Below are 72089 nucleotides of genomic sequence, written 5' to 3' on the forward strand. Positions count from 1 at the left end.
CCACATTGTAAAAGCGCTATAGACAAAGATGAATTGAATCAAATATCTGACCCAAAGTTTGGTTACAACAACCCAGAATTTTATATGTACCCAAACCTTAATGAGCATGTAGATGATCAGTGGTCTATTCACTTCCTCTCTGCCGGTTCAATGCTTTGGTTCATCAGTGTATGTGCCGATCTCACTGGTTTACGACCTTCTAGAAATGAAAACATTAGCAGCATCAAATTGTTCAATAGACTTTACATGGTTTTTTTCTGCTTGAGTTTTTGCTTCATGTTCTTGAAGGATCTTCTAAAAAAATCATGTATAAGCAAAACAAAATTGCTTTAGTCCGGTGTTCGGCTTTAAATAGTACTAACAATATTCTCAACATTCTTATGAAATGAAAAGAATTAAAAAAACAATAAAAATATGCTTATAGAAACATAAGAATATACATATATTCTTACAATATATATGTATATATATACGACAGACACAACATGTCGCTTTTAACTATAGTCGGATGACTGCGCTGGCTGATTGTATCCCTGCTCATAGTATACTATTTAGTTTACATACATCACTTTAGACAAACTTTACATTTCGAGAATGAAGTGCAACTGTGGATGGAAAACAATGTTTTAATGCATTGCAAATGGCGAAGGCACATCGCAAATCACTTGAGGAGGTGGTGTGAATTAATTTAGCTGATCTTAATTTATCTGTATACATGGCCATCTTCCGGAAATATTACCAACAATCCATCAGGTAATGCTTTTCCCGTCTCTCTCTCTCTTTCTCCGTTTAAAATTGTTGCTAAAGCGCTGTCATTAACTATTATTTCTCCACACCCCATAAAATGTGACGGCACATCAAACTGCAGCAGTTGGATTAGTCCAAAAAAGGCATTACTTCTTGCAGTTGGGTCTGTTTTAGTTCGAATTATGTTCTCATAACAAACAAACTGCTCCAGGTTCATTTGAAAGTGTACAGAGACCACCTCTTCACAGAGGTCTCGGTACATTTTTCTGGTCCGCTTTTGGTGCACACTCGAGTGTGATTGCTACATTCACACCTGCCCAAACGAACCATACTAAACAAACTCTAGAGCGATTCAGCCAAATTAAATAAGGCAGTCTTGAAAACACCCATAAACACAAGAGTCTTTTTAAATTTCCTGATGTTAAAATTGGATCAAAACCCCAGAATTTTTGAGGCCCACTGCAATGTGACATATTTCCCCACCCACCGAATTGATTGACAGGAGCGTATTAACATGTCTCCATAGTAATGTGTATAAACGTCCACAAAACAGGATTTGTAAAGAAACTGGGATCAAAAGATCTGCTGTCTGTCTCTGTCACTGACTGCTGTTTATCTGACGTAATGCATGAGTAGCAGACACACACAGGAGAACGGTACACAGGGTGAACCAGCTCATTTGCATTTAAAGGCACAGGCTACAAAAACAGCTACACTTTGCTCAAAAGCTAAGGTATATTCTACATTGTATAAAAAATAATCTAATAGGTATTTTGAAATGAAACTTCACACATAATCTGGACACACCAAAAAAGTATCTTATCTTATAAAAGGGGCAAAACAGGAGCCCTTTAAAGGGGTAGTTAACCCCCAAAAATTGTATTTACCCTATTTATTCCCCCTTAATTGTATACAAACAAATAGTCAATGGTTATGTATTTTCAGCTCCTTCAAAACACCTTCTTTTTTGTTCCACAGAGAAAGAAAATCAATCAAATTTGGAACAAGTAAAGGGTGAGTAAACATGACAGAATGTTTCATTTTTAGGCGAACAATCCCTTTAAATGAGAAAAACAACAACACTGCTTCTTCTTTTAAGCCATTTCCACTAACAATTTGAGCAACAAAGGAACATCTAAACCAGTAATGCATCTGAATTCATTTTAATGTTTAAATGTCAGCTAAATGTCAGAACTTTCAGAAACAATGTTCTTTATACATGCTTTACAGAATGTACAGGTACAGCATACAAAAAAAATACACAAAACAATATTTATAAAAGCAGCATTTAAATATTGTCAAAGCACTGAAGCTAAGCTTTGGTTGGCAGAAGGCAGGAACGTTTTTCTTCTTTGGTTTAAATTCGTACACAACTAAATAAAAAGATCCCAACAGAGTCCTACGTAATTCAGAGTAAAATAAATCTGCTATTCACTTGCATCACTTTTAAATGATGTTGCTTTGTGTTCGCCTCCCACAAGCTGTACCAAGAGAGGCCAAGCAAACACTAACAGCAATTCAAAAAAAATGTGGATGTTTTAAATGAAGCCGCTGATGACACACATACACACTCCTTTCCTTTCAACAAGGGAAATTGACGCAGCGAGGAGTCAGCCGCATCATCTGGCATCAAGGTCTCTTGATTAGAGTAATTGTATAGCTAACAGCAAGGCAAGAGATTGTGCAAAATGCAACAAATGAATATGCAAATCAAGGGGTCGTTATCACAGTTGGAGAGCATCTGAAATGAATCATTTCCATTAAAAGACAACAAGGAAGACAGTGACCACAGATATCTGCTGCAGAGAAAGATCCAGCTTTTTGTAGGTTCAAGAAAATAAAAAGTGCAAATGTGAGTGAGCAAAGTTATGGAAGTTTCTAAATTTAGAGTTCGGGTCATTAAGGAGTCAATCGAGATGGGCAAGAATGTGAGAGTAGTTTTTACTAAAGGGGTGATCATGTTAAAATAATAACTAACTTTACTGGAAAACTTGACTAGACCTATATTCAGTGTTCAAAAGCTTCTGAAGGGAAATATTTCCCCTGACATTAAATTTGAGACTATACATTTTCAGTTCACGATATGGACTTCATAAGCAAGGTTGTAGCTGTATCCAAAAAAAGAAAGTTTTTTTTCTTGAGGTAAAAAATGTTAAGAAATCCTACTTTTTGTTTGGAAATAGGCTCGTTCTACAACTCTCCAAGAGTTAAACCATTGAGTTCTACCGTTTTTTAATTTATTCAGCCAACCTCTGGGTCTGGTAGGGACACTATTAGCGTAGCTTAGCATAGATCATTGAGTCAGATTAGACCATTAGCATCTTTATCCGAAAAAGGTGGAGTGTTCATTTAAGGCAAATGTCAATCAAAGATTGGAATCCATAAACATGGTTTGGGTCATCAAGCAGTCAGTCCAGATGGTCAAGAACATGAGAGTGGATTTTCTCTAAAGGGACGATTGTGTTAACAAAATCATTGGTGAAACTTCACACTCGAATGAAATAAACAACAAAAATTATTTTGTCTGTAAATTTTGCTGCGCATTGGAAAACTTGACTAGACTTGTATTCAAGGTTCAAAAGCTGAAACGAAATATTTCACCTGACATGAGATTTTCAGTTCATGATATGGACTTTAAAAAGCAAGGTTGCAGCTTTGTCCGTAAAGAGAATTTTTTTCTGGAGGTAAAAATGTATTCAGAAACACTACCTTTTTTGGAGATCGGCTCATTCTACAACTCTCCAAGTGAAGAAATGTCGAGGTTTTTCATTTTTTAATCCATTCAGCCAACCTCTGGGTCTAGAAGGGACACTTTTAGCTTAGCTTAGCAAAGATCATTGAATCAGATGAAACTATTAGCAAAAGAAAAGGGTTGAAGAGTGTTCCTTTAAGGCAAAAGTTAATCAAAGATTTTAATCCATAAACAGTTTGGGTCATCAAGCAGTCAATCCAAATGGTCAAGAACCTGAGAGTAGGTTTTCTTTAAAGAGGTGATCGTGTTAAAATCATTGCCAAAACTTCACACTTGAATGAAATCTCCAACTACTCTTCGTTTTGGAAAAATTATTGTGTCGGTAAAATTTTGTTGAACACTGGTAAACCTGACTTGGCTTTTGAATTCAACGTTCAAAAGCTTGTAATATTTCACCTGACACGCAATTTCAGACTATACAATTTCAAATTAATGAAATGGACTACAAAAAAAATAATAAAGGCAGTAGCTGTGCCCGAAGAGAAAATTGTGTTAAAAGAAACACTCCACTTTTTTTGGAAACAGGCTCATTTTACAACTCTCCTAGAGCTTGGCTGATCTCTGGATCTGGAAGAAACACGTTTAGCTTAGCTTAGCATAGATCAATGAATCGGATTAGACCAATAGCATCTATTTAAAAAAAAAAAAAGTATTCCTTTAAGGCAAGTGTCAATCTTTCCTCAGGATACTTTTGTTAATTTGTTAATAAAATATCCACCAATCACACGCATGCCATTGGGCTTACAGAACAAATATAATTGGAAGAATAAATTTATTCTAACTGAGTGTCTAAAAAGCAGTAAATCCAATCGTAGTCCTTCTTTCCTCTAAATTCAGAGAAATTATAATTGCGGTGATTAAATATTCCCTTGCTTATCTCTGAGGCTCATTTAAATTAGTTCGAGATCATTAGAGGTTATTTTACAGTGCTGTGAAAGTCAGCGTGAAATGGCTTTCCTTAAAAGGTGTGTGCTAAATGAGTGGGAAGAAAGAAGTTTGTAGCTTTTGGACACAGCTCACCTCTCTTAAGACCATGTTTACACGCAAGAGGACTAAAATCCAGCTGTCCATCCACTGAGAAAACATTAAAACTAATTAAGTCGGCCTATGCTTAATTGTCAATTGTTTTTAACCTTGAAAATGGAGTTAATACATTTCTATCCCTAGAGTTTCTTTATTCTGTTGAATACAAAAGAAGATATTTTGTAGAATGTCAGAAACTGGCAGACTTTGACATCCATAGAATAAAAAAGTACAATGAAAATAATGGCCGTTTCAAGCATTCTTCAAACTATCTTCTTTTTTTTTTTGTTTAATAGAACAAAAAAAACTTAAATAGGTTTGGGAACAAGTGGAGGTTGAGTAATTACAGACAGAATATTCAATTTTTTCAGAAGCTCTACTCACATAACAGCATGTACCGGACGGATTAGACTTTAACTCAACATATATGTAATAATACATATATAAACAGCACACGGACATACTGTAAAGGTGAAGTGTGTGATTTCTACACCACTAGGGTGCCGAACAGTACAATCTTAACCCTTAAAAAGATATCACAAAATAAAAAAAACGAGACGAAAGCATAATATGCAAATAAAGGATAGGAAAAATAAAAAAGCGAGCGAGCAAATCACAATTTTCGTAAGGCTGTCCTGGGCGGATTGTCAAAGGTGCAATATATTCAATTCGATTATAGTGCCTCACGAAAACAGAGAGCAACTGAGGAATATGTTTGCGTTTTTGTGAAGAGCAAAACAAAATGCATTATTAATGACAAATAACAGTAACTCTGGCGTACAATAACAAGTGGAAACAACAGAGCTGTCAACTCTGTTAACACATTATCGGTCAGCAGTCAGTACCGCTTGCCAACAGCAATGAGAAATGCAATACGGGTAATTGACCCTCCGAAGTCAGTCGCTGCTCAATTTTGGCAGTCCGATGTCCAGCAACAGCATTCAGAAAGATCCAGAGAAAAAAAGACGTCTGGGTCAAGCTTTTTTGGCATATGCAAAGAGGCTCAACGTTCAAACCAATCACGGAATAATTCATACGTCATGGGATAAAGGTAGGACTAGTGGAGCTCTTGGAAAACATTACATTCAGGGCTCGAAACCACACCAGGAAGGAATGGTGAAAGCGGGAAATGCGTCTCCTGTTTTGAGTTTTTACACACATATCCCAATGAGCTCCAAAGAAACACGAAGGATTAACAGGTGTAAACATTGAAGAGAGAGGCGTTTCATTTGGCAGACAATGAGGCTTCTCGAAGGAGGTAGTGGAGTGAGGGCACTGGTGGGACACTGAAGGACAGGGCGGTGATGATGATTGGAGAGCACAGGGATGGGTTGGGTTTATGTGGGTGCAGAGGTGCTTTCCTGCGGGTTAGTCCTGTATGAGGGTTCCTCCAGTGCCCCCCTCCTCTCCTCACAGTCATCCCCAGTGGATGGGCACACCGGGGAGTTGTGTACAGTCACTGAGCCCTGGGCAAGGATGGAAGAATGGGTATCCTCAGCATCCCAAAATGACCTGCCTGGGATATCTGATAAAATATAACAGAGATTGGGAAAATGGATACAAGCAGTAGATGCGTTTCAAACTGTATTTATGCTGGTAGACATTAGAGCTGCACGATATTGAAAAAAATTTCACATTGCAATATTTTGTTTTGCTGCGATATACATAGCTGTGATTTGATAGCTCTATTTAGAAACATTTGAATAATTTAGCTCTACTAGGATGAGCTGTATAAAATATAATAAATTACAATAATATATAAATATGACGGAGCAAAGATAAAAGTAAAACATATAGTGCTTTATGGAGTTCTGTGAAGTCTAACAGTACTTAAATACAAAAATTAAACAAAATAACAATTGTATACAATAACATAAAAATAATAACTTCATATTTTAATATTTAATAAATGATCAAATGCAGCGATGTGACTATTACAGATACACACATTGCGATATCGATACTCAAACAATACAGAACTAACAACATAATGCATGAATAACATTTGCAGTGTTCATACACCTTCTGCCTATAAATTCCCGAGGTTTGTCCATAACCTTTTGAACAATCTGTGAAGACTGGATAAACAAATCACTGTTTGCTAATGGATTTTTTCTAACCTCTGATTTACTTGAGAACTGATTGAAAGTAGAAATGTTCAATTTCTCACTGACGTGTATGCTGTACTGTTTATTCTTTAATAGTTTTATTTAACACTGACATATTAGCTTGATTAAAAGTAACTGATTTCTAATAATGTTAAATAAATATTTAAAATACCATTTGAACAGTCTTTGATTTTTTATTTTTACTATATTTTGATTAAACTAACAATTATAACAATAAGAGACAGCTTTAAAAAAAATTTAAACCTTACTGGATCTAAACTTTATAAATATAAAAACATTAAAACAATAATGCACAATTTAAAAATACAAGTATAGTTGATTTGTATTATTATTCTTTTAAAAAGTTTATTTATTATTATTATTAATTATTTTTAAAAAATGTATTATTTTAATTTACACATATAAACTTGAAGACATGTATCGCGTTTTCTATGGAGACTCGTAAGGGAAGTGGTGGTGGGGGGAAAAAACTGGGTGGGAGGCTAATATACAATATATACACAGTATATTCCCTCGCAAAATTGTTTAGTTTTAATAAAATATTTCACAAATAATTTTTTTTTAATAGGTAATCATTTTCCTAATGCATTAATCTCCTAATGCATTCACTCTGAAACGCTCCATAGTGAAGTGAGGAGCTCTCAACCACTGCAAGACGGATCCATGATGAACTGATTATGAAGGGAATAGCATTCATACTATGGGTTCACGTTTGACTGTACATGCAAATGACCTTTATTTTGAACTATAATATGAACAAGTTGTTTGTGGAACAAGAGTTTTGTGAGGGAACGCAAAACAACTTTGTGATGGAACGAAAAAACTTTCAAAAAAAATAAATAAATAAAATTGCTCCCACCCAGAATTATTTTTCCCCACCACAACGTCCCTTCCGGATCTCGGTAGATTTTTCATCCACAAATAAACAAATTGAAATGCTGTTTAGATCTATGTCAAAGTAAATTACGTAAGAATTTTTTTTCTTTAAAGATGGTAGAGAATTTTTTTTTTAAAGTTCACCCATATAATGAAAACTGAAGAAGGAAAAAATAATTATAAAACTACCATTGATTTTCACTTTCATCAGATGATCTTGTTTTGTGTTCACAATAGCAGAAAGAAATTCATAAAAGTTTAGAAAAGTTGAAATGTAAAAAAAAAAAAAGGACATTTTTGTGTGAACTATCCCTTTAATACCTAAAAATGTTGTTAAGGTAGATAAATCACTAGGGCCAGACAGAATCTACAGACATTTTTTGCTATTTCTATGGAGAATTTAGCTAAACATCTGCGCATTTCTGATGAATTATTTTGGGAGTATCATAACTAAAACCTTAATATATGAAATAAAAAAATAATATCTTTATAACTTTTATTTAATGTTGAAAATGCAAATCCAATTAGATTCACTTTATTTGGAAAACAAAGCAAAACTCTCATATAATCCATCTACTAAAAGACAGAAAATATTACTGTACAAACTGCATTGTACATAAATCAGATGAACATTTCCGTATTAGTCAGTAATATTACTGTAATTAATTTAAAAACTGAATAAATATAGATTTACACACATTTACTCGAGTAAATAAACAGAATTAATGATGGGTTAAAAATCTGCGGAATTCTGCACGCGCAGATTCTGTGTGGGCCTACAAATCACTCATTTAGAAAGCAAATGGTCAAAGGAATATTAAAAGAAAGTGAGATTTCAACAATCATTAATATTTTAGATATAGATATATGTAGTGTTGATCTCACCAGTGCTGTAGTGTTGTGACGCTGATAGTCGTGGTTCATGGTTGCTGAGGAACACTGATGCGTTCTGCTGATTTATGAAGCTCTCCAACACCGCGTCCGAATTCTCAGAGTGTTGATCCCGCTCTTGAGGTCCGTCCCGAGAAATCTGAGCCACGAGTGGGTCATCCTCAGTCAGGTAGGCATACGGGCAGTACTCACGTGTGCGCGAGTAGATATTAGCATTATCATAGCAGTCAGAGCAGATCACAAGAGCGCCCGCACCTCCTACAAACACAAACGTTGATCAGCTTGTTTTCCAAAAACACATCATTTAATTCAATTGGTGAGTTGACAAAGTTAATCCTAAAATTATTATTTTTTTAGCATTAATAAATGTAAAATGTTACACTACCGTTAGGGATATTTGACTGTCCTTCTCTTGGTTCGCTCCGATGGAAGCTGTTATGTCCAGCAAAGAAAGAGCCTACGCGACTACCCAGCATTCCATTGGCATCTGGATCAACATCGCTGCTTACTTCACCATAACATACTCCTGTTTGGACGCAACAAGATAGTATTATATAGAGACGAGCAATATCTTATCACTTGCAATGTACCAGTTTTTATTTCCCCATGATAAAAATAAAATTCGACTTATAATAAGATCACACAAATTGCATAAATTACTATTATTATTTCTACTATATTATACTATATAATAATAATATAATAATATAGCATTAGTAGTACATGTGCAATGGTGTAACATCAGTCGACTGTTTGAAAATCTCGTTTTGTGTCCAGACATGATTTAATATCCCGGAAATCATGATATTTTGTATTAATCGATACAGTGATTAGACTAGGTCAATTAGCATTGCATTATATATAAAATTATGCTTCTACAACACCCAGGATTGTTTAAAAAACACAATTAATTAATATATTGCCAAGAATTAGTTTAAATTTTTCCCCCTGTTTGATCTACATATGGATTTACATGATTTTGAGCCTCTTTTCTGTCCAGTAGTGATAGCTCATGTCTTCAGTAGTGTATAAGTGAAGATTTTGCTTTAGGGCGCCCTCTAGTGTCCAGTATAAATGAAATTTATAACATTATAATGTATGCTCGCAATACTGTTTCAGAGGTCTCTAACTCTGCCCTCTGTCCTTCAAACTTTATTTCTAACCTTCTTCTGCAAATCTGCCTGTGTATTTTATATGATTCTGAAAAGTGTGACCAGCTGCTTTAGTGTGTTCGATTATGATTGAGATCTGCATGACAGTGGGCATCTAGAAGGGTTGAACAACCTTTTTTTTTTTGTTTAAATAAAATAAAAAGTACTCTTCTCTCAAGATACAGAATTTTTTCTTTTTTATGTTTGTCGCTGAGTGGATTATCATCATTAATATCAGTATCACAATAAATACTAGAAAACATCATGATAGAATCTGTATCACCCATCACTAGTATTATACTGTTTATCCTTTATAAGGATGCAAGTAGAAAACTATGAACAAATGAACATTCAGCAGAGGTGATCTTACCATCGGTGCCTTTATGGATGTAACCGTTAGCATGAGAGGGCATGAGCTGCTGGTGGCTTCCGTTCTCTGAGTTACTGTAACCTTCCTGAGGCTCTGACAGTGTTCCCTGAGACGACAGGTAACTGGGAATGTCTGCTGGTAGGTTCATCTCATCTGAAATACAGAGAAATATATATTTTTTAGAAGTTTAGAATTTAAGATTCAAATGTTTACATTTTTTTTGTATGTTAAATGTTACTGTCTAATATGTCAAGTAGAAAAGTAGGGCTGGTTTTGTTGCATAGGGCAGTGGTCCCCAAACTTTTCATCACCGCAGACCAGACAGTTCATTCAAACGACTGACAATTTTACAATTGTTTGGGTTAATTTGTAGGTTGCTAGACCTATCAACCATCAACCTTTTTCTCAGAGGATGACAAGCTGAAAAAACATTGGTGTCACTCTGATACAAGCTTTATCTACTGCAGTGTTTGGCTGTTCTGTGTTTGCCTGAGATAATTAGTCTACCGAGATGTGTATATTCCATATAAGCTGAAGCTGATCGAACAGTTCTTGTCACGTGACTCGCGGTGCGCACGTGGTATTCATTCATCTAGGTGAGTCTGGAAGACGCGAGCATGTCATGTCATTTGCGGTTATTTGCAGTCTTCAGCAGTTGCTGGTTTCACCTTGACAAATGGGTTGCTGATCTATTCCTTGGCAGTTTGCGGAAGCTTCACTGGGCCTTTTCCCCTTAGAAAAGTCTGGCGCCGAATGGCTGCCGTCGCGTCATCCAGGTGGATGCTGCACACTGGTGGTAGATGAGGAGATTCCCCCTACTGTGTAAAGCGCTTTGAGTGCCCAGAAAAGCGCTATATAAATGTAAGGAATTATTATTATTATTATTATTAGAAAAGAAGCTTTCCAAAGACATCTGTTTCTTGCTCATTTTGCTGCTTGTGAGTTAAATTTGGGCACTTAACTGACCAAGAGGCAAGCGAGAGACTATGGTCATATTTCAAAATAAAAGATCATTCAGACTCTGATAATAAATAAAACAGAAAAAATTTATTATTTCTTGTGCGGTCTCTTCTGACCACTACCGGTCCATGGCCTGGTGACTGAGGACCACTGGCATAGTGTATAAACATAAATACTAATCTTTAAAAAATATACCTCACATTATTTCAAATATTTAATAATACATTTGACAAATGCTTTTTTTTTTTTTTTTTGGTAAAATTTCATGAATTTAAAAATTGTTAATGTTATTTTTTATTATGCTATTATTAATTAGCATATTATTTTTTATTATAAATTTTAAAACAATATTTATTTGAAGCTTTGCTAAAGATTCATATTTATTTTATTCTGTAAAGGTCTGATAACATTCTTCTTATAACTTTTCACATAATTTCCACCTCATGTTTTTATTTTAAATTTGGAAGAAGAGTCTTCAGTAGTATGCAGAAAAAAAAACTAAAAAGAAAAAAAAAATGAAAATTTCTAAGTGGTTTTAACTTTAAACCTTGTATTTATTTATTACCCTTTATTTATTTATGCAAACTAATGGACAAATCATTTTTAAAAATGAAACCTACAATTCAGGTGCACTGTTTTAATTCTATTCTTTGAAAGTTAAACAAAACTTGATATCAATTTAAAATATTTTTTAAATTATCATACTATTTATATTATGCTCGATACAATAAAGATTGTTGTTTAAAATGAACAAGTGATTAAATTTATTATGTCTAGAAATTATTAGCTAAGCACAATTTTATGATCATGACAGCTCTACTAGCAATTACCCATAATTTAAAATTTAATCTAATCAACAAAGCATAACATTACCGCTTTAAAAATATGTGTCATTTTAAATAGTTTTCACTGATGCTGTCTACTGACCTGTGTTTGTAATGCTGTAGTCCTCACTCTTCCTCCTCATATGGTAAATGACTATGACCCACACAAGTGAGGTGCCGACAACACAGCAAACGACCACCATGACCACAATGCCAACCGTCGTCCATCCGTCATGCCCGTAAACGCTGCTCCCCGGGTCACAGTTGGCTGAGGGTGAGACGCTGAGGTAGATATGGCCACGTTCAGTGCCAAGTGTGTTAGACATGATGCATGTATATTTCCCTGCGTCAGCAGGTCCTGCATCAACAATTATGAGGAGCTGATTGGCTGCAGCAAAGAAGTGACGCTCAGTTAGAACCAATGGAGCATCGTCTTTGGTCCAGTTAAGGCGGGGGGCGGGGCTACCACGAGCTATACACTGGAGGACAGCGGTCTCTCCTCGGGCAACATTACGATCCTCTAGGGGACGCTGGAAGGATGGAGTTTCTGTCAAATAGAAAACAAACAAACAAAGTTATGTCAACAGTGTGTGAATATAGCCAGCCTCGACTTATATTCATTATATTTTTTTAGAATCACACTTGATAAATATAGTCTGCAAAAAAACTTTGATTGACACTCATTCTTTGTACATGCCACCCACTAGTGATTGGCATACCCTCATTAGTATAAACAGCCCTAAGTGAGAAGCAGCTGTCTGCCATTAGTTTTAACCGAGATAACTTTAGTCCTGTTTTGAATCTGCCACTATGGTCATACATAGGCGTCTGTAGCTCCACCCTCTTTTGAAAAGAGCACAATCTCATTTGAATTTAAAGTGACAGTCACCAAAATGGCACAATCTGACTCAAAGCCAAACAGAGAGAGCTATAAAATATTATATGTGTGGTATTTTGATCTGAAACTTCATATACATACTCTAGACTTGCTCTACATCTTGGAAAAAGGGGCATAAAAGAATGCTCTATAATGTTTTTATGCCTTAAAATATGTGCACGTTTGAAAACGTGTGCTAGGTGCTTCAAAAACTGAAAAACGCAAATAAAACTGAATAAATCTGCCACACGCTATTGATAAACAGTTCATTCAAATAAGCAGTTTTTTGAGCTCTTGCCATTCACTTAAATTCTTCAAAACATAATTTGTCTACGTCAATATGTAGATATTGTATGTGTAAGAATATCCAGAAAGGGTGGTGATATTAATGGGATCTTACTACAGATAAAGCGTTTTACATTTATGCATGAAATACACTCTCAAAACGGTTTACATTTGGAATCTAAATCCTTTTTAGTCATTTGAAATGTTATTATATTTATGTGTATCATAGTTTGTTTGGTTTTCTATTCTTATTTTACATTTCCTCACCTTATTTCTTAGGTAAAAGTGGGTGTGGCAATTGTAACCTAATTGCTTTGAGACTTCCTGCCTTATTCACTTGCATTGATTTTTAGCTGTAAAGACAGCATACTTTCTTGCTTAATGTGGCAAACTGGTATTTTGTCATATATTTATTTTGATGCATTGCAATAAACTCACAAATTTGTAAATCAAGTAGTTTACTGCAATTTGTTACTCGCTAATCATTTACCCATGAGCAAATTAAGCTGAATTCCTGAGATAATCACAGAAAAGAATTTACTTCCACAAATATGTTCAATTTGAATTTGATGATTGGGTATAAAGTTGATTAATAAAGTCAGTTGTGATGGATCATGTTGATAAAGTGTTATATTCTAAGCTTTTAATGCTTACCTGGTGAAAATGTTAAAGTTAAAACATCATGCTTATTTTATGAATGGACTTTTGAGAGCAGATGTGTGGCAGTGTGCCATTTTCAGTAACCAAAAAAAAAAAAACAGATATTATTTATTAAATGTAAACAAACTGTCAAAATGAATCGAATACTATACCTAGCACAGTGAGGGTGGCATTGGCTGACAGGCTGCCTGCCTCGTTTTTGGCTGTACAGCTGTAGACGCCCATATCTTCTGCCTTCACGTTAGCGATGAAGAAAGTGTCATCATCTGGCATGACATGCATCCTTCTTTCACGAGCAGCAGGGAAATTGATACCACCGTCTTTTTGCCAAGCGATCTGGGGTGTCGGGTGTCCCTCTGCAGCACACTCTAACCTCGCAACAGTCCCAGTGCGGATGGTCAGATCCATGGGCGTCTTCAGGAAGGTCGGGAGCTCTGGGGGAAAAAGTAATTAGCGAGTTATTTCCACAAGCAATGCCAGAAAGTCCAGATATAGCCAGACTATTCTTGTCAAAACTTCAGTAACCAAAAAACAAACAAACATAACACTATTAAATTACCATGATTTCTTTCATTTTAACTGCACCACAGTAGAAATTATCCTTGAAAAAAGATAAACCAAAATGCTATGATGTTTATTCCCAACATTTTTATCACTGCAAACCGGTCAACGCTTGACAATTTTACTGCAGACCAGTAGGGGGGTTGGTTTGTAGGTTGCTAGGCAACCATCAACCATTTTCTAAGAGGATGACAAACCGACAAAACATTGCTGTCACTCTGATACAAGTTTTATGGAGAAAATTACAAAGCAAGGGTTTGGGTGTTTTGTGTTTGTCTGAGAGAATTAGTCTTTTGAGTATTCAATATAAGCTGAAAATGATCGTCAACTGGGAGCGTCTGGAAGGTGCGAGTGCAAAAAAAAAAAAAAAACTTTCCAAAGACGTCTGTTTCTTACTCATTTTGCTGCTTGGTTGAATTTGGCCACTCAAGTGACCGTGATGTAAACGAGAGAATATGGTCATTTTTCAAGATAAAACTTTTTTTTTTTAAATAAAAGATTGTTTAGAGTCAGGTAATAAATAAAACTGAAATAATTAATGATATCTTGTGCAGCCTTGTACCAATTGATCCGCAGACCGGTACAGGTGGTCGAGGACCACAGATATATGTGATACCCTCTGATACAACTAGACCACAACAAGTTTTTTGTAAGGGGAAAGCCTAAATAAAAGCAAATAAAACACTAATCTTATATTTTGACAATTATAAAAAAATATATATAAAGAGAATTAATCTAATTATATTTTGGAATTAAAAATGAATATGAATTAAGGAAAATTATATTTACTGACTGAATGATCTTTGCTACAACTACTTACTATTATAAATGCAATTTATTTTCATTCAACAAATAATCTAGTTAAAAATATATAATAATTATAAAAATAATAATGTGAAACTTAAAAACAATTGTTTTCTAATTAAGTAAATAACATTATAAAAACATATTGAAATAAATATGAAGTTTCATCATTTTCATAAAAGTATTATTCTTCTTTTTCTACCTCATACAATATGTAGTGAGGGCATAAAATAAATACGATGAACTGCATAAGCTGCCTTAAAAGCAAATACATTGCTAATGTTTTGTAACACTACTATTAACATAATTTTCTACTTGTTTGTGACAGCCGAATTCATCTTCTGATTAAACATCCAGTACAAAACATGTAATTTAATGGCCTATCAAACCCTTAAAACTGCGGCATTTCCATTTACAGTGTTTGCTTTGTGAATCATGCTTCTGTTTTTCTAATACTCTGTTATTGGGTTACAAATACGCCCTTTCATCAGAATCATGAACTCATATAAATGGAATAATTACATTGCTGAGGTCAGCATCCGAGAGGGCTGTTATGCTTGTTCAACAGACGTGGAATATTAAACTGACAGAGCTCTAAAAAACAACCATGAAGAAATGAGGGTATAAGGCAAGAAAAAAAAACTAATACTAATCTTCTTATCAAATCATAGTGCTACAGCAATACTTCACTAGAAAAAGTGCAGATGATTGCATAACTGTCATTTAAACTGAAACTGATTCCAACAATAATGTTCTTCTATGCTGTTGCTGCTATAGCAGTGGTGTAGCTTCTGCTGTTCTCTTAAATTTACAATAATTGTGTCTTTTTTATTAGTCAGATCAAACACTAGATCAAAAACACACATCTGTGAGAAATACAGCTTTACACAGAGGTTAGCAAAGTTTTAACGTTCACTTCTGGGCATGAAAATCATAATGCAAAACTGAGAAAATGCAAATACTAACTATAATACTGTTCCATAGACATTAGTGAGTTCTCATTCATCTGAATATTCAACACATTCTCTCTTCCAAACACAATAAGAAACCGTAACTATAATTGCAGTTTTCTCTCAATGCATCATACAACTTCGCAATCTCACAAAAATAGTCTCAGTATTACGAAAAGATTTCTGGATGTATGAAGAAAAATAAATAAAACAAGCTGCAAGATGAGGTGTTGCAGTTTATACAATGGTGTTTTAACAATACTGAAGTTTCTAACTTCCATACGATACCTTAAAAAATATCGATATTCAATCAAATTTGATACTGCGAAAAAACAATCAATACTAATAAAAAACTAAATCGTATCATTTTATTTATTACAATACTTGTCAAAACATCACTATTTCTGACAATGCTAGTAGACAAAACTATATTACAATATTATCATTATATGAATTTGATTAATTATTTTGCTTAATGTTTTTGCACTGCTGTAGGGCTGTAGTAGAAAACATGACACTAAAAACACCACTAAACGCCCCATTTACATAGTAAATACACGGAGAACTTTTAAACAAATGGTATTGTGAAGAAAATAATTAAACCATTATGGTAAATGGAGTTAAAAATGTAATTTTAAATAAAAAGTTAAAGGTTTTATTGAGATGGATTCTTGGTGAGATTGTATGGGTGTTGGCCAGATTTTGTAGCTGTAAGTGAACAAGGGAAAATTAAGTCATGTTAAAAAAATGATTAAGATCTACAACACAATATTTGAGCAGATTTAAGACTTTTTAAAGCCTAAAATATAGCTTTTGAAATTACAGACATTTTAAGACCCCATGGACACCCTGATAAATCTCTAGTGTCATTACTAATCCGTGGGACGTATAAAATACTGTTTCCGGGTCCATGCCGCTACTCCTTTGAATTGAGAAAATATTCATTTATGACCACTTTTTAGTCCTATCACACATTAAAGTGAATTTTATATAAAATCAGGGTGTACACAACAGTCTCTGGACTTGTTGCATCACAGACACCAATATTCTAACAATTTATAAAAAATTAATCACTTTCTGGCCATCTAATATTAAGAAAATGTGTGTATATATATATATATATATATATATATATATATATATATATATATATATATATATATATATATGTTATGAACTGTTATTACAGTTCATTATTCCCATTTGATAAGCCTCCCCATACAGTTTGATAGAGCGCTTGGACCTGGAAGCCGCTTTGCGTGATGTCACACTGAACAAGTGGATAGGTTTTATCACACAATTAATGCGATCTCTTGAAGCACTGATTGTTTTTCTGCAAATTGAGTGGCATACTTAACTTGTACGTCAACTATGATTTGATCATAAATTATAAATACACACATTCCTATCTGAATAAAAATGTAAATGTAAACCTGTCTTATAACAAAACATCTCATCTAGACTCATTATAAAAAAATAAAATAAATGTAGTGATGTACTAACCATTAACAGTGAGCTTGGCCAGAGTGGAGTAGTTTGAGCCGAAATGGTTGGAGAGCACACACTGGTACTGGCCCTCGTCTGTGAAATTGACGTTGAGCAGATGGAGTATGGTGGTGTAGAGGAGGCGCTGGTCCTGGTAGCGAGCGTAGTTCTGCACCTGAGCTTCATACAGCACCTCTCCATCTTTGCGCCAGGCCGTGCTCATGGGAGAGTCACTACTGCTGAAGGCGGAGCAGTTCAGAGTGACGTTTGTCCCACGTAACGCAACAGCAGTCTTTGGGTGAGCTGTGATCTGGGGTTTAGGAAAATCACCTGCAAAAGAGACATAAAAACAACATATTAAAGCTACAAAAAGCTATTTTAAATGGCAAAAAAATGAAGCCAATAGTAAGGCCTTAATGAGTTTGTTCACCCAAAAATGTAATTATGTTATTAATTATTCCCTCTTGTCATTTCCTCTGAGACGTTCATTTATCTTCAAAACACAAATTAAGATACTTTAGTTAAAACTCGAGAGCTCTCTGAACCTCCATAGATGGCTAAAGTCACAGAGCAAAACAAGCTAGAAAATATGACTTGGTTCACCTATATCTTTTCTCACACATCAAGCAATAGTGTGTGTTTGCTACGAATAATACATTGTATTGGCAATAGAGTCAGTAGTACAACATGCAAGCACAGCATAGACAGCCTCATAGAGTGAGAAGCAGCCGACTGTATACTTGTCTACAAAAAGGTTAACGCACTTTCTGAGGCAGTATTAGGAAAAAAGCTTTTCTGTTTGACCACTTGAGAAATCAACGTTTATTATTATTTTGTTTTATTGCTGAATTATTAGACTATTTCTAACTGCTCTGACTGTATTTCCATGTTCTGAAAAGCTCTTCGTTCTTGTCCATGTTCATCATTACATTTAATTTAAAAGGAATTTTTTATTTTGTGTTTCTTTTTTATTTATATTAAAAAGTGAAGCAAGTGAAAAAAATAACAGAGTGGCTGGAAGAAGCAGTGAAAATGAAACTACTTGTATGTTTACCTGAAGGCTTTTGTGGGCAGGAGCTAAACAAATTATATATATATATATATATATATATATATATATATATATATATATATATATATATGTATATATATATATATATATGTATATGTATATGTATATATATATATATATATATATATATATATATATATATATATATATATATATATATATATATATATACACACACACACACATATATATACACATATATATATATATATATATATATATATATATATATATATATATATATATATATATATATATATATATATATATATATAGAATATAATAGTTTATTTTTTTTTTTTCCAAGTTTTCGTTTTATCCCCAGAGATAACATTAGTCCAATTTTGAATCTGCCACTTTGCTGATGCATAGGTATTTGTAGCCCCATCCTCTTTTGAAAAGAGGGCCGGGAGCACAATCTCATTTGAACTGACCCTTCACTAAGCCACACCAGAAAACTGCCACACACCAATCGTGGCTTAGCAACCGAAGCTACACGCAGGAGGTCTGTCAAGCTTTCGAGCGAAGGAAACAAGTTAAAGTTACAATTTTGTTTAAACTATTTTGTAATCAGTTGTGTATTATGTTGTGAATATCCCCTGTAATGCATACTACAGTCCTTTTTTGTCTGGCCTGTATCGGATATCTCACCTGTTTGCCAAAAATGTCTAATTATTTCCCTGGGAATGTCTGACATCAGCGCATACATATTGTAATAGACGTGCCAGGCATGAAAGCTTGACAGTTGTAACAACAGTAACTAAGGAGGGCGGGGCTTAGCGAAGAATCAATTTAAAGCAACAGTCACCAAAACAGGACCCAAGGCTAAAAAAGGCTGTTTTAAAAAGTCCTCAAAACAATAGCCGCGTTTCCACTATCGTGCCTAAAGCGAGCGAGCCAGGGCGAGCCAAGGCCAGTGCCGTTTCCACTGTCACTTCCGGGGCCTAATCGGGCCAAAGCGGGGCTTTCTCGGGGCCAACGGCCAGCCTTTTTCGGCCCGCCGAATACCTTGGGCCAAGGAGGGCCAGCCGGGGCTTCGGGGCGGAGTGAAAGGAGAGGCGGGCACAGTTTTCCGATCGCACTCGAGTACATGCGCCAAACAAATAAATAAATAAGGGAAAGAAAACATCTGGAACAAATTATAGGCTGGGGTCTTTTTTGCTTATGATCGCCCTTAAGTTTATCTTTTAAATGTAAGGCTGTTGCATAAAATGATATTTCTTTGCTGCATCTTTGATGTTTCAATAACGCATAATAATCTTTACACCATATTAAAGACACAGCAGACAGTAAAGGTTTTCAAGAGGTTTTGTCAAGTTTAATACTGTGTGTGTTTTTGCGCGTTTAGATGCCTGTGTATGTGTGTGAGACCGAAAAAAGAGCGCTCCATTCACAGCTCTGTTGATGCCACGAGCGGCTTTTTTCTTTTCTTTTTATTGTTTTAATTTATTTTGGAGATAATACACTATATGAATACAACAGTAGGACATTAAACTTTACAAATTTCATGTCCACTTTTGTAGGCTCAAAACAATAGTGTCATATCTAGATAAAATAGCCCTATATTGAAATAATTTAAAGAATTACAAATATTAGATAGGCCTATAATAAAATCACATTAAATAAATAAACCAATATAAAACTAACAAAAGCTATAGCTATAACAATTAGGTACTATATCAAACTGTTTCAAAATTATATTAAACTTTCATTTTTCAAAAGCCTCTTTGAAAAAAAGATTTTAGATATTTTCTAAAAAAATAAAAATAAATAAACACCGGAAAATGTTTTAAATATTGTTTATAAAGTATTTGGATACGATGAAATTAATCAAATCATGCAAACAGAGCATTTTCGGGGTGAGTGAACGCAGAAACTAGGCGACCTTTTTTTCTGTCTGCAGCCGCGCAGCACTTTTTTGACGGGGAAAACTGCAAGTTCAAAATGTGCTCTGTGTCCTCAAACAAGTGTGTGTGTTTTTATATGACGTGGTAAAATTAAAAAAGGACATTTTAAATACATAAAGAGCTTTATTAGTGCATAGCTGCTGAGCGCAACGAAATATAGGCTATATTTTATTACGTGCTGCTCTTATGTGCTGAAACACTGAACACTTTCCTTTACTTAAGATATAATAAGCAACATCTTTAAATAAAGGGAATCACCTAACCTAGTGTCATAAAGCCTATAGGGGGAAAATAATCATGTTTCAGTTCTCTCCGGAGCATTTGGGATGAATGTTGGACAGATTCTGTCTAGAGGATGTTATAAAAAACATTTTATATCGAGTTATTAACGGAGAATTTTATATATGTGGTGTTATATTATGGATGTGTGCGCTCCCTGCGCTCCGGGTCCCTCCGTTGGTGGCAAGACCACTGGATTTCGATGCCAGTCGGTCGGCGAGTAAATGAATATGATCAATGAAAACACACAGGCATGTGCGTATAGACATGCGTTGTACTGCTGTACAGTAACGTGTCATTTGTTTGTTTTGGTTGTCCTAATTTTAATAGTTTCGTGATGATGTGATGGTGTGCTTTATCTGCATGATTCTCGCTGAAGTGGGCGGTTTGAGTGACGTTCGATTCGGGGGATGTTCTGGGGGCGGGGTTTGCGTGACGCGCTGCGAGCTACTAGCCCCACAGTGGAAACGCGACATGATTTCGGCCTCACTGCTCAACCTCCCGGGCGATTGGCCCGGCCTGGCCCGATATAAGCCCTGGCTCGCACTGGCCTGATAGTGGAAATGCGGCTAATGTAGGGGGGATTTTGAGCTAAATATTCACACTGACATTCTAGGGACATCAGAGACTTATTTTACATCTAGAAAAAGGGGCATAATAGGTGGCCTTTAATTTGTGTTCCACAGATGAACGAAACTCTCAGGAGATTAAAACTAAATATGGATTCAGTAAAATAGATCATAAATTAAATTGTTGGGTTGGCTAGTCTTTTAAATTACAGTGTTATGAAAAAAAGTATTCACTCACTGCAGACAAACTCCTCTGGTTTAACAGCAAGCACACTAGATCCGGCCAGGGAGGCGGGATGAGCACAGACAGCAGTGCAGGACTGCTGAAAGCGGCTGTTAATCAACCACTGGCCCAACCACTGAAGCTGACAGTCACACAGGAGACTGCTGCTGTTCAGATCACTGAGGAAAAGCATAGTGCAAATATATTATACTAGCACATAGCAAATGAAAAACAATATGTATAGTCAAATAAAATAAATCATCACTTACAGTGTTTTAAGCTTTAAATGAGTGAAAGCGTCCGGGTGAATAGACATGATGCCATTCTTACTCAGGTCCCTAAAGAACAAATTCAAATAGAACATTTATTGAAGAAATTATGTCGGTGGATTAACTGTATTTTTCTGCATAATGGTGTATTACTGTCATTGTTAGTATTGAAGCACAAACATTATAACTGTGTATTTATTAATTTTAAATAGTCATGAAAAATAAAATGGTTTAAAAAAGATGTCAGACATATCAACACAATACCAATATTTTAACTTTATAAAGGTTAAAAAAACAAACATTTGATGGAATAACCTTGTTTTTCAAAAATCACAACAAATCCATTAACAAAATATCTGATAAAAAATTAGCAACAAAATATTTTTTCCTGCAGAAAAAACAGCTCCAAAAGACACTACTTTTACTTTAAATTAGGGAATGAATAAATTCGGATGAAAATGTTATTTAATAAAATCCAATTAAAAAAGTTTCAAGATATTGATTCTTTTGTATTCTAAAAAGCTGTGGTTATAAATGCGTATTAATAATTTTCACAATTAACTGTATATAACACTGTATAACACTGCAACTTTTAGATTTAACAATCAGTTTCTTCCTAAATATAAAAATGCTTTAATTTTCCTCAGCGTATATTTGGCATCAAAATTCTATTTTATTTATTCATTATGCTATATAATCAAACATTAAATAATTCATAGGTTTCTTAGTGTCAAGTTTTGAGAAACATTTAACCAAAAGGTCCTCCAAAAGAACAAATTCAAATAGAACATTTATTGAAGAAATTATGTCGGTGGATTAACTGTATTTTTCTGCATAATGGTGTATTACTGTCATTGTTAGTATTGAAGCACAAACATTATAACTGTGTATTTATTAATTTTAAATAGTCATGAAAAATAAAATGGTTTAAAAAAGATGTCAGACATATCAACACAATACCAATATTTTAACTTTATAAAGGTTAAAAAAAAAACATTTGATGGAATAACCTTGTTTTTCAAAAATCATAACAAATCCATTAACAAAATATCTGATAAAAAATTAGCAACAAAATATTTTTCCTGCAGAAAAAACAGCTCCAAAAGACACTACTTTTACTTTAAATTAGGGAATGAATAAATTCGGATGAAAATATTATTTAATAAAATCCAATTAAAAAAGTTTCAAGATATTGATTAATGCTAATTAATAATTTGCACAATTAACTTCCTTAACTTCACAATTCTTCCTTAAATATAAGAAAAAGCTTTCATTTGAACTATTTCCTCACTGTATATTTGGCATCAAAATTCTATTTTATTAACTCACTAAGCTATAATCATCAAACTTTTAAACAATTCATAGGTTTCTTTCTTAATGTTTTGACGTTAAACATTTAATTATAAGATCCTCCGATTGACTTCTTTCTGGTGATTAGGGCTGGGCAATATGGCCTTTAAAAAAAAAAAAAGATTTCAATTCAAGTTTTTCCCATGCAAAAAATGAGTTAAAATTAGTTATAACTAGCTCAAGGATATCATAATTGTAAAACTATAAGATATAAAAATGCTAAAGAGAAAAATAACTTTCTTTTAAATAGCTATGAAAAAATATATTTGTCTAAAACAGGTGTCATGTTTTCCAACACGTTTTTATTAATTTTAAGACCTTTATTTAACTTCATAAAGGTTAAAAAACACAAAATTTGATGGAATAACCTCGTTCTTCCTTGTGTATATTTGACATCAAATTACTATTTAATTAATTGACCATGCTATATAATCAAACTTTAAACAATTCATAGGTTTCTTTCTTAATATTTTGACCTTTAAACATTTAATAAAAAGCTCAAAAGGTCCACCAGTTGACTTCTTTCTGAATTTGTATACATAACTTCTGGATTAGTAAGATCATGAATGAAAGATAAAGAAATATTAAAAACCAAAAGAGACTCACAAATTCTCCAGCTCCATCAGACCCTCGAAAGCTCTCTTAGTGATGGTCCTGATTTTATTATTCTGTAAAACACTGAAAAACACACACAAATGCTCAGGTCAAGTAAAATAAAAAACGCTAATATCCACCAACAGGGGGGGAAAAAAAAATCGTACAGTGAATTCAGCCTCTTCAGACCCACAAACATGCCAATGAAGTCCTCGATGGCAAGGGATATCTCATTATTGCGGATGTCCCTGGAGAAAACAAACAACAAAAGACAACCATCAGAATTACAGCAAAACATCTAACCGCCGCAGAGTTGAACATGTTTCCTGTGATTAATCTACAATGTTAGAACTGCAACGTGCTTTCTTTGAGAAATTGCACTTTTGCATACATAGAATTGAGGTCGTAGGTCTCTACAGCAGCTTGTATGCGCTTCATGTATAATAGGAGGTTTTGTACGGACAGGCTGGTATGTGGGAGTATTGTGAGACTGTCTTCACGCACTGCTGGCTGTAAAAGACTGACATCTCTTTACAACTGTGCCAAAAGGACAAGAGCGGTGGGTATGAGGGACAGGAACGTTTGAATGTGCTTTTTCTACGGGTTGAGCTGAAATGCAGAAGCTAAACTAAAAGGATTCATACAGGGCAAAACTAATGGGACGGACTGCGTGTTAGCAATTATATAGCTAGAATCTACATCTGGGCTATTCAATTGGCAGCCCCCAAGGCGATTTGTTCTGGCAACTCCATATAGTGTGACCAAGACATCAAAAATAAATTTAGTTCTGTCGAAAAACAGCCACTATAATTATGAGGTGACATGCGTCTGTTCAATACAGCACAAGCTGCAGTTAAAGGCTGCGCAGAGAGTGAGTCACCTGACAATAAGCGAGTGGTGCGAGCAGCCGAAAACATTTGGATATTTTTGTATGTTGCAAAATAATGAGCTGTTTTTAATGTCTGAAAATCAATGGAAGTGAATAAGACCGGAAGTCAAAGAGATTCCAATGGTTGCACCCACTCATAGGTTAAAAATAAGGTCAATGAAAGACAGCAGGGGCTTGTGGGTGATCTTACAGTGTGCGGACATTAGCCAGGCTGCTGAACACTCCTTCTCCCAGGTGTGAGATTTGATTGTCCCCTAAATTGAGACTCTGCAGGAGACTGAGACCTGCAAACACCCAATCCTCCAGACGACTCAAGTGATTGAAGGACAAGTCTCTGAAAAACAACATAAATGCATTTATATAAAGTGTCAGAAATCAAATAAAACACCACAGAAGAGAGAAAAGAAAGAGTAGTTCAAGAGTCAAAAAATATAAGTATGCATTGATATTTTGCATATGGATTAAAAGGTTAAACTTGAAGCAAACGGCACTCACAGTTCCTCCAAGCGATGGCAAAACTCCCAGGCATCAGCTCGGATGAGTCCGATGTTGTTTTGATTGACACGTAAAATCCGGAGCATGTGAAGTCCGTACAGCCAGCCTTTATTCAGCTCCGTCAGATTATTGTACTCCAATTCTCTGAAGAAACACACCAACAGAACACTTGTCAATCATGAAATCAATCATTTGATTAATTATAAATCAGCGAGATCCACTTTAAGAAGAAAATGAGTTCAAATTCAACTGGTTTTAAGAAAAAAAGAGGTTTAGAGTTCAGAATCATTAGCTCTCCTGTAAATTACTTTATATTTTTCCCCCAAGTTCTGTTTAAAAGAGATTTTTCAACCCTAAACATAATAGTTTTAATAACAATTTTCTAATGACAGATTTCTTTTATCTTTGCTATGATGACAGTACAAGATATTTTACTAGATATTTTTCAAGATAGATTTCAAGTATTTAGCTTAAAGGTATCTTAGTCAAGTCATGAAATACAAGGGTTTGTTCTATAACAAATCGATATATACATACATACATACATACATACATATATATATATATACACACACACACACACACACACACACACACACACACATATATATATATACATACATACATATATATATATATATACATACATATATATATATATATATATACACATACATATATATACATATATATATATATATATATGGTTTCTACGCCTCCCTTTCTTTATGTGTTCAATATTTTTTCCCTGCGTCATTTCATTTTATTACACATAACCTAATTTGTAAACTAATTAATATCGATTTGTTTTCTTTGCATATATGGATTTCTTGAAAATTCAACAGCATCTTTAGAAATGTGCTTTCAGAGAAAACTGGTGACACATTCAATACTTATATTCCATGGTGTAAATATCTGTTTGAATGGAATTCCTTTCCATTTGCTCAGAGGAAACAACAGTATTTTCAACTTAACATTTTAAATGATCTAATAAAAGCATTGACTTACAGCTCCTCCATGTTTTCCAAACCAAAGAGCGCTCCATCCATCAGCTTTGTGATGCCGTTGCGCTGCATTTTCAGTGATTTAAGAGCCTTCAGTTCTTTGAAAATGAGACTTTCCACGACACGGATCCTGTTGCGCCTTAACTCCCTGAAACAGAAGCCAGGTGGAAAGAGGAGCACGTTACAGTGAGAAAATCCAAGCCATGCCACTGACAATTGAAAGGAGAAAAGACAGCGAGGGAAAAGAACTCCTCTCTTGATAATATCAGTAGCATTTAGCAAGCAGTAATTCTGTCAGATACAATCTAATTGAGCGCTGCAATAACATCCTATTCATTAGCCTTGAAATACGCACAAGACTTGGAGCTGAGAGAGGGTGAAGACTTTATCGGGCAGCAGAGAGAGTCTGTTCTGGTTTATCTTCAACACCAGAAGAGAGCTGATGTTTCCGAAACAGCCAGGTTCCAGGGAACTTATCTTGTTCTTGCTCAGGTTGCTGTCGGGATGGAGAGAGAGAGAGAGAAGACAGACAAACATGCATGAATGTCAAAACCAGTCAAAAAAATAAAAAAACAATCCATTAAAAACAACAATTATTCAAATACAAAACAAAGATCAAAGCAACAATTTAATCATGATATTTAATGCATTACTTCAACAAAAAAAGGAAAAATATTTGAATTAACTTAAATAAATAAAAATAAACTTAAATAAACTTAAAAATGTAATCCAAGGTACTTTTTTTAACATGAAATAGCTTCTAAAAAAATATATTGCTGAATTAAAATGAATAGTCATGTTAAATCACGCACTCAGTAGCTATGTTTCCATCCAAACATGTGAAGTAAATTTATGTGCAAAACTGCAATATTGCATAAAAGACATGCGAATAAAGCAGCATTTCCATCCAATGAGTCAAAGAGAACTAAATCATCACTTCCTGATTAACTGGTGCCAAATATCAAAAGTAAGAATGGAATTTATTGAGGTAGGAGAAGCTGCGTGAATCTTTTCTTTATTTAACTTGCGCCTCAGAAGACAACGCTGACACACAATGAATGTGTGGTGGGGTTTGAAGGTTATGAGATGCGAAGCACAGACACTCTAAAATTCTGGAGATAATTAATGATATAACAACACTATTACTGAAATGGTTATGGCGTTTTAGAATGACCAAAACAACATTTCAGATATTTTACAAAATGCTCAGCCTGCTGATTTTTCCATTCACACACATTTTCATCACATGATTTCTTATTAAATAAATATATATATAATAATCACATGACTTTTTTTAATGTGAATACTGGAATTTGTTTGCAAAAGTGTTTCCATCGCAGTTTATGCAAATTTTTTTCTTACCAAATTAAAAGTTTATCCAAAAAAAAATGTATTGCACATTTTTAAAATTAATGAGGATCTTGGCGTTTCCATCAGCCATATTTGATATCATATATGAGCATATCCAAAATGAGACAATGCGCTCTTTTTTTAACGCATCAAAAAAAAGGAAAAGGGGATTGTCTCAATGGACAGTGATTTGAATTCACTAATAAAACAAAAAGGTAAAAATGTAGCAAACACATTGTAATGCAAGTAATGCAACTAGTGACTTTTTTGGGAGCAACTCAATATTGTAATGCATTACTTACAATGGGTAAATTATTAATCCCAATGAAAAAAAGTCTAAAAAACTAACAAACAAAACAATATTTTCTGTCTTCTAGTAAGATATATTTAATGAGAAACTTACTTTGTTTACATAGTAGTTCGAATTGTAATCCTTAAATAAATGTTTATTCTTTATTTTTCGTGTGCCAAGTTTTTAGTTACTATTCTCTCAAAATCATTTCACATAAATCCTCTGACTTTTTAATATAATACTCTTTACAGAAATACAAAAAATGTGCACAGATTCTTATAACAATGAGCTCTCTTAATCTACTAAGTGGAAAACGGGCCATAACTTTAGCAAACATCTGTATGGTACGGTATGGTTCGGTACATTTTTATGGCCATTTCCACTGTCGAAAGTCACCTAAAAGCGAAATGTATCGTACCACTTTTGAACACCACAAAAGGGTACCAAAAGGCAGAGCAAAACACAGCTGAACAATATTAGTTGGCGGAGATAGCTCGTGGACAAGCAGGAGAATGAAAACAAAGGAACTGCCGTTTTTAACAACACAACTGAGTAGGGATGTAACGGTATTGTAAATACCGTCATACCGCAATATTAATTTTTTTCGATATTACCGTAGTCGCATGACTCTGTAAAACTTTAGGTCTTCTGAGAAAATTTGCTCAGGCGAATGAAGCGAACGGGAGGTACCGGAAACTACAATTCCCATCAGCCCAGGCTTGGCCATAATCCCTTGCGGTCTGTTGTCGCTACAGATCCAGTAATGCGGAAATGGAGTGTGCTGCTAGAAGCGGGGATGAAAAAGAGCTGGGTGTTGTCGCCGCGCGCGTACTGAATAGTGGTGTTGTCGCGCGAGTTCTTATCAGCTGTGTTGTCGCGCGCGTACTGAATAGCGGTGTTGTCACGCGAGTTCTTATCAGCTGTGTTGTCGCGCGCGTACTGTAAAGTGGGGATGGAGGGTATGTCGCGTCGCGGGGGCACTTTTGATCATTTTGGAAGGGAACTTTCTATCCAAGACTAAAAGGGCATGTGCACTGCACAGGTTGAGCCCTGTGTGTGCACGTGCCTGCAAGTTGGGGAATAGGACTAATAATCAGTCATGGGGACTGCAGAAACACAGCACACTGTTCAGATTGATGCAGACATGAGATCTCTATCTCACTCATGGTTTGTCCTCTTAAGTGGGGGAAAGACAATGCACAACGTTACCCACTTCGGTCAACCTGGGCCAAGTCATATCTCTCTGTCCCAGAAACCTCAGTCCCAAATGAGAGGGGTTTTTCTGTTGCAGGGGACATTGTAAATACCCAGAGATACCAGCTTTTACCAGATTATATTTATATGATAATTTTCCTTTAAACCCATCTCTATCTAAGTGAGTGAGTGATTAAATGTTGAATGTGATGAGTTTTCAACAATACTAAATTGAAACCTAATTTTTTTTACATGGTTTAATATTTTTTTGTTATTAAAATTGAAGTTCCTGTTTCAAAGCTTACAGATAGATGACTAATTTGTATGTCATTGACACTTTTGGCACTTTTTGGAGTATTTTCATAAGTTTTGTTTTTTCCTGTAAATGATTCAATAAATACCGTACCGTGACATTCATACCGAGGTATTACCGTACCGTGAAATTCTGATACCGTTACATCCCTACAGCTGAGACATTACACCATAATAATATATACATGTAATAACGAGCTATGGTCGACCCAAGCTTAAACAAACCATGTCGTTGTCATGATGATCAGCCACAAAGCCAAGAAGTAAAGAAGAACTACTACCCTGTGCCCCGTAGTTGTTTACAAGGCCATCTAAAGCACAAGCGATTTCACTTGTGCGTGCCTATATTTGAAATACCAAACTTCTTGAGCTGGTGATAATAACGTGTGTGTGATTATTGAAGTGCTTCTGACATCCGATCCTTTCAGAAACAGACAAACGCGAGAGTGAAGAGCAAAAAAAACAAAGGAAAAGCTCAACAAAAATAAGCAAATAATTTTTTTTCATCAACCTAAAACATGAACAAACTGCCATGTTTAACTATTATCATCATCACCTTTTGGACTATTATAAACTCGGAATGACGGAATTACTTTCTAACAGAGGTTACATGTGCTGGTGAAGATTAAAGACACAGATGAGAGATTACTGTGGGCTATATGTTGCGTATTGTTTCTGAACCCAAATGAGGACTTAATTTATGCTGTGTAGTTTATCTGTAATTGGCAACATTGGAGACTGTAAAGGTCTGAATGTGTTCATATATGTTGCATCTATTTATTTTATATATCTGCAGATGTTACAGTAGGCTATTTCGCACTGCTTCACATATATGTTGCATAATTGATCTGCAGTTAATCAAATCCTGTTTATAGAAAGTTTAGTAATGAACATTTATACACAAGTATTTATGTGTGTAAAGTGCTTCTCATATGATATGTGAACGACCCGTACAGCTTTACTTTGACATTTCCTTGAGCGAGAATGACATCAAATGAAATTTCTGTCATACTCACGCTTACCATTGGTACCTTTTTGCAGTGGAAATGCAAGCCTGATAAAGGTGACCCGTACCAACCCGTACCATACTGTACCCCTCAGCAGAATCGGGCCATTATACTAAAGTGCTCGACATACACGAGTTCAAAAACACTGGCAAAAAAACAAACAAACTCACAGGTATTTTAGCTGCATGGGAGGGAATGATCCAGCTTTAAGCTCGGATATAGAATTAGAGCTCAAGTCTAGACTTTCCAGTGATGAATATGGCAACAGCTGCTCCGCCACCACTTCAGAGATTCGGTTATGAACACTAAAAATAAACAACAGATGGTTACAGACGTCCCATAACAATATTCACAACCTATCACTTCTAATGAAATGTAAAATAGTAAACAAATCACGTAAACCGTTTAGTGTAAACAGTATTGTCAGTTATAAAGAGCCTGAAGGAGGAAACTTACAGTGACAGCACAGTGATGTTGGATGAGGCGTCTCCAAGAAAAGGCACTGCTGTAAGTTCATTCTGATTTATAGACCTAGAATCAAATAAAGCAAATTATTAAAGTCTACAAAAGTAATTTCTAGAAAGAAACAACAAAATAACATGAATGAAAATGTGTAAATAAAATAACTAAATGTTATCTGGGGGTACTCGCATGCAAAAAAAATAAGTATGGAAACAATCATTAAAATATTTAAAACCCGAGCAAGCTTCCTCGCATAAAAATGAAATCTCAAAAAGAAACCTCAAAACCTGATACACATCATTATGTGAAAGAAAGCTCACACTGCAACCTGTTGTGAACACACTCAGCACTGTTCATACGGGCTGTGAAATTAATAATTTTATTAATTCTATTCAAATTCATGCACTTCGTGAGCTCACTGCTTGACTTAAAGAGATTCTGCCATCATTTACTCACCGTTCGCTTGTTAAAAATCTATTTGAGTTTCTTTCTTCTGTTGAACACTAAAGAAGACTGTTTGAAAAATGCTGGTTGCCAGGATCCATCGATTTTCATATGAATAACTTTTGTTTTCCTACATTGGAAGTCGATGGATCCTGGAAACCAGCATTCTTCAAACTATCTTCTTTTGTGTTCGGCACAAAAAAAAAATGTCATAAAGGTTTAAAACCACACAAGGGAGAGTAAATGAAGAGGTAATTTTCAATTTTTGTTGAACTATTCCTTTAATTTAGTATTGCCTTCGTGTGATTTTTGATTCTATAAGTGCTGATAGTGATTAGCTTGCATTTCATCAATCACCAAGGACCACGGTTTCAGATTAAATCCGTTCTCATTTGGAAAAGTCACCTACACCTTGGATGGCCTGAGAGAGAGAACATTTTTGGGGTGAACAATCGCTTCATTACTGGTTTAATAACAACACATCTAAGTTTTTATTTCCCATTTGATGTGTCATAGTGAGATTATGGAACTTAAAAACACCAATATATAATATATGATATTTACATTTTATCATATTGATATCACATTTTAACACGATTAACCATCAAATTATCATGAACAGGATTAAACATGAATTTACTTTAATAGCAGTGCATTTTATTCAGTTTTTAAAATCATTTATTTAGAATAAATTACTATTAGTAAGAGAAAGCCATAGAAAATTGTGCATCAAACTGAAGTGTAATCACGTTTCTGCATTTATTGGAAGCAAATATTAATTTCTACCATTTTAATGACACTTGGGTTTTTGTTTTAGTATAATTACGAAGAAAAAGAAGTATCTTTTTAAGATTATTTCTTCAAGAAATCGTATGACGCTTAAAATGAAGGACGTAAACCACAATTTGACGAACAACTAGCGTAAACACTACTAAAATTGACCAAACTATCAATTTTCCACTAATTGGCTGCCACTATTATAATACATAGAGGTAAAGTTATTTTTTATTCACACATTCGGACTTTCTCCTTAATAATTTAATTTCAGAGAATTATTCTTTGCAAATTCTAAATAGAAAACTCTAAACATATATATTATAGGAAGCAAAGTACACCAGTCAAATATACAGCGCTAATGTTGTAAGTCATAAATGTGATTTCAGACATGCCATAATTTCCACTGAACGAATGTGCGAATATAAAAGCAACTTTACCTCAATGTATATTATTACTATGGTGCACATGTGCAGCTTCTGCAAACAGCTGGAGGCTGATCATCATCATCAGGGCATGTAAACAACATCTCGTCTGATAGATACTCACGCATGGGTGACCCAGGCTGGAGCTTCCAGAGCTGCTGCAGTCAGTCTTTTCCTATTACAATCCAGCAATTGTGCTGCTCCCGGACCACCAGAACACGAACAGGGAGAAGGGCAAGTGTCCAGGCCCACGACACTCACTATGAGCAGGAACAGGGCCTGGGGGATGGGCCTGCCCTCCGCCATTTTGAGCTTCTAGATCGCTAACGTTTGGTTTAAATTATGACATTAATAACACACAGAGACTAATCTGTGATTTAGAACATAGATATGATTTAGAACGAATCCGAATTGAGCTGAGAAACATTGCAAGAAGTTCATAAATTAATCCGGAGCCATCACTCGGTTCGTCCCTGCGAAATTCCCTTCTTCCGCTTCAATCTCTGCAGCTTCAAGGAATTTCCAAACGGAGCGTCAAACAAGCTTCGAGACTCCAAAACGGGGCTCAAATATTCCAGAAGAGGTCATGTTCTGTATGCGACTGCGATTTTGCTATTGGGATAAATGTGTGATATGGCTGGAAAATCGCATTTCCAAACATTGTTCCCCGACTTTTTTCCTTGGGAAAAACAAAAGCATCTTCTTCCGTTGACACGTGATACACCTCTCTGGTCACGTGGATATGGAGGACTCTAGTCATTGGCCTGTTGAATAGTCCGTCAAACTTGACTTCTTTTCAGATGAAAACTTTTTAAAAATATTTTGTTTTAAATATTATAATGGCCGTTTTTTATTGGCAATTGCAATTCTTATTCTTTCAAAATCAATGTTTTATAGAATTTAAAAATAAAGTTAAGCATTACACTGAGTCCATAGTAAAAACTATTCAAGTGCAATCATTCTTGTGATAAGCATGTTCGCCTCACAGCAAGAAGGTCGCTGGTTCGACCCTTGGCTGGGTCAGGTGACGTTTCTGTGTGGAGTTTGCATGTTCTCCCCATGTTGGCATGGGTTTCCCCAGGTGCCCCGGTTTCCCCCTCACAAGTCCAAAGACATGCACCAAACTCAGTCCTGGATGGCTGGTGTCCTGCAAATTTTAGCTTCAACTTGCTGCAACACACCTGCATGAATGTTTCTAGAATGCCTATAGAGCTTGATTAGCCTGCCCAGAAATGTCTAATGAAGTTGAAACTAAACTTTGTAGGACACCGGCCCTTTTGGGCACCCCTGCTATAGGTGAATTGGGTAGGCTAAATTATCTGTAGTTAATGAGTGTGTATGGGTGTTTCCCAGTGATGGGTTGCGGCTGGAAGGGCATCCTCTGCGTAAACCATGTGCTGGATAAGTTGGCGGTTCATTCCGCTGTGGCGACCTCTGATTAATAAAGGGACTAAGCCGAAAGAAAATGAATGAATGATTCTTGTGATATTATTTATATCTTCACTACTTTTATTTTTATTTTTTGTAATAACTATGTTACATGAAACGGGTTGACCTTCTGTAAGAATCAATCCCTGCTGAAAAAAGCTCTGCTTAAACCAGCCTAAGCTGGTTGGCTGGTTTTAGCTGAATGGCCAGCCTGGTTTTAAAGGGGTTTTGGCCATTCCATGCTTTTTTCCAGCAATTTCCAGCCTGGTCTTACATTCCAAGCTGGAAATGGCTGGAAATCAGACTGGAATGGCCAAAAACCCCTCTAAAATCAGACTGGTTGACCAGCTAAAACCAGCCAAGCTGTTTTTTTCACCAGGGAAGTAAATATTTTTTCTTATTTTAGCCACAGCTTTCTTTTAAGTTTGTTGGGCAGTTAAGTTTATTTCTTTTTAAAACAATAATTCTACTAAATTAGTTTGTGTGTGTTTCCTCCAGTTCCTCCGGTTTCCCTCACAATCCAAAGACATGTGCTATAGGTTAAATGAATAAACAAAATTGTCCGTAGTGTATGAATGTGTGTGTGAATGATTGCATGGGTGTTTCCAGTACTTGGTTGCAGCAGGTCGGGCACCTACTTTGTAAAACATGCTGGATAAGTTGGCGGTCCATTCTGCTGTGGCAACCCCTGATGAATAAAGAGACTAAGCTGAAGGAAAATCATGGAACAACATGAAGAAATTGAGTTACTTTTAAGTTTTTAAAAAATTAAGTGGATTAAACATAAAACAATTAAGTAATCACAAAAACCCTCAAGAATTGTGTTTTCTCAGCTCATTTTAAATAAGTAACTTGACCAAACAACAAACACTACTTTTAATGTAACATATTATAACATCCTTTCAGTTGCATTGCATCCATTTAATCACAATATGCATGATTTTCTTTTTCATTGTATAAAGTTAATATTAATATTAAATTGTACTAATAAAGAGGTCAAAGTCTACTCTGCACAAAATATACATGTATAATATAGTAATTTGAATTCATGTAGTATTTATTTAAATGTTATTCTTTCCTAACATCATAGCAGGCATAATTCCTGACATAATTGTTGAACTGATTAAAGAATAAATATAATAAACAGAGAATAAAAGAGCATTTAATTGTTTTCTATGAGTGAATCCTACAGAAACCATCTCAAATATGAAGTAATGAAAAGACTTTATTTATTGATGTGTAACCCTGAAATGATCTAAGTCGTATGTATGTGCTAAGAGCCAGTTCTCTGACTAGACTCTCGATCTAACTCAAAATATAAATTAGACGCTATTGTGAGAGGAGATATTTTTAAACTACTCTTGCGTCAGTTGACATCAGTACATTGTACTCATGATAGCTATAAAAACAAATATATCATTCAAATACAAAATCGGTTGACTGAAGTTAAAAATACAAAAAAAGACAAACCTTTAGATAAACTTTGTTTGAAAGCCGTTGGTGAAGAAAAAACACAACTGCTTTGACATGATAAGACATATTTACTGTCTTACATTTAATGGCTTGTAGAAATGAAGCCTGCAGCTATTTTATTTGTCACACCCAAACTGCCTAAGCAGCTTCATGATGACTTATTTGATGTTAATTAATGCATGTAGCAAGCATTACTTGGACAGACTACAATTGGACAAACAAAATGTTGTTTTATTTAAAATGTAAAAGATTTTTGTCTGTAAAATATCTGTTGTTAAAGTCGTTTTAAACTACTGAAACTCTTACTCTTCACTTGCAAGTATGTAAGATCACTATTTTTTTAAATAATGAGACACATATTCATATGAATATCAAAATATTGTGCAAAAAAAACAGGTATTTCCTTTGCATAATGCTGCAAATGCAAAACAAAAATCCATTGTCACACATCAGTTTTATATGAATTAAGCAACTAACAAAATCTTTAGGTTTTGCTGAAAAGCATAGTTCAAACTAGTCCACATTCCTTTCAAACGCTTTCTATGCAAAACCTTTAAAATTTAGCTTCGAGCAAGCTTTTCGACAGGTGAGAACATGTCTTTTCTCTCCTGCTGCATTATATACTCCTATTTCACAGAAGAAACAGGTTACTTGAGATCTGCAGACGTGGAAGTCGGTAACAATGAATGTTTCGCAGGAGCAAACGGCCTCACACAACTTACCTCCGATTCTTCAAAAGAAGAACAAGTTCACTGCGACAAACATGTATCAGCGGACCATTCGACTGAATATCAGCGCACCCACTCAAATTGTGCTTGCCATTGGGACGGAACTTAAGGTGATGCTAGACAGGTAGGTAATACAGTAATACTCGAGGCTAAATATATGTTTCATTCCATTGTTTAATTGGTTATGAATTGAGAAAGTGCAGCTGTTGTCAAATTCATCTGTAGTGTGCAAAAACTACATGTTGGATTTATTTTTAATATAGCATCCAGGCATACAAAATGATTAAAGCATTTTAAATTAAAAGATTGTAACAATTTTAACAGAAGTGGTTTCAGCTGCCTATATTTCTAATAAGAAAGCAACTATAAACACTTTAAAAGTAACCCTGTAGTCTTAATATTGTGTCCATTTATATGGTACTTAGCATTTATAAGGGATATTGCAAGTCTTTTTTTGTAATACCACATGAAAAATAATGTAGTATTTTAAAGTAAACAATAATAGGTGTTTTTGAACCATATACTACAGTAAAGCACTTAAATTAACCTGTCTAGTTGTCATTTTTTTCCACAACAGTATATTACACTACAATTCGTGAAACCTAAAGTACACTACTGATATTTATTACAGTTTATCAGTTTACTATTTGTTACAGTATGCTGTAGCAAAGAGTCGTAAATACTAAATTTCATTCATTCCTTCATTTTTATTTCGGCTTAGTCCCTTTAGTAATCTGGGGTCCCCACAGTGGAATGAACCACCAACTTATCTATATGTTTTATGCAGCAGATGCCCTTCCAGCTGCAACCCATCACTGGGAAACATCCATACACTCCCATTCACACACACATACAAACTACGGACAATTTAGCTAACCCATTTCACCTGTACCGCATGTCTTTGGACTTGTGGGGGAAACCAGAGCACCTGGAGGAAACACACGCAAACACAGGGAGGACATGCAAATTCCACACAGAAATGCCAGCTGACCCAGCCGAGGCTCGAACCAGTGACCTTCTTGCTGTGAGGTACTGTGCAGCCCCAAATACTAATATATGCAGTATAATACACTACTATAGCATGCTTTAAAAACAACAGTATATTGCTTTTGTATTTTGTTAATGTGGGATAAAACAATGAAATGATTGAAATGATTGCAAATATTGTACTTATGGCTGGAAGTGGGGTATAAAGTGGGGGACAAAAACTGACTGGGGAACAGCTTTTCCCCTTTTGAACTCTGCCCCCCCCATACACCCCACACTCTCCTCATAACTAGGGTCAGACAGAATCTGCAGACATTTTTTGCAGAATTTTGTAAAAATTCTGCGAATATACGCGAAATTATTTTGGTAGTATCATAATTAAAAACTTAATATATGAAATAAAAATAATTGCTTTTTAACTTTTATTTAATGTTTACAATGCAAATCCACATAGATCCACTTTATTTGGTAAACAAAGCAAGTCTATCATATAATATATCCACTAAAAGACAGAAAATAGGACTTTACAAACTGTATTGTAAATAAATCATATGAATATTTTCATATTAGTCAACAATATTACTGAAATTAAATTAGAAACTGAATAAATATAAATGTACACACATTTACACAAGTATACTTAGATACAATGATGGGCTAAAATCTGCGGATTTCTGTGTCTGTACATTCCGCGTGGGCCTACTCATAACTTACACTCCCCATAAACACTGCATTATTTATGGTTTATTTAATATTTGGACATGTAAAATTGCACATATTAATCAACTACATTGCAGTATTTTATCTTGAATTCTACCCACTGTACACATACATTTTGTATATTTATAATTATATTCAGATCTATTTGCACACTTCTGATTATTAATAACAAACTTCACATATATTCAACTATTGTAAATCTCTGTTCATAGTTATTACAACCTGTATATGATGTTCATAGTACAACCATCTGTAAATATCACCATCGTTTTTTATAATTCCCCTTTATTACTTACCTAAATTCTGCACTTGCTGCTATTGCACTCCTGGGTTAGACCTAAACTGCATTTCGTTGCCTTGTACTTGTACATGTGTAAGGACAATAAAGTTGAATCTAATCTAATTTAATTATAATAATAAAAAAAACAGGCAAATGATTGTACATGACAACAATCCAGATAGCAAAATCTGTCTGGCCCACGTACCTCTGTTTGGCCAAACCATGCTCTTGTTTTAGTTCTGGTCCAGTTCTGACGGTGTACCCGGGCTAAAAGTGGCCCACACACTGAAAACAGACACAAAAAACAATAAATAATGACTCTAAACGGAATTAACAAATCCAAAATATTTTTTGAATGTTAAATAATTATTAATCTAAAGGCAGTTACACCATAAAAGAAAAATATAAGAATTACAACTTAATAAAAGCCATCTATTCATACTTCAGCAACTAAAATGTACACAAAAAAAACACACATACACAAGCCGTAACAGCGCCCTCTGCCGTTGAGACCAGGCGTTTCACATTGAGTTGTGGCGTTTCCAGTCAACTGAAGGCTTCCTAGTTTCCTAGACATCATTCACCTGTTTTCGCCTGTCAATTGACTCCGTGATACGGTCATATATCGTGTCCATAAAGGCTTAAAGGCAAGCAGGAAGACTGTGACCGACTCTTCACTAATCATGGTGTCCCGTCGATCTCTTACTATTGACACCGAGAAAGCGACCAAGACGACATATGTGCTCGGAACGACTTTAACGGTGAACTTAATCAGGTGGGCGAGTTTATTTTTCATATATCATGACAATAAACACAAGTGTAAAACTTTGTTATAAGTAAACGAGCATGAACACAGGACGAGTTGATGCAATATAATAATAACCGCGATACGCCTCAAGGGAAATAAGTCTACTTTAATAGACCGAAATACACATTTAAAGGGGCAGTTCACTCTAAAACGCTTGTTGTTTCAAACTCACTGTCTTTGTTCTGTAAATAACAAAAGGGTGTATCTGACAAACGCATCTCCATTGACTTACATTGCATCTTTGTTTCGTTTGGTGTAAGTGAATGGTGGCAATGTTAAACATGTTGAGGTAACGTAAAGTTGGTTTATGTACGCACATTTGTTCAGTGACACCTTGTAACAGGCTCCCTATATTGTTTACCAATGTACTTTGAATATTCGATTGAGGTAAAGTTGGTTTTATATTCACACATTTGTTCAGTGACACACTTATAACACACTATATTGTTTACCATGGTACTTTTATTATCAAATCTAAAATCACATGCAAGTATGATTTCCTAACAATATTAGCGCTATTTATTTGACTGTGAACAATGTTATACTTTGATAGTCATTGGTTGCTAATTTAATTTTCCTATAGATATAGAATTATAATATTTTTTTCTGAAAATAAGGAGAAAGTTTGAATATGTGAATAAAAACCAGCTTTACTTCAGTGTTAAACATTGTGATATAACACACACACACACACACACACACACACACACACACACACACACAGACAGTTTTATACATCCTGTAGATGTGCATTTCTGCTAGTCGTTTTAATAAGGTTATCTTTATTTTCAACAGTGTTTTTGTTCAAGCTCAACTTGACTTTTACTATGAGCACTCAGATTTTTAGATAGTCAAGCAAATTAAAAAGTACTACTGTCTGTCAGCTAAGTTTTGTTTAGATTAAATGAACATAATTAAGGAGTCTGGGTTGGAAATAAAAGGATTTGTTTCAAAATGACCGTCATTACTTTGACAAGTGTTATTATAGACCTCTGGAAACTCAAATATGAGTCAGTCTTAACACAATGTCTGTCTGATGTATGTATACAAACGTAAACCAATAACTGAAATATCACAGACAGAAGAGAGAAATGTTGCTCACACAGTAAAAAAGACAGTCTTCTGTTTTATACGTTTATTCATAAAGTTTATCTAGGAAATGCTAACAAAGTCATCCTTGAATTAAAAGAGGCTCTGTCATAAGATGTTGTTATGTTTGTTGGAGAATTCAGGGCGATTATTTATTTAGGAATTTCTCCTTTCAGATCTAGCGGTGGATGAATGCAGTTGTTGTGCTGCGACATTATTTAAATTCATCACTGAACTCGGCATCAATGCTTCTGTTTGTAACACCCACTGTTGGCTATTGTCTCTGATAGCTGTCCCGACCCACTGACACGTCTTTCTGTAGTGATTTTAAGAAGGCTTTTTCTATATTTGTTAGTCCATGCTGAAATAGACAATCCCTTGGCAACCTCATGATTGTTCAGTCAGCGTTTGCTATCTTCCAACAGAACTGAATCATATAAATGCATTATTCATCATCTACTAATGCAGTCATTTTGAAATTTCGGCTGGTGACATGCTATGTTACCTATATGCTTTTGTAATATAAGATATGAGGTAATACTATTACAACAATTTTCTAGGAAAAAAATAGTTTAGATGGAGTTAATCATGTTCTACCGCTCTCATCTCATGGCAGCTACATTCACACTACACTAGCCAAATTAAATTGAATTAAAAAAGATTTCTTTGAAAGCCTTTCTAGATTTTTAGTATAATTGTCTATTGTTTTAGGTTTTGCTTTAAGGTATAGTTATAGTTAGGTATAGTAAAGGTGTAGTTAACCCAAAAATGTTCTCACCAGTTCAACAAAAAATGTTCTCACCATTTACTAACCCTCTAGTGCAGATCGTTACGTTTCTTTCTTCTGTTGAACACTAAAGAAGATATTTTCAAGAAAGCTGAAACCTGTGAAAATCAAATACTATGGAAGTCAGTGGTTACAGGTTTCTTACATCTTCCACTGTGTCTTCTAATGTGTTCAACATTTTCACCATCATACCATCAAGTACATAAATGAAGTAATTTATTTGTAATAACAAACAAGTAAATTGTTTCAACTCTCTTTTCTATGCAGAATTGTTTTTGGTAGAAATTTCAACGTAAAAATAGAGGAAGAAAGAAAAGGAAACATGACGGTTTCTTAAGAATAAAATGTAATCTATTATTTTTCTTAAGACGTAATTATATCCTAAAGATTTGTTGATTTATTGTTTATTATTATTATTTTTTAATTCTTATACTCACCAGGCCAGCATTTATTTATTAAAAAAGCAAAAAACATTAATATTTATATAACACCGGAACGACACGATAGCTCAGTGGTTAGCATTGTCGCCTCACAGCAAGAAGATCATTGGAGTCCCAGCTGGGTCAGTTGGCATTTCTGTATGGAGTTTGCATGTGCTCCCCATGTTGGTGTGGGTTTCCTCCGGGTGCTCCGGTTTTCCCTACAGTCCAAACACATGCGCTACAGGTGAACTGAATAAACTAAGTTGGCCGTAGTGGATGAGTGTGGATGGATGTTTCCCAGAACTGAGTTGCAGCTATGAGCGCATCCGCTGTGTAAAACATATGCTGGATAAGTTGGTGGTTCATTCAGCTGTGGCAACCCCTGATTAATAAAGGGACAAAGCCAAAGGAAAATAAAGGAATGAATTCTATAACAACAATTTTCCATTTGAATAGATTTAAATATGTAATTCATTTGGTGCTGATCATTACTATAGTCTTCAGTATCACATGGTCCTTCAGAAATGATTCCAAAATGCTAATTCATTGTTAGAAATGGCTTAATTTTTTTGGTAAACCATGTTTTATATGAATTTATAATTTTAATGATGTTCATTTTATGAATTTAAAGAAAAATGAATAAAAATAAATAAAATAAAAATAAAAAGGGATAATTAATTAATTAATTAATTTATTTTTTTTTCAGCTTAGGCCTTTTATTAATCAGGGGTCACCACAGCATAATGAACCGCCAACTTATAAATAGGGATATCCAATTGCCTTTCTGGACAAGTTATTTTAAAGACATGTCTATAATGTGTCTGTGTTTATATATTCCCATTCCAGATGTGCTCCACCACAATCCAAGTCCTTCTCAATAAGATGCACCCCAAACGTGCATTACAAGATAACACCTCCAATCACAGACAAGAACGCCCTCCCATATCCCCTCGGGCCAAACACCATCCTCCTCATCACCATGGACACAGTCAGTGAAACTGCATTCGACAGCAAGGTAAATTCAGTGAATCACCTTTGCGCTCTGAAAACTATTGACATTAAGAGCAAACACAGAAAGAATGTGTGGAAGTTTTCTGTGCTTTCTACTTCTGCAAATCCTAATGAACGTAAACAATGTGATAAAATGTTTGAAACTGGGCCAAAACTGATACACACAAGGCATTATCGGTGCAAATATTGAAAAGACGGATTTCTGTTGGTTTTATTTTGGCAGTTTTGTATGTTTTTGATATGTAAGTGACTTTGCATAGATATTAGTTCTAAAAAAAGGAACTAAAAACCTTAACTTGACAGACAGGAAAGAGCTTAACTTGTTAGTTATTCAGTAACAGTGTGGTTGACGTTGGTATTAGTCTATTGAGGAAACTGAGGTTTGCATGTCTCACACTACTTTCACAACACTGTCTAGCACTGGCAGTTAATTCTGCATATGTCACACATATTTTAATACAATCATTATCATGCCAAAATGAATCTGCTGTAATTTTCAAAGAAAACCATAATAATTGCACAATAATTGTTCTAATGATCCAGCTCATCCTTGTTTCTAAGAATCTGATTGATTTCAGTTGTCTGTGAGATACTACGGTGAGAAAACGGAGACGCTTGGGGACGCCATACTGCATCTAACAGCTGTTGGTATGTGTCTGCTGTGTGTACATTGCACTTAATGCGAGACATACGCCTATATTTATGGCTAACGCTTGTGTAAACGGAATCTGTGGTGCAACTATAAACAGTCTTATGATGCTGGCATGACTGTGACCGAGCGAGTCTCTTAATTCTGTTGTCTGTGTTCTGTTGCAGAGATATCTCTGGATGTAGATGCTGACCGAGATGGTGTTGTTGAGAAAAACAATCCAAACAAGGTGAGCTTTGTTTGTGGTCAGTCCTGTATCATAATTAATAGGGAGATAAATTTTTGAAGCTTTGTTTCTAAGTTGAAGATGGGGATCAAGAAGTCAGATAAAATAGTTAGTTGATAATAATTAAAAAATTATTAAATTAAATTATTAAATAATTAAATAGTTGATTCTAAACATCTCGTCCTGATGGCAAAGACAGTTTACCCAAAAATACAACAACAGTCTTGTTTCCAGCCTGCATAATTGAACAGTTTAAATGCATTTACAATTTTACAATGTTCATTTTGTTAGCGCACATTGTTGTTCTTTAAGCGAACAATTAATCCGTCCAAGTTAATCCACTGAAAAAGTCTATTTGTTGTGTTTGGAGTGGTGGCCCTGCACTGTTTATGCAGCCACAATATTCTTAACCACTCCCCTCTTATTATTAGTTTGATATGAGAGAATGATGCGTATCAAGAAAGTCCCGCCTCCTACTCAATATTCCATTTTAGTGGCATTCAGTTCCATTTTATTTCAGACTGCATGGGCACATGTAGTGTTTTATTATGCTGTGGTCACACTAGAGTTTGTGCTTGCGAAATTCTGTTGTACGGCACTGCGAAATAGGGCGGGATTAAACAAAATGATTAGACGTTAAAAAAAGTGAGCGTTTGGTTCACAATTTAAATTTCTGTCCAGAGAGATTATGTTTTGATCTTCGATTGGTCTCACGCAGGCGACTCAGTGGCGCAGTAGGTAGTGCTGTCGCCTCACAGCAAGAAGGTCGCTGGTTCGAACCTCGGCTCAGTTGGCGTTTCTGTGTGGAGTTTGCATGTTCTCCGAACGATTGGTCAACGTTAAAAAAATTTCAGTCTCCGGTTTCCCCCACAGTCCAAAGACATTTGGTACAGGTGAATTGGGTGGGCTAAATTGTCCATAGTGTGTGTGTGTGTGTGTGTGTGTGTGTGTGTGAATGTTTCCCAGCAATGGGTTGCGGTTGGAAGGGCATCCTCTGCGTAAAAACATGCTGGATAAGTTGGCGATTCATTCCGCTGTGGCAGCCCCGGATTATTAAAGGAACTAAGCCAACAAGAGAATGAATGATTGGTCTCACGCAATCATGAGATGCGATTTCGCTGGTCAGAGTTCACCAAGCTTGAACTTTCCAACATAGCGAACTGCTAAACTTGTCGGATGAGCTTGCATTTAACTTGTTTAATTTTTAAGTTAATAATCAAGATAATAAACTGTTTTGAACAGTTCAAGTAAATACTCATTAAATTAGGAACTTGACGGCACCTTCTTGCAGTTTCAAAGTCAGACTGCATGACTGGGTGTGTTTCTATAAAACCCAGATAACGTTGATCCAGTAGCCTGTACCATGAAGCTGGATTAAATGGTTTGCCAGTTAAGTTTAGTTTACACGAATCCTAGTTTTATTTTGGACCAGGAAGGCAGCTTGACTTAAAAGGCATTGTTCACAAAAAAATAAAAATTCTGCCAGTTTGACTTTTTTGCTCTATTGAACACAGAAGTATATATATATATATTTATTATTTATATTTATATTTATATATATATATATATATATATATATATATATATATATATATATATATATATATATATATATATATATATATATATATTTATAGAACAGTTCTTTCTGGTTCTTAAATCTGATTGGCTGATAGCCGTGTGATATTCTGCAATATCAGAACTCCTACAGCCTCTTTACCCTTTTGTGTATTACTCTGCCCACATACAGCCAGCAAAAGGCAGGCACTACAGATCTAAAGTTTAAAAGATGCTTTTAACTGTTTTAACAGATGTTTAACTATCAGCTTATGATTTGAATCCAATGCGGAAGAAAGTAGTTCCACATACAAAAGGGCCATGTGCCATCGCATGCCTCCCACCAGTGCCGATATACAGCCATATCGCACTGCTACTCGTGTGATATTGCTCATATATATATATATATATATATATATATATATATATATATATATATATATATATGAGCAATTCCATACTAATGTCAACATTGCCATAAAAAAATTAAGTGTCTCAAAATACGGAACCCATTTCCAAGTTTTTTGTGTAATCAAGTATTTTACAGTACTTTATAAATACTCAAAAATGCTTCTGTCAATGTTTTCAAACTATTATATTTGATTTACCAAAGTCACACAAGTGGAATTTTTTACATCTGTCACATCCATAAGGGAGAGACGTCACAACCGTAATGACACTTTTTCCTCAATGTGAAAATATTAAATAAAATAAAATCAATCATTTTTGTTTTATAAAGAGAACTCTTATCCCTTTGATTAGCACTGTTTCTTTTGGGTTGTGCAGGTCAATTCACAAATTTTTTACGTATACTGTAAACACGCAGAGTTTTTTGTCACATCTATAACGCATGTTTACTTTCCACATTTAAAGTACAAAATATGTTTACAGATTGATATTTTCCTGGTCCTTTAACCCTGTGGTTAGTTGTTCTGGAAAATATAAACAAAAGTTTCAATTTAATGTTAACATATACTTTCTATGTGAATTTATGTTTTGAGTTTGTACTGCAAATGTCACATTCATAACGCTAGAATTGCTAATATATACAATTTCTTTGTGTGTTTTGGTTTTCAGCATTTGTTTCCTCTATTTTTGGGTATTGATTTCGGCCAAGAATTTTCATTTCGGTGCATCCCCACCTTAAACCTAACCAGTGGTGTTAACCAAAGCAAATATAATACAAATCTGTATTCACTGAAGGAACCAGTTTAACTTGTTGTTACAGCGAATCATGTTTCACAGGACTCATTCCGGACCACAACACTGTACCGTGTGAGAAAAGTCATCCATATGAAGATGTGTGTGTGTGTGTATATATGTATGTGTGTGTGTGTGTGTGTGTGTGTGTGTGTGTGTGTGTGTATATATATATACACATACATACATACACATATATATATATATATATATATAACACAAACATATTTGTTTACAAATCATGCACATAGTTATTGATGTACTTACATAGCATTATGCAAAGAAATGCACAAAAATAAGGCTTATATGTCAATAATCTGCCTCTGCGATCATAATATGTCTAGAAAAAGATGATGTGTGCACAGCAAAAGCAAAATGTGTGCACAGTATAAGTATGTTTTATAGTTTTTGAGGAAACTGAGCCAGAGTCGCATATTTACAGTATGTCTGGGTTGCAAAATGTCGCCAACCTGATTTAAAAAATTTTAACATCTATGTTGATCCTGGAACCACATTCCAATCATCCAATCAGAATTAAGAAATAAGTTTACCATTTATGTTAAGTTTAGGTTTATGCACTTCTACACGATTGTTATCCAACTATCCTTCCCCTCTGATTTTGAGAATAATTGTCATGGTTGGGTCTTGGGGTAGGGTATAGGTATGGATTACATTTTCAAACTCAAATGATGTTCCAGGATCAACATGGTAATACTGTAGTTCAAGATCTCGTATCCCTATTACATATTGAAGTATGAGTGATAGCATTGTATTTTTGTTTCTAGGCCTCATGGAAATGGGGTCCTAATGGCCATGGTGCAGTTCTGCTGGTCAACTGTGACTCTGAGTCCATAAACAACAAGAAACCGGACAATGAGAACAGTGACATTGGTAAAGTCTCAGGTAAGTCTGGGCAGGTCTCATGTTTGATAAGGGGAAAGATTAAAGTCTCGCCGCAGATGTTTGTTATGTGTAAATACTTTAGACTTTGTACCAAACCCATGTAAGCGGTGTAAATGCAAAAGGATGCTTTTCTTATTAATCATTCAATATTAATACTCTTTAGCCAGAAAGTATTGAAAAGTGTCTATAGAATATAATTCACCCTAATAAAAACATTTACTCAACTATTTTATCACATTTAAATGGTTCCAAATCATTATGAGTTTTTTTTTTCTGTTCAACGCACAAGAAGATATTTTGAAGAATGTTAGAAACTGGTAAACATTGACTTCCGTATTGGGAAAAACAAATACCGTTGAAGTCGATATATACTGGTTTCCAACATTTTTCAACATAACTTCTTTGAGTGTTTAACAGAATAATGAAATCTCACAAGTTAATTGTAAAAAAAATTATGAAAACGTGTGTCTTTCTGACTATTCCTTTTAAATAGATTTTTTTTTTCCTATTGTACAATTGTCTGTGCATATTGCGCTGTTAGCTTGGTTAACATCTACTTTACAAAAGCAGCGGTGTGAAGAAGAGCTGAGTAATGTCATGAAATAGATCTTTTTTTTGTTTTTTGGCAGATTTGAAGGACATGTCCAAGATGGTGTTGCGCACTAATGGACCATCTCAACTTCCTGAAGGCTATAAGCTGAGCATGCACATCTCGCAGAGCACTTCAGAGAGTGTCAGAGTCTTTAGACCTCGCACAAACACAAAAACAGAAAACTTGTGGAGTGAGTCAAGTATAATAAGAAGAAAAATGATCAATGTTTTAATGTTAAGTAGAGGTTTTAGTTGACCACAAAGAGTTCATCATTTTTTCTCCCTCGTGTTGATAGTTTGTTTAAAAGACTCAGCAATATTTTAAACATATAATATATTTATACACAGCTGTGGAAAATGTAAGATACTACATAATTGCTCATTTTAAGTTTTCTAGGAATGGGTTTGAGTAAATTTAGTGGGTTTAAGTTATTTCATTGTAAAAATGTCTGATTACATTTCTTCCAAAGTTTAAATGAAAAATATTGTCATTTAGAGTAATTTCTTTCAGAAAATGGCAGCAGGTTTGGTGGTTATTCCATCAAATGCTGATTTATTAAGCCTTCTGGACTTATAGTATAAATAAACTGCATAGTTGCAATCTAAAGAACTACATTTCTGCCTAAAAAAGCCTCAAAAGTACATTATGTTGATCAACAACTGCAATATTTGTCAAACTGTAGTGAATGTTTAGTCTCTCTTTAGTCCGAGTGTGGGCGGAGTAATACACAAGGGTCAAGAGGCTGTATGAGTGCTGATATCGCTTTAATATCTTACGGCTATCAGCCAATCAAATCTGAGAACCAGACAGAAATATTGTATAAATAAAAAAATATCTGATACATGGCACAACCTACGTAATGTGATAGAAACGTTACATTATGTCCACACTCTAAATATAACAAGCAATGAGATAAAATCCTGAACTTAAACATTATAAAGGAAAATCAATACTTTACTCAATAGTTCCTCTTTCGTGCATCAGAGTACCAACTCCTGAAGCTGTTCCTGAAGGATTTCCTGATGGTGGTGGGAACAGACACGCTGACGCAGGAAGTGCCATATTTGGGAGGCAGCAGTGAACTGGAGTTCCATGTAGAAGGTCTTCGTTTCCCTGATAAAGACTTTGATGGACTCGTCACCATCAACCTCAGTCTGCTCGAGCCCTGTGGGAAGGTTAGTCAAACGCTACTGTATGATCCTAAATACAATTAAACTTTCTCTGCTTGCTGGTTTTCTGTTCAAATTACTTTATTATTATTATTATTTTTAAGTTAATTTCATAGTTTTTAAGTTATTTAGAATTGTCCTACAATCTCTTAAAGGAGCACTCCATGTTTTTTAAATAGGTTCATTTTACAACTCACCTAGAGTTAAACAGTTGAGTTTTACCATGAATCCATTCAGCTAATCTCAGTCTAGTAGGAGCACCTTTAGCTTAGCTTAGCATAAATCATTGAATTAGATTGGACCATTAGCATCTTTTTTAAAATGACATTTTCCTGCCTAGAAACAACTTTTCATTTCCCATGAGTCTCAGTACAAAGTGTAACTACAGAAGAATCAAGCTTTAAATAGAAAAACTACAGATTTTTCGGGAGGAATTTAAACGAGATGCTAATGGTCCAATCCAATTCAATGATTTATGCTAAAAGCACTCCTACCAGAACCAGAGATAAGCTGAATGAATTTGAAAATTGTAAAACTCAACCGTTTACCTCTAGGGGAGTAGTAAAATTTCAAAAAAGTAAATGCTAATAACTACTAATTACATTAAAATACTAATTACATTTGTTTTTGTTGAAACAGGGTTTCCCAGAGACGCCCATCTTTACAGATAAAGTGGTTTTTCGTGTTTCTCCATGGATCATGACCCCAAACACCCTAAAGCCTGTGGAGGTTTATGTGTGCAGGTGAGCCTGGAAGCAACTCACTCAAACCTCTCTTTATTATCCCGCTCACATATTACAAGTGCGGGATTTTAGAGTGAAAGGTGCATAACTTGATTTTAAAATAATTTAAGGAAACACACACTATCTACCATCTATCATTGTTTATTAAACATCAGCGCTAAACAACTGAAGTTACATGACCTAAAACAAACTTTTCAAATAAATAAGTGAAAATAAAAAACTTGCACTTTTGGAAACAAAATAATTTATTTTCAATGTTTTTAATATTAAAAATATAAAATAAGCAGTATCTCTTCTAAATAAAATAACTCTTGTATATCCTGTAAATGTTTTAAACTGTGCATTTTTGGCATATTCTGTAAACAAATGTTTTAATGTAAATAATCATTTTAATGTAATGGAAGATATGCCATCTCAAGGCCTCTCTGGCGGAGCTTCCAATCATCCACATCTGACCAGAGATCAGATGTGGCTGCAAAGTGGCAGTGGAAGTACACTACCTCACGAAATCTAGAGGTCTTCGCCTTTTTATATACGACACTCCTAATACTAAATGATCAACTAAAGGTTAAGTTATTATTTGTTTTCCTAAAACTTGGGTTGGCAACAGGACTTTTGTCAGGTATAAACCAGCCTCAGCCTAAAAGAGTGGGTCACGTGACTCACACAAGTAATCTAAAGTAAAAAATCGACTTGGAAAACTATAGGGTTATAGGGTCAGAATGTCAGTTTCGATTAATCGCTCAGTGCTAGAAAGAAACTAATAAAAGTTTGGAGAATGTAGAGGCTGAGTAAATGATGATAGAATTTTCTGTTGTGAGTGAACTATCCCTTTAATCCTACATGGTTCATACAAAATAACTACAATTCTAAAACAGAAAAGCCAGTTCTGACTTTGCTTTATTTATATTTTAACAAAAAAAATAACAATTTCACAATGATGCTTCTTTTACATCGTCTTAACATGCTTTGGGAGAAGCCTGTGTCATTTCCGGTCAAAAAAAAATTTCTGATTGAATAAAAGTAACTTTTAAGTCAGAATTTTTGTCAGGGGTATGAATAATTTCAGCTTGATTGTACATCTATGAAAATATGACCTTCCAAACTTACCGCTTTACATCTTGTGAGCCATTCTTGAGTCTTTAATGTTTTGTGTTTTGGCAGCACTGAGGATAACTACTCGTTCTTGAAGAGCATAAGAAATCTGGTGGAGAAGAGCGGCTACAAACTCAAAATATGTCATGAATACATGAACCGAGGCGATCGCTGGATGCAGGTTTGTGATTCAATGAAAACTAAAAAACATTTTGTATCGTAAAGTACATGTGCATTTGAAAAAAAATAATAATAATAATTATATGTGTGTGTGTGTGTGTGTGTCAACTACTGTTCAAAGGTTGAGTCGGCACCTTTTATTTAAATAAAGAAGTTTGTTTATTCAGTAATGATGCATTAAATTGTAATAAAGTAACAGACCTTTAAAACTGTACAGAATATTTCTATTGCAAATATATTCTCCACAAAATTATTTAGTTTTCTACATTAGGAGGATTTCCAGAAAATAATAATAACAATTTGTAATCGTGATACTGAAGACTGAAATATTTTATAAACATTTTAATATTTAAATGGTTAGTTTACCAAACAATGACAATTAACTCATAGTTTTTTCCCCTCATGTAGTTTTAAACCTTCATGAGATAATTTTTTCTGTTGAACTCAAAAGGAGATATTTTGAAGAATGCATGTTGCTGCCACCCATTGATTTCCATAGTAGGAAAGAAAAATTACTATGGAAGTCAAAAATTACTATGGACTCGATGTTTCCTAGCATCACAGATACTTTTTTTTCTGTTGAACAGAGTAAATGATGACAGATTTTTTTCTTTTTGGGTGAACTATCCCTTTAATATTTTTTAATATTAATGGTAATATTTCAGAATTTTAAAAAACGATTACAAACTGCATATCAATTGATCTGCAATAACAGAGCAACAATGTCCACATAATAAAAGCTGTTCCTCATCATGACTGTGGAACAAAACACACAGGATGATTCTTTTAGTAATATGACCTGTTACAATGTCAGGTTAAGCTAAAAATGACTCCCTTTATGTGTGTTTGTCTCTTGTACAGGATGAGCTTGAGTTTGGTTACATTGACTCTCCTCATCATCGTTTCCCTGTTGTCCTGGATTCTCCTCGTGATGGAGATCTTCAGGATTTTCCCTATGATGCCCTTCTGGTGAGTCAGACTGATTATCAATTAAAAGAATTACTCAATAAGGCAAAAAACAATCTCCCTGAATGGGTTTTTGTTTTTCTTATAAGATATGAAATAGTTAAGTAATGTCATGTGATCAATTTTTTTATTACACCAAGAATTAAATCATTGCTATCATTGCACTCCTCATCCTTGTTGGAATTTATTAAGATATTATTGGTAACTAGTAAAAAGGCTATAACCCGGAAATGGCATAAAGAGGACCCACAAACTAAAGATGAACGGTTCAAAATAATAGCAGAAGTTGAGGAAATGACACATGCACTTGGATTACAAAAAGAGATCTTGGAAAAAAAATGGAGTAAATGGCTGGCTTTCTCCACAACAACAATATAATTATCCATAATGTAACATTTACATAATTCTAGAGGTTATGCATCAATAACAGAATATATATGGCAACCTTTTATTTTATACTTTTATTTATTTATTTTCATGACAAGCTTAATGTATTATTTTTATGTTTGTGTATATGTATACATATGTGGAATGGATGTATTTGCTTTTAATATATACAGTTGAAGTCAAAATTATTAGCCCCCCTAAATTGTTAGCCCCTGTGTTTATTTTTTTAACGAAGAGCAGATTTTTTTTAACACATTTTTAAACATAATAGTTTTAATAACTCATCTCTAATAACTGATTTCTTTTATCTTTGCCATGATGACAGTAAATAATATTTGACTTTATTTTTCAAGACACTTCTATAAAGCTTAAAGTGACATTTGAAGGCTTAACTAGGTTAATTAGGTAAACTAGGCAGGTTAGGGTAATTAGGCAAGTTATTGTATAACGATGGTTTATTCTGTAGACTATCGAAAATAAAATATAGCTCAATTTAGTCCAAAATGAATCAGAAGTTTTAAATGAATTGTTTGAGTGGGCGAATCTATGCTTCATGCTGAAGAGAAACTTCCTGCCGCCTACTGGTGATTTTAGTTTAATAGATTAATATCAATCAATGACAGGCCTACACCAGCACAAAATTGCTCTGGGCAAGCTATTGTTTATTTAGATATTGTTTTTATCTAAATGACAACACTGTTTGACAGGGGCCAGATTTTGGATATGTGACGCGAAATGCGCTGAATGAGGAGGTGAGCAGCCTGGACTCTTTCGGTAATCTGGAGGTCAGTCCACCAGTCACAGTGAATGGGAAAAACTACCCACTCGGCAGGATCATCATTGGAGTGGCGTTCCCTACGTAAGTACCACAACTCTATTAACTAACCAGAATCGGACCTAATAATAAACATTATCATTGTTCTGGCTTCTTGTTGCTTCATTAGACTATATCTACATATTGATTGATTTTAAAGTATTACCCATCAAGATTCACTGATTATATTGTTGCGTTTATTTTCAGAGCAAGGAAAGGCCGCAACATGACTAAAGTTGTCCAGGACTTCCTGTGGGCACAGAAGGTTCAAGAGCCAATAGCGCTTTACTCTGATTGGCTGTTTGTGGGTCATGTGGACGAGTTCATGAGCTTTGTTCCAGCCCCTGACAGAAAGGTAATAGAGTAAATATATTACTGTACATTATTGTCATTAATTATCAGAATTCAAAATGTGTTCAGAAATGCTATTTATTTCTTTGATTACAAAGTACCATTACTGAACTATTAAATTTCACATTATCCTTCAGAAATTATTTTAATATACTAATTTATATATTTACATATTTATTTAAACAAATGTATATATTTAAATCTTTCATGTTTTTGTTACATTTGGTAATAGCAGCATGGTGGCTCAGTGGTTAACACTGTCACCTCACTGCAAGAAGGTCACTGGTTTGAGTCCCGGCTGGGTCAGTTGGCATTTCTGTGTGGAGTTTGCATGTTCTCCCCGTGTTCACATGTGTTTCCTCTGGGTGTTCCAGTTTCCCCAACATTCCAAAAACTTGCGGTATAGGTGAATTAAATAAGCTAAATTGGCCATAGTTTATGTGTGTGAATGAGAGAGTTTATGGGTGTTTCCCAGTACTGGGTTGCAGCTGAAAGGACAGGGATACGTTTCCAGTTCATTCTGCCATGGCGACCACTGATAAATAAAGGCTGACGCGCACCTTTCAAAAAAAAAAAACTTTCAGTGCAAGCTCTGTGATTGGTTGGCTTGGTAGCTGGGATAAGTGTGGGCGGTGCTGAGAGCCGCGAGCCCGTTGGAGCGAGCGTTTACAAGTGTCGAGTCCCATGAACGAGAACTTTTTTTGTGTTTACCTTATGATTAAAGTCGTTGCACGTCCGCCAGTTCCCGCCTCTGAATAAGTGAGTTTAGCTACTTGTACATCAAGGTAGCGTTCAGAAAAAATAAAACACCCGCTAAGAAACTTGACACAGAGGAACATAACCTACTGCCAGCTAGCACTCCGGAAGTGTTATTGCAGAGCAAAACAAACAGCATGCAGAAGTATAAATGCATGGCTACGCGCAAGGCAGGCGCTGTGGGTCACACCGATCACTCGAATCAGAAGTATAAACCAGCCTTAAGCCGAAGGAAAATTAGGGAAGGTTTTTTGTAATAAAATGGTAATATGTTTTTAAATTTTTTTTTTAATTTAATTTATTTTATTTATTTATGTTTTGCTTTTATACATAAAAAAATAAACTTATTTTTATAGAATCATTACTGAAAATGTAGCTTTTAGAAAATATTATATATATTATAAAATATAAATATACATAAAAGTTTTGTTTATTTTGTGTAATTTAATGCATATTTGTTGACTGAGATCCTGAATTATTTTTTATAAAATTTACAAAAATATTTTTTACTTTTTTTTTTTTTTTTTTTTTTTTAAATTCAATATCTAGACCGGTTACATGGTACAATTTATGAAATAGTTTGGCATGCTGTCCCACGAGAGAGCCCTAAGCTTATGAGATCCTTCAGCCCTGAGCTCCTTCCAGTTTGCAGGGCAAGAGGGAAGTTTGAGCTCGGGGAGATCTCAATGAACTCCCCTTGGCTTATTTCTGGCTAATTGACGGATAACCGGAGAAAACCGGAGAACCCGTGGAAAACCCAGGCAAGCACAGGGAGAACGAGCCAACTCTGCACAGAAATGTCATCTGGTTTAGAGATGACTTTAACTAGAGACATTCTTGCTGTGAGGCAACAGTGCTAATCACTGGGCTGACTTGTCGCCCATCTGCAAAGGAGGAGGAGTAGGGGGGTGAGTGGGGGTTGATTCTTTAAGATGAAGATATTGAGATCAGAAAACTCTGGTTATTTATAGTGAGTTAAGAATCATCTAATTGGAGAATCAATCATGAGCTGATGCGGGAACAGATGAGAACAATCATAAGCACTTTATCCTCTCGAAATTAGTTAATCAATAACCTTCACAAAAGAAAAAAAAATCTAAACATTTTTGTAGAGAACTGGATTACAATTCACGATGTTATTGACATGATGGGTGTTTTTGGTACACATTTTCATGCAACAATTAATTTAACTTGATACTAAAACTTGGATTGCATGATGCATAATTTTTTAACAATGTTCAGAAATTCCGATTGCTGTTGGCTAGTCCTGATGCTGGATACAAAGTTTTCAAAAGCCTACAAAATAGCGGACTTGGAAAAGCAGAAATGTTTCCAGGTAAACACTCCTAATTTGTCTATTTGAGAAAACACTCTTTTTCCATTACAGTTTATTTATTTATGCAAGCTAACTTCATTTTGAACAGGTAAGGAGGAGGCCATCTCTGTAAATGACCTCCTGAGCGACAAAAAGCTGCAGGCTGAAAACAGATACGTGCAGGTCAGTCAAACACACAACATTCACAACACACGCAACATTAAGATGCCTTCAGTATTATCCCTACTGCTTCTAGATATTTCTATAGTCAGATATTCCAGATCTGGGAAAGAGTAATGTTGGTTTCATCTAATGTTTCACTCAGAACTGTATTGACTGGAACAGGGACGTGCTGAAGAAAGAGCTGGGTCTGGATGATGAGGACATCATTGACTTGCCCATCCTCTTTAAAGTGATGGAAGAGAAGAATGAGGATTCAGTTCCCAGGGCTGTGGCGTATTACCCTGACATGGTACACAACATTATCAAACACTTTTTTTTTGCCCTAATATTGACAAGGCATCTAATGCCCCGTTTTCACTGAGTGGTATGGTACGGGTTGGTACCGGTCACCCTTTTCAGGCTTGTGTTTTTCACTGCTAAAAGGGGATCAACGTTTCAGTCGACGTCATTCTTGCTCGAGGAAATGTCAAAGTAAAGCTGTACGGGTCATTCACATATATGAGAAGCACTTCTCACAAAACAGATGCTTTACGTACATTAACACTTGTGTATAAATGTTCACTACTAACCTTTCTATAAACATGATTTGATTTTAACTGCAGGTCAATGATAAATAGCCAACTGTAACGTCTGCTATCACATAAAATAAATAAATAAATGCAACATATATGAACACATACAGACCCTTAAAAAACAACAGGGCTCAGGTCAGATTCTGCTCTTCTTCTTGGCTTAGTGGCTATTCATCAAGACAACGACAAGGTTTGTTTAAGCTCGGGTCGACTATGGCTTGTTATTATATGTATATATTATTATGGTGTAATGTCTCAGTTGTGTATTTAAAAATGGCGCTTCCTTTGTTTTCATTCTCCTGCTTGTACACACACTAGAGACGCATCTCTGTAAACCAATAGCATTCAGCGGCATGTCTAGCTTTGCCTTTTAGTATGCTTTTGTTGTGCTCGGAACAGTTCCCAAAAAGTGGTATGGTTCACTTTTTGGTACCTTTTGAAAGTAAAAGCGTCCATAAAAGCATACCGACCCATAACGTACCACTCAGGCCATTAAAATCAAGGTAATCATGTTAGTGTGTTGTAAAGACGTGAGTGTAATGGTTACACATGTCTGCCGTGTTCACATAGAAAAACAATGCTAACATTATGTGTTGGAATGTAAAAACACAGTCTATATAAATGATATCTACGGATGCTTATATTAGTTTTAAATACACTGAAATATTAATATTGTTATAAATAATATACTTTAAATTTGCAGTTTTATTTTTATATATGTTAAAATTTAATTCAGGATATATTTTAATATGCTGATCTGATGCTCCAGATACATTTCTTCTTCTTATTATTATTAATATTTGTTGTTATTATTATTATTATCATCATTATTAATAATAATAAAAATAATAATGTTATTATGTTTAAAGCTGTTGTGCCACTTAAATTGTTTTTAGAAACCGTGATATGTTTTTTTTTTATCAATAGAGAGTTCAAAAGTACTTCATGTAAATGTAAATTGTCAAAAAAGGTCTTCAGAGCACAAAATATTACTGAAATATTATTTAAATAAAACACTCACAATAAAATCATCACCATATTCAAAACACACCTGGAATGTGCTTGAAACGTGCTTAAATTTGACTCTGGAAAAGGTGTAAGATTCCGGATTACCTGTGTTTGTTTGTCTCCTCAGGTGAACATGATCGTGTTGGGTGATCAGCTGGGTATCCCAAAGCCATTCGGCCCACAGGTGAAGGGTGTGTGTGCGCTGGAGAAAGAAATGTGTTCTCTTCTGGAGCCTCTGGGCCTCAAATGCACCTTCATCGATGATTTCGCCCCGTATCACAAACTGCTGGGTGAAGTTCACTGCGGGTCCAATGTTCTCCGAGAACCTTTCACCGTCAGGTGGTGGAACCTGGAGCTGTAAGACACAAACCAGACCTTTCAAAGTGCCTATCACGATTAAAGCAGGATTAATAGCTTAATGGGTGTCTAAACTAGCAATAAATAAATAAACACGGAGCAAAACACTATGATAATTGATGGAGGAATGGAAAGTCTTATTTACTCACCCTCATGTTGTTCAAGCCGCTCTCTAGTGTCAAAGTACAAAAAAAAACTGTGATTTGTTTTGAAGTATGTTGTTCTATATATATTTTTTCACCCTCACATTGATATCTGAGAGCTTTGGATTTTCGGAAGAATCGCATATCTTTGTAAGGACATGACTGTGAGCAAATTACAATCTTTCATATCCTCTTAGTGATATTTCTAAATTCTTCTAGCTTTTCTGTCAACCTTGTGTGTACAACTTTCTTCTTACAGCTATTTCTGGTGCAGCTTTAAATAAAGGGCTTTCGATTATGGATTAGAATTGAAAATATAATTATAAATCTATAAGCAATGTTTAAAATGTTTTTTTCATAACTGTGAACATTGAATGTTTACATTTGTGTTGCCTTAATACTACTAATGACTGAAAACATACTGCTATGGATCATGATTTTCCACACACACACAAAAAAAAGAAAAATACAGCAATACATGAATACAGAAATAAATAAACCTTTCACGAACCCTTGAATCTTTATTAAACATGATTTATTTCATTTTATTACCAAAAAAGGTCTTATTTACAGTGAAATGCTTCATAAAAGTAGCATAATGAGCACTTGTAAAAGAACACAATCACTTGCAGAAAGCTGTTTGTCTGGATGAGTTTGTGCTTAATGTGTGTAGCATGTGCAAACGCATCGTTCAGCCAATCAGCTGAGGTTTAGGGCTCTCAAATATACTCGCAAATAAATAATTCCCTTCTCAAGTTTACGCTTTTTAGAATACAGCACACAAACTATTAAAAAAAAAACTCAAGAAATTGTACTGCAATTTCTTAAAACAGGAAGTGAAAGTACCATGTTTTTTTGGGCATGAACGCATTGGAATACAGGGGTATTCCTTAAAATAGGCATCTTAAGCAAATACAATAAATACAAAAGTAGTTAAAGCAGTGGTAAAGTGGCCCCGAATGCCGGCTGAAACATTTTGTTTGTATTTTGCTTGTGGCTTTTGCTTATTTTGTCTTACAACTAAGAATATTTTATCTCGTTTATGGCTGAATTTTGTGAAAAAAACTATTTCAGAAGGCAATTAGATGAATGGGAACACAAACGGAGAGCATTGACTGCAGATGTGTATACACGTCGATGTCACATTCAACCATTTTACACGTCAACACATCTGCCATCTTGGAATAGTCACTCGCAGTAAAAATCATTGCGTTTCCTCAAGATGTGCAAACATTGCACACTATGGCAAATGGCCTCAAGCTCAATTCACGGAGGACTGCAGCTCTGCATAGTTTAGCTCCAACCAGCTCCAACTCACATCTGCTTAATAGTCTGTAGACTATTTAATGTGAGGATGCCATTAGCCCATTAACACTTCCTGCTTGTTATCATACAATTACACAACCATAACAAGAGGCAATTCAATCATATCTTAACATAATAACAGCTATCATAACATTGTTCATCAATATGTGGACGTTTTTGGATTGCCAGAAGCTATAAAAATAAAAAATGTGAAACAGGAAACAGAATAGGACCATTGTTATTGTTTACATCCCTCAAAATGGTCTCTAGTAGTCTTGAACAGCTTGATTATTTGGATCAGCTGTGTTTGATTAGGACTGGAGCAAAACTGTGCAGAGCTGCAGTCCTCCAGGAATCAAGTTTGAGACCTATACTTTGTTTTTTAAACTCCCAAAGAATTACAGCTGTCACCTCATTATCACAGGCTTTAAACTAACTTTTTAATGTCATGTTAGATCAAGTCTATGTTACATTGTCTTAGCTTAGCATAGCATAGGAATGCAGATAAAAATATTTATGCCTCTGATTTTTCATTGACTGTTTTAATATGGCAGTGTATGGCTCATGTATAACAGCCATTGATGAGACATCTACGTTTGTATGTGTATATATACAGTTGAAGTCAGAATTATTAGCCCCCTGAATTATTAGCGCCCCTGTTTATTTTTTTCCCCAATTTCTGTTCTGTTCTGGGAAGATTGTTTCAGCACATTTCTAAGCATAATAGTTTTAAAAACTTATTTCTAATAACTGATTTATTTTATCTTTTTCATGATGACAGTAAATAATATTTTACTAGATATTTTTCAAGACACTTCTATACAGCTTAAAGTGACATTAAAAGGCTTAACTAGGTTAATAAGGTGAACTAGGCAGGTTAGGGTAATTAGACAAGTGATTGTATAACAATGGTTTGTTCTGTAGATTATCGGGAAAAAAAATTGCTTAAAGGGGCTAATAATTTTGTCCCAAAAATGGATTTTAAAAAATTAATTACTGCTTTTATTCTAGCCAAAATAAAATGAATAAGACTTTCTCTAGAAGAAAAAATATTATCAGACATACTGTGAAAATTTCATTGCTCTGTTAAAAATCATTTGGGAAATATTTCAAAAAGAAAATAAAAATCACAAGGGGGCTAATAATTCTGACTTCAACTGTATATATAAATATATATATATATATATATATATATATATATATATATATATATATATATATATATAGATAGATAGATAGATAGATAGATAGATAGATAGATAGATAGATAGATAGATAGATAGATAGATAGATAGATAGATAGATAGATAGATAGATAGATATGGCACTGATACCACAGTACTAAAGACCAAGGTATACTTCAGTTTAAACTGTGTGTACATTCTCAGCCCAATTCTTAAATTACGCATGTGCTGTAAATAGTGTGTGCACTTCTTAGTTTGTCCACAAGGTGTCTAACTGCTAATGAGCGTCTGATTGCCGTTCGCACATGCTACTGTATAAAAATTGAGTATTCTTTGTTTATTGGGCTGTGGATGTAAACAAAAAGCATACTTTGGGCTTAAAGGGACAGTTCACCCAAAAATAAAAATGTGCTGGGTTCATGGCACAAGCCATTGAAATGAATGGGTTTCATAGCGCAGACTGGGACTGCTCGATTAATCGATAAAAGATTGCAATCTGGATTTGACCCTGCACGAACTTAATTCAGCTTTTCTACGATTCAGCCAATTATATTTTCATAGTGAGGAGAGAAGCTTAAAGGCGGTCGCACAAGTCTTCACATTGTTTTACATGCAGTTAATGTCAGAATTATTAGCCCCCATTTGATTTGTTTATTCTATTTAAAATATTTCCCAAATGATGTTTAATAGAGCAAGGAAATTTTCACAGTATGTCTGATAATATTTTTTTCTTCTGGAAAAAGTCTTATTTGCTTTATTTCGGCTGGAATAAAAGCAGTTTTATTTTTTTTATTTCACGGTCAAAATGATTAGCCCCTTTAAGCTATAGTTTTTTCTTTGATAGTCTACAGAACAAACCATCGTTGTATAACAAGCTGCCTATTACCCTATCCTGCCTAGTTATCCTAATTACCCTAGTTAAGCCTTTTAATGTCACTTGTACACAAGCTGTATAGAAGTGTCTTGAAAAATATCTAGTCAAATATTATTTACAGTCATCATGGCAAAGATTAAACAAATCAGTTAATAGAAATGAGTTATAAAAACTATTATGTTTAGAAATGTGTTAAAAAAAATCTTCTCTCCGTTGAACAGAAATTGGGGAAAAAAAATAAATAGGGAGCTAATAATTTAGGGGGGGTAATAATTCTGACTTTGTATGTTGCTCAGCATCATGGACACCTCCAAATGGTGTTAAATGTGTCACATACAGTATTTATAAGGAATAATTTACCCAAAATGCCACTTCATGGCATTCTTAATGTAATGGCATATTGGTGGCCGCGCGGGAACTACGATTTGCTTGTATGTTTTTCCTAAACTGACAGCAGCCATGAGCTGCACTCAGCAGTGAAAGTGAAACCGAAAGTGCACACATCATTTAAATGATCATATCGCAATTTAGAGTTATGATTATGACAAGCATTTGATCTGTTTTTTATTTCACAGCGACACAAAGTGCTGTGCGTGAAAATAAATGTTTAGTGGGTCAGAATCACTACTCTAGCCTATATAATGTTGAACATAATAGATGAGGGAATCTGATCATGACAAATACTTCATTTTATCAGTGAAATAAAATGGTCCAATAATATTCTCAAGCTTATATCTCAAACATAAATCAACGTTAGAATTATGAATGATGATATTCTGATGGACAAAATTAAAGTCTGTTCAAGTCCACCATTCAAAGTCTATATAAACTCTAGCATTTTAACCAACAGACATACACACAGGCCAAATATTATTATTGTTGTTTTACCATATGTTTGAGAGTAACAATAATAACAGCCTACTCATATTAACCTTTATTTTAAATCTACAGAATCGTGATCTTGATTTTAAGCAAAAAAAAAATTGTGATTTTCATTTTAGCCAGGATCGTGCAGCCCTACCGCAGACCTTTCTGCATATGGTTCCACATTTGTTGTTTTGCTGTACAAAATGCTGCTGGCCAATCAACTAAGCACATTTCATTTTTGGATAAACTATTTCTTTAAGTAAAAAAACGAACACATCGATTAAACAGTCTGAAATAGAAACATTTCATTAAAAAAAAAAAAAAGTTTAATAAAACGTGCATTTGTGTTTGAAAAGGAAATAAAACGTCCAACATTTGTTCTATGGAGTATATTCTGACCTAGTGTTTTTAGTCCAGGTTTACATTCATATTGCTCGCTCGCCACAAAAGCAAAACAGACTTGAGAGACTCTGACCCTTAATATCTAGTTTTAAAACATGACACTACAAACATGAAGTGACTACATTAGTGTACACACACACATGTCAGTTTAACCAAGAGCAGCCGTGGCCATACAAAATATGTCGATCGGCATTAAACGTAATAAATAATATTTCAAAAGTATACAGCATCTCACACCGGATCGATACGTTTTGTCATAAATGATAATAATGCCTGTGTTTAGTTTACGAGACGTGATCTGAAAAAGGCCTGGATTTGTAACATCAGAACTACACCGAAGAACGACATTTAACATTTACCGAAATTCAACACCATTACTGACACAAAATGAATCAGAATCACACACAAAGATGTGCATTATGGTGTATTTTAAGCATGATTGTTTAAGGTTGAACCTCGGGTGTCATTCTGAAAGCCCCGTTCCACCGGTGAGCCTCAATAAATAAATAAATATGACAAAGAAAGACCCACACAACGAGGGCCACCATTATGAGAACGAAAGAAAGATGGCTCAGAATAGGCCTTAAGATCATGCGTGGTTGTTTCCCAGCTGCCAGCTCTTGTTCCTTAGCTCTGGCCAGGCAGGTTTGCCGTTTCTCTTGATGACAGAAGATTAAGTGGTTGTTGTCCCGCTCATATTCTGTTCTCCGCAGGACTGAAGCTAGCGCCTCCATCTCCTTCACATCCGTCTCTGCTGTGAGCACGAGCAGTGTCCGCTGCGGAGGCTGCTTATGAAAATGCTAAGAACGACAGATGTTCATAATGATTAGTGATATGAAATGTGAACAGATGCACAGAATTATGAAAACAATCTCTCCTGAAAAATTCTGTAAAAAAATGAACATTGTAAATTATTATTACTATTTAACATTAACATTGTTGAGAAAAACAAAACAATAATAGTAAGAATTATACAAATCAAAGCAAATCCCCACTAAATGGTAGTAAATATAAATAAATCATGAAAATATTATTAAACCTAATTAATAACCTGCTGATGGACATCCATGAAGTCATTTACGGCCTACAGGACAGCTAGCAGTTCTGGAGGACAAACACAAATTGTGTGTGGAATATATTAATTATTTTCATTGTTGTCAGAATCTTCATAACTTTAGTCAATGCTAATGATTATAATTTAATAATTTTTCAACCTCTGACACTTCATACGACACGTCATATGGGAATTTGAGCACGTTTCTTACCGAGTGTTGTCTCTCTGTTTTTGGACGTAGAGGTTCAGACTGCTGTCGAAAGGGACCTGCTGTGAAACAGACGATCAAAAGCTTTATAATAAGATAATAAGAATGTATACAGTCATACATTAATACAGCCTTTATAGGTATTTTTTCCTTAGCTGGAACTAAAACTATTAAAGAGCATTTCTGTAAAAAAAAAAAAAAAAAAAAACTAAATAAATAAATGATAATAATAATAAAATAAAATCAAAACTTAAAATTAAAATATAAATATTTATTTTAAATATAAAATAAATAAATCCCAAAAAATTATATATAATATAATGTAAAAAGTAATAAATAAAGTAAAAATATAATAAAGTAATAAATTAAACAAAAAAATTTTTAAAAATAAAAATTAAATTGAAAATAAAATATATGAATAAATAAGACAAGAATTTTTTATCTCAAATATTATAAAAAGTAATAAATAAAAAAATTAAATTAAAGAAAACATAAAAATAAAATAAATGAAAATAAAAAATAAAATAAAAAAATAAAGTAATAAATAAAATATTTTAAATAAAATTAAATAAAAAAATAAAACTAAATTAAATTAAATTAAGTTCAAATTCAAATATATGAAATATGAAATAATAAAAAATAAAGTAATAAATAAAACAATTAAATGAAAAAATATAAAATACATTTTAAAATGTGATAAAAAATTATTAAATATAAAATAAATAAAGTAATTAATAAAATAAATTCAAATTAAATTACAATAAAATAAAGTAATAAAATAAAACTAAATTAAATTTAAAATACAAATTAAATTAAAAATAAATACATTAAGTTAAAATAGAACGGTAAAATAATATAAAGTAATTATTAGTAAAAATTAAATAACTTTTACAAATTAAATAAAAAATAACATTTAATTAAATATAACATAAATGAGAAAAATGAAAATGAATAAAATTTATGCAAATAAATAAAAAAAAATATTAAATATAAAATGCTAAAAAATAAAGTCATAAATAAAATTCAATAAATTCAAATGAAATTTAAATAAAATAAATTTAAATAAAAAAAAGTTGTTTAAGTTGTGGTACCTAAAATGAAAAATTACTAAAACACTTAAAAATGTAAAAGAATTCAGAATATCAAACAAACATGTAAAAGTATACAAATAATACAATAATAGCACCTGCCTCTTGCATGAATCAGTTCATCAAAATTACTCAAATTTAAAATAAAAACTGAGAAAATATATATAAATACGCACTAATTCCAAATAGGTGTCACTGGTGTCTGTCTGTGGTATACTCATTAGATTCTTCTTTTTTTTAGCTACTAAAACCTGCAAGCACCATCATCTGCATCTACACCTTTTGCCACTTGAGCAAATCAAACACTTGAGCCTATCAAAGTCTACTATTCAAGCTATGTAGCATTTATAAACACTTAAATCCAGTAGCTGTTTCTGCACACAAACTCCAGCATACATCTTATCATTGTGTAATCACAAATATTTGCTTGGGAGATGAATGTCTGTTGGATCTCACCATGTGAACTGCTCTGACTGGAGCTAGCAGAAGCGTCCTCCAACCACACAGAGCTGTATGGAAATGAATCTCGTTTGTGAGGTGTACCGGCTGAAGACAGACTCTCCTGAATGCCAGAAAAAAATACAAAAAAAACATATGCAAACAGCTCAAGCAGTCAGTCCTGCCAAACCATATTTCTGTTCGGGCAATTACATGCAAATACCAAAATGCATTTGACTGCAGATATATTCAGATATTTAAATGCAGATGGTCTTGTTTGCCGTTAGGAGTTCTACCTACTGAAACAATTGCTTTACATATAGCATGAGGTATGTAGGTAGCACTTTCTTTTATAGTGCTGTTTTGTATTTACATATTAAGTATTTATTACATGGTCCCACATTATATTCAGTGGCCTTATGTACTTGCATTTAAAGGTGCCATAGAATGAAAACCTGTATATACCTAGGCAGAGCTGAATAATAAGAGTTCAGTATGTGGAAGTAACATACAGTGAGCCACAAACACCATTGCTTCCTTGTTCGCATGTAAATCCAATGAGTGTATAATCCCGGTGAAAAACAGGCCCTGATGATCCACAGAGGATCATGAACATGCACACCCAAGGGTGCATATCATTTGCCATATTTCCTATTGAACCTGCGGTCTGTGTGGGTCCTAATACCATATATAGGTATGGAGACTCTATACTGCTCAGTGAGCGCCGTCTTTCGGATGAGATGTTAAACCGAGGTCCTGACTCTCTGTGGTCCTTAAAAATTCCAGGATGTTCGAATAGGAGTAGGCTTAACTCCGGCAGCGTTGCAGTTTTGCCCACTGGCCTCTGTCCATCATGGCCTCCTAACCATCCCCATATCATAATTGGCTTCATCACTCTCCTTTCCAACGATCAGCTGGTGTGTGGTGTGCGGTCTGGTGCAAAATGGCTGCCGTCGTGTCATCCAGGTGGATGCTGCACACTGGTAATGGATAAGGAGATTCCCCCTATATGTGAAGCACTTTGAGTGCCCAGAAAAGCGCTATTTAAATGTAAGGAATTATTATTATTATTACATTTATTTAATTTTATTTCCTTTTTTTTAAATTAAATTATTTATTTTATTTATTTATTTTAAATGATTTTATATTTTATTTTCATTTTTTTATTTTAATGTTATTTTATTTTAATGTTATTTTTAATTTATTAGATTTTTAATTTAATTAAATTTAATTTTTGTATTTAATTTATTTTATTGTTAATTTAATTTAATTTTTTTCATTAAATTTTATTTTATTTTATTATTTATTTTATTTTACAGAAATGTTCCAAATGGTTTTAGTTCCAGGTAAGGAAAACAATACCTGAAGGCTGTATTAATGTATGACCAAAGTAACTCCTTGAAACTGGAACTATTTTTTGTTAGTTTAATGTGTATAATAAGAAATAAACATACTGCAAAGTCCAATTGTTCAACAAAAAAGTGGCTAATAAATAGAGATGTTCTCTTAAAGGAGTCAAATTCAAATCTTTCGCCTCCTTCTGATTCATATAATTCATCTAATTTACTTAAACTAAGCATTCTAAAGTATGGCTGTATTTTACAAGCAAGGATTGTGACACACCAATATGCAGCAGATGCTTTACAAAAGTTACGTGTAAGGGGGAGAAACACGTCGATCTTATGAAATGTGAGGGCTCATGGAATCATCTTAAAGGTGAGGAATGGACTGTCTTTGACAGCTTGTGACATCATCTGGCATTTTCAATGAGTACGTTTACATGAACACCAATACTCTGATTTTAATATGATTAAGACAATACTCTGATCAAGAGTCTACCATGTAAACAGTGAGTTTTGATTATCTTAAAGGACCACAGACACAAACTGCAGAGGAAACATTTAAAGTGTGGTGACACAATAACGTTGATGAATCTAAGTGCTATAACATTTAACTGGAAATCATGAGTGTAACAATCAAAAAACAACTCATGTAAACACCTGCATCATATTATTGTCTTATTCAGATTAAGGCAAATCATTAGATCACTGATGTCCATGTAAAAGTAGTCACAAGCCCCAAACCCAGAAAAAAAGTGCTCCCTGATTTTGATGAGAGCCTTTCCACAGGTTAGTAGTAAACTAATGTAATGTTATTAGCATAATGCAAATCTTGCATTCATGCTAACAAACAAATGATCAAAAGAAATATATTAATGCAACTTAAATATCTAATATATGAATGGATGTGTAACACAAAAAGCGATCGCTCTCCAGAGATCGCTGGTTCTCGCACGAACACCAGGACTACACTTCCGCATTTCCCAGGACTACATATTCATACATGCACTTTTCCCAGACACGCACGCCTGCTCATTCATCTAACTTGATTGCACTCACCAGCTGAACCCTGTCAGAAACTGAATGCACACCATTTATAAGCCACTCTTGCACTCTTCCAGTTTACCGAGTCTTGTTAACTTATTGTGACATTACAAGCCGTTCCCTGTCTTGTTTCTCCGTGTCAGACCTTAGCCTTGTATTCCTTGTTCTCTTGTTTAGCCTGCCTTGTGACCTGTTGCCTGATTTACGACTACGACTACGATTTTGGATTTGCCTGCACATACCTTTCTACCTGATTTGACCATTGCTTGCCTGACGCTGAATAAACCTGCATATTGGATCTTACCTCAGTTGAATCTGTCACTCCCTCCCCGGTCGTTACAGGATGTTTACTTTAAACTTATTATAAATACATATTTATATTGTTCAATTATAATGATTAAAACATGTATTTTTTGTCAAATAATTTTGTGGCTAAAAAGTATAGGTTCTGGAACCATTTTGGCACAGGTACCGTTTTAAAAGTATCAATTTAGCACCGGTCTCGAAATAACCCCAAACGATACCCAACCCTAATTATATTGGGGCCCATTCTTAGGGTTGGAAATTGACATGTAAAGTCGTTTCAGGATAATTTTTGCACTTACCATGTGCCTTTTTATTTAGATATCAGAGAACAATTTAACATATTGTATCAATGATTCTATGGCACATTTATTTGAGGTACTTGATACAATGCACAGTTATCATGTAACCCAGTATATTGTCATGGATGTACACACACTGTAAAATAAAGTGTGAGCATAATGTATAGTTAAAAGTGGTGTGTGTTTGTGTCCTCACCAGTCCTGTGTCGTAGTCCTCTGTCGCTTCATGATCCTCCACTACACTGGTAAAGCTGCTGGCGTTGGACGAGGAGCGAGACAAATCCTGAGACTCGGGGATAGATGGAGCTCGACAGCACAGGGCCGAACTACAAACACACACACACACACATAAGGTCAAGTGGTGCTCGCTGCAGAGCCATTTGGGCGAGCTGAGCTCCAGCGAGGGGGAGCTTGAGCTTGAGCTCCACCTTTTTTGCACTTCTTCTACGAGTGATGTCACTGGGGGTAGGGTTAGGGGTGGGGTTGGTGTACGCATTAAAACAGCTTACAGCAGGCAGAGCAAGAGCTCATGCTCCCCCTCGCTGGAGCTCAGCTCTGCTCAAATGGCTCTGCAGTGAGCACCCTCTCCATAAGGTCAGATAAACATGAGATACTAACCATTATTTATGCTATTTTAAATCCACATCAGCACTTTTTTCTCTGATATAGTTAAAGGTTTACGTTGCTGCTGTACCATGGTTGCAGCAGGCACAATAATATTAAGCAGCACCCAAAATTAGTCCCTAGTTAGATAACAGTTGTAGATGAAAAAAAAGTTTTTCCCAAACTTAGATGCTTATGAAATACAGTGTTTCTACTGTTTCTGAAGATGTGGTTTCAGGGCGCTAGCATGAGATATATGACATACTTTTGTTAATTTCTTTGTCTAGTGTTGAAAAGTACAGCATGTCCGTAATGTAACCTTGAATAATTAATATGAGCGATAGAAAACCCTCCCTTCCTTGTCACACTCTGCAGCAACCTGTGCTTCTGTATGACTGCCTGACCCTCTTGCAAGAGAATAAAATCATCTTTAATTATAATTGAACATGTTTGACACAGCGCTGCATAATATTATTGGCCCTGCTGCAGTAATGGCACGGCACCAAAGTTCCTTGATTATTACTCGGGAATGAGATTATAGTTCCTAGACATAATGGCCTGTAACATAGCAACTTTACATTTTCTGTCGTTCCTAGTAGACAATGCAGCCATACAACAGTCAAGCTTTACAGAGGAAAATTACCAAAACTCTTTTTAATTTTCTTCAAGCAAGATGCTAATGATCTAATTCAATTCAATGATTTATGCTAAGCTAAGCTAAAAGCGCTTATGCCAGAAATCAGCTAAATCGATTCAAAAATGCTAAAACTCAAACTTTTAACTCTATTAACTCTAAGCCTATTTTAATAGTATGGCAGCAGAGTTCCTTAATGAGTGTAGTTTCAAGCTATATCGGCCTGGAAAATAGCAACTTTTCATTTTCCATCATTCTAGACAATGCAACCATAGCAGAGTGAAGCTTTAAAGAGGAAAATTACCAAAACTCTTGTAAAAGATGATTAAGCGAGATGCTAATGGTCGAATTCAAGGATTTATGCTAAGCTAAGCTAAAAGTGATTATGCCACAAGTCAGCTGAATGAATTCAAAAATGCTAAAACTCAAATGTTTTACTTTAATAACTCTAAGCCTATTTTCATGGTTTGACAGCAGAGTTCCTTGATTATTAAGGCAAAATGGGAGTATAGTTTGTAGCAATATCATAGCCATATTGGTAAAGTTTTTTCCCCCCGCCACTGTCGACACTAGCTTGCACGGTTCGGGATCTGTAGAGCTGCGCATCGATGGATTTGCTCTTCAGTGTTTGGACTCTCAGTAGTGATTATTAAACCACACTGAACTGAGCTAAACTGAACTGAACTTAAACACTGAAAACTGAACTACACTGTTCCAATTTAATCTTGTATGTGAAGCTGCTTTGATACAATCTACATTGCAAAAGCACTATACAAATAAAGATGAACTGAAATTGAATTGAATATGAGTCTGGAAATTAGCAACTTTTCATTTTCCGTTGTTCTTAGTAGACAATGCAACCATACAAGAGTGAAGCTTTACATAGGAAAATTACCAAAACTTTTTTTTTTTTTCAATGTTTAAGCGAAAGGGTTATGGTACAGGGGTGTCAAACTCAATTCCTGGAGGGCCGAAGCCCTGCACAGTTTAGTTCCAACCCTGCTCCAACACACTTGACTGTAGGTTTCAAACAAGCCTGAAGGACTCAATTAGTTTGATCAGGTGTGTTTAATTAGGGTTGGAACTAAACTGTGCAGAGCTGCGGCCCTTTTGGAACTGAGTTTGACACCTGTGGTTTAAGCGAAAGGCTTATGGTCTAAGTCAATTCAGTGATTTATGCTAAGCTAAAAGTGATTATGGCAGAAATCAGCTGAATGTATTAAAAATGCTCAATCAAAAAACTCAAATGTTTAACTCTTAAAAAAACTATTTTTTTAAAGTGAAGAGCACAAAAACTCCAGCAAACTGCCACCATCAGACTTATAACAGAAACAAGCTGCTTCATCCGTGTGGTTGAAAGGTGTTGCCTGGGCTGTATTTTGTTATTGCATAATATTATGATTAGTGATTATTACTTCAAAGTTGTTGTGCAACTAATGACTCACTGAACAACTAGTAAAGGTCTAATAATCGTTTGAGCTCAAACACAATAAATGAATATCTGTTATTTGCAGTTAGGAGTGGTTTTGTGCCAAGCATAATAAAGAGGAAACAAGGAGCGGTTCATGAGTAACTGCAATTGTTCCCTTTGAATAAGCGCCATAACCTCAGGTCGGTCTATTTACATACTGCATATGAACATGAAACTCAAATATGAGGATATTTAGTTACAGGTATTGATGACAAATAAAAAAAATAAATAAAAAAAAGCATTAAAAACAAAGCATTACTAGTGTAAAGCTAGTATAAGGTATTGCATTTGCTGTTTGAGATCAGTGTGATTCTTTTTAGTATTTGTAACTTTTAAAAACATAAAAAACTACTTATTATATGTATATACAGTGCATGTAAAGATCAGATTATAAATTTTGTGGTTAAAACTGGATCCTGCATTAGTGTGCGACTGCATGCCATCAGAAGTCAGTGTTTTTAGTAATGCTCTGCTCACCCGATCTTAGTGGTTGCCATCTCAGGTGAGCTCTGATTGGACGAGTTGTCTAGCCGAAATTCCTGAGCGATGTGTCCACCATCAGATGACCTCTGTGGACTCGGGGACACCTCTCGACTACTGAAACGATGAACTCTTCTTAATTACTTCTTACAGTACATGATGTTTTAACTTTTGAATGAACTTGTTACCATGACATTGAATGGACAGAACACTTTCTGATCTCACAACACAGTCTTTGTTATATTTTTGTGTTTTTTTGGTCTTCACAAGACAACAAAACAACTTTATACATTTTAATTATACCACAGTGCCTTATTTTAAATTCACATTTTCAAATAATAAGCATGAATTTTAAGAAGACAAAAAATATAATTAGAAACACAGTACAAATTAATAATAATAATGATGAAAAGCATTATAATAATAAAGTATAATAAATGAATATAAGTGTTTTCAAGCCATTGTTTGTATAAAATGAATCATTACATATTTTTAAATACTGTATTAAACCATGTTGTTCTGAATCTTCTCATAACATGGCTTTCCCTAATACTCAAACTTCTTTAATTTTGTACCTTCTCTCCTGAACCTCTTGTATGTTCTCAATCCCAATGGCGCTGCTCCTCCTGGAACTGAACGGACCGGATTTCTTACGTGTTGGACTTTTTCCAGGAATAATCAGGGACTGTGAAGAAATCAAAAATAAAACAGAGCTTGATTCAGATTACGTATTCATTTATCATTCACTACATTTTTTATTTCCATGCAAGCACTTCACCTCAAGTTCCGTAAGGAGCATCTGAATAACACAAGAACAACTTTTTAGTGTTCTTATATTGTAAAAACAGAGAGAAGGAGACAGGCCTTTCAGTATCATCAGAGTTGTTGATTAACTGATTTATTATTTCTTTATTATTCCTACATTCGTCATTTCTGTAATTATTCTCTATTGTAAATGCAGATCAGATATGTGCATTTAACCTTGAAGTGGAAACAGCCCAGATCAGGGGTCTCAAACTCAAATTGGCAGGGGGCCATTTCAGTCTCTGACAATTCACAAGAGAACTGTTTTAATATTCAGACACATGAAAAACTGCGTCACCCCACACAAGTCATTTACTATACAATAACCACATCAAATATCAAAAAGAAAATGGAATTTGGTGCCGGTTTATTAGGAAGTGATAATTTTATTCTTATTGACTCATCGGATGGAAACGCTGCTTCATTTGCAAATGTTTTATGTGGTATTGCAGTTTTGCGCATAAGTCTAATTAACATCTTTGGATGGAAACATGAGAGCTGATCATGCAATGTACAGTGGTTATGGAAAGTAT

At 34.6% G+C, this 72089-nt stretch overlaps 3 protein-coding genes and 1 long non-coding RNA gene across 50 annotated transcripts in view; 2 read left to right on the forward strand and 2 right to left on the reverse strand.

The window, feature by feature from the left end:
* Nucleotides 1-1894: 1894 nt before the first annotated feature.
* lrig2 (leucine-rich repeats and immunoglobulin-like domains 2) lies at nucleotides 1895-32986 on the reverse strand. The gene is made up of 18 exons (XM_087257903.1): nucleotides 32381-32986; nucleotides 30608-30682; nucleotides 30322-30456; nucleotides 26352-26492; nucleotides 26001-26144; nucleotides 24993-25136; nucleotides 24688-24831; nucleotides 23776-23856; nucleotides 23621-23692; nucleotides 21665-21733; nucleotides 21411-21574; nucleotides 17364-17675; nucleotides 13698-13979; nucleotides 11827-12270; nucleotides 9940-10092; nucleotides 8804-8944; nucleotides 8413-8676; nucleotides 1895-6047 (listed from the first exon to the last, which is right to left on the reverse strand). The coding sequence occupies exons 1-18, from the start codon at nucleotides 32560-32562 to the stop codon at nucleotides 5860-5862; spliced, it is 3135 nt and encodes a 1044-aa protein (XP_087114029.1). The 5' UTR covers nucleotides 32563-32986; the 3' UTR covers nucleotides 1895-5859.
* On the forward strand, nucleotides 18722-23332 carry LOC147843640 (uncharacterized). The gene is made up of 3 exons (XR_015494144.1): nucleotides 18722-19284; nucleotides 21182-22471; nucleotides 23150-23332. It is a non-coding gene; the product is annotated as an uncharacterized LOC147843640 (long non-coding RNA).
* Nucleotides 32987-35806: 2820 nt separating the features above from the next.
* padi2 (peptidyl arginine deiminase, type II) lies at nucleotides 35807-57673 on the forward strand. 3 transcript variants are annotated; one of them, XM_087255195.1, is made up of 16 exons: nucleotides 35807-36009; nucleotides 41825-41993; nucleotides 42568-42637; nucleotides 42806-42867; nucleotides 46407-46524; nucleotides 47154-47306; nucleotides 48101-48291; nucleotides 48925-49028; nucleotides 50193-50304; nucleotides 51165-51272; nucleotides 52364-52515; nucleotides 52678-52825; nucleotides 54820-54913; nucleotides 55002-55075; nucleotides 55218-55364; nucleotides 56783-57673. In XM_087255195.1, the coding sequence occupies exons 1-16, from the start codon at nucleotides 35840-35842 to the stop codon at nucleotides 57014-57016; spliced, it is 2106 nt and encodes a 701-aa protein (XP_087111321.1). In that variant the 5' UTR covers nucleotides 35807-35839; the 3' UTR covers nucleotides 57017-57673.
* rap1gapb (RAP1 GTPase activating protein b) overlaps nucleotides 57669-72089 on the reverse strand; it is a 184867-nt gene continuing 170446 nt past the window's right edge. For 14 of the 45 annotated variants that reach the window (XM_087257945.1, XM_087257947.1, XM_087257939.1 and 11 more), the window contains 7 exons: nucleotides 71328-71437; nucleotides 70750-70869; nucleotides 67761-67890; nucleotides 64594-64699; nucleotides 63053-63111; nucleotides 62839-62891; nucleotides 60368-62587 (listed from right to left, as the gene is read on the reverse strand). In XM_087257945.1, coding sequence (XP_087114071.1) covers nucleotides 62883-62891; nucleotides 63053-63111; nucleotides 64594-64699; nucleotides 67761-67890; nucleotides 70750-70869; nucleotides 71328-71437 — 534 coding nt within the window. In that variant the 3' untranslated portion in view covers nucleotides 60368-62587; nucleotides 62839-62882. Of the gene's footprint in view, nucleotides 58432-60254; nucleotides 62588-62838; nucleotides 62892-63052; nucleotides 63112-64593; nucleotides 64700-67760; nucleotides 67891-69715; nucleotides 69801-69907; nucleotides 70870-71327; nucleotides 71438-72089 lie in introns of those variants that run through there. The other 31 variants (XM_087257951.1, XM_087257949.1, XM_087257952.1 and 28 more) reach the window with 11 other exon arrangements.

Source organism: Danio rerio, chromosome 6 (genome assembly GCF_052040795.2).
Source record: "Danio rerio strain M-AB ecotype USA chromosome 6, GRCz13ab, whole genome shotgun sequence".
Lineage (NCBI taxonomy): Eukaryota > Metazoa > Chordata > Actinopteri > Cypriniformes > Danionidae > Danio > Danio rerio.

What these genes read in the sequence shown, in the direction of transcription:
- lrig2 (XM_087257903.1), bottom strand. Translation starts at nt 32,562, where the DNA reads ATGGCGGAGGGCAGGCCCATCCCCCAGGCCCTGTTCCTGCTCATAGTG. An exon ending in AACATCACTGTGCTGTCACT is followed by an intron (nt 30,457 to 30,607) that starts GTAAGTTTCCTC and finishes GTTTATTTTTAG; the next exon opens with TGTTCATAACCGAATCTCTG. An exon ending in CTGATGGAGCTGGAGAATTT is followed by an intron (nt 21,734 to 23,620) that starts GTGAGTCTCTTT and finishes TTTGTTCTTTAG; the next exon opens with GGACCTGAGTAAGAATGGCA.
- padi2 (XM_087255195.1), top strand. Translation starts at nt 35,840, where the DNA reads ATGAATGTTTCGCAGGAGCAAACGGCCTCACACAACTTACCTCCGATT. An exon ending in ACTGCATCTAACAGCTGTTG is followed by an intron (nt 42,638 to 42,805) that starts GTATGTGTCTGC and finishes GTTCTGTTGCAG; the next exon opens with AGATATCTCTGGATGTAGAT. An exon ending in GAGGCGATCGCTGGATGCAG is followed by an intron (nt 50,305 to 51,164) that starts GTTTGTGATTCA and finishes TCTCTTGTACAG; the next exon opens with GATGAGCTTGAGTTTGGTTA.